A 66,182-nucleotide genomic window follows, 5' to 3' on the forward strand; every position below is an offset into this window, starting at 1 on the left:
TTGGGGAATATAATTCAGTCCACAACAGGACTATAAAAATATATGACCACAACACCACCATCATGCCTATAATAATAATAATGGCTTAATATTCTTTAGCATCCCGTCCATGTTCAAATTTTTCTGGTTGTTCCCCAAACATTTTGTTAATAGTTGGTTCATTTACATTATAGCTCAAAAGATGGAGGTTTTCTGTTTTTGTTTTTGTTTAAAGAAATACAGATTCCTAAGCCCCACTCTGTGGGTGGTGATCTAGCTTTCACCTTGCCGCCTGTTCGTCAGGCAGCTCCTGTGGGGTCATGATATTTTTCACTGTTATTGTTACCTCAGTGGAAATCTGACTATAAATATTTTCATCAGAATTATGCCAACATTGACAGACTTCCATCAAGAAAGTGAGTCTCTAGAACAAATGTCATTAGTAATGAAATTCACTGATCAATTTTTCATACAGTACAGTTTCCAGTTTTTACCATTTTATATATATTTTATTGATGTTATCCTAATTGGTATCAAATTTTTTTTTTTTTTTTTTTTTTGAGATGGAGTGTTGCTCTGTTGCCCAGGCTGGAGTGCAGTGGCATGATCTTGGCTCACTGCAACTTCTGCCCCCTGGGTTTAAGCAATTCTCCCGCCTTAGCCTCCCGAGTAGCTTGGATTACAGGCACCGCCACCACGCCTGGCTAATTTTTGTATTTTTTTTAGTAGAGATGGGGTTTCACCATATTGGCCAGGGTGGTCTTGAACTCCTGACCTCAAGTGATCCATCCGCCTCAGCTTCCCAAAGTGCTGGGATTATAGGTGTAAGTCACTGCGCCGGGCCTCTTTTTTTTTTTTTTTTTTTTTTTTCAATAGAGATGGAGTCTCACTATGTTGCCAAGGCTGGTTTTGAACTCCTGGCCTCAAGGAATCCTCCTTCCTCTGTTTAAATTTTCTGACAAAATTGGATTCATTATCAAGTTTTTGTCCATGTCAAATTTTACCAATCACAACATCTGTCTTCATGGATTTTACTTTCTGGCCATTATTTCTACCAAATCCAATTTTTCTGGATCATATTTGGATGTCTACATTTTGTCAAGAAGATTTGATTCTTCAGGCAATTTTCCATCAATAACCATTTTTTCCTATGTGTAGTTTTAGCTGTTAATTTGTGTTGGTCATTTCTACCAGTAATATTCACTATTAGTTTGATAAATGGCTGAGAGCTTGGATTTATTTCTTTATGTATTCATGAAAAAAATGTTATGTATCCAAGAGATAGCAAGGGAGATAAAGTGTAGGAGTTAGAAAGTGACGAAAAGACACACGCGCAGAAGGAGATGGAGACGGATTGAGAAAGAAGCTGCAGCTGTCTTAAGATAATGTTTGCTAAGCTCCCTCAGGGGCCCCCCAAGTACCTTGGAGGTCAAATGGCAAGATTAAAACAATATGGTGGCTCCAATATGGTTGGTGAGAATGGACTGGACAGATAGTTCAGGACTTTAAGTCCTGGGAAGTTAAACACACAGCTATCATCCTGCCACCCCTAACCCTTTTCCCTTTTATGGACTTTTGTTTCATTCCTATTCCTATTCCCCTCTCTTCCTGTCTCCTTCCGTTGCCCACAAAATACCTTTAGCAGATGTGACTTTCCATTTGGGCTTTATCAGTGCCTAGCACAGTGCCCTGCATGCAATGAATGTTCAATAACTATTCGTTGACTAGTTTATTCTAAAGCATCACCCTTATGAGTTAAATTCCCATAAGCTAGGCCACTGTTAACAAATCAAAACACATCGAACTCGACCTACCACTTCCTGGGGGGGTAAGTGGGTGGATGGAGCCAGATTCAGCAATTCTGAACTGTTGGGAGGCCTCTCAATCTGTCTGCAGAATTGAAGCTTGAAAAGTTTTATTTTTTGCCGACGTTCCCTAGCAAATGCCTGCTGCACACCCACACACTTAGCCAGCAAGAAAAAAAGCAGAGCTGCTGGAAGAATTACTCCTCTGGGACCAATAATCATAGGAGCAGCTTCCCCAAAGCTTTCCATCCAGTCTGAGCTCCCAGTTCCTCTAGTCCAGCCTCACAGTCATCTGGGGATGAAGCCAAGGAGGACGGAGGTCTTTGAGAGACGGGCTACAAATGGTAGCCCCTCCTGGGAGAGTGAGGCCTCAGTGGGGGCTGAGAGGAAGCAGTGGTAAAGGAAGCAAAGACCCAGCCAAGCTGAGTGAGAGAGGAGTAGATGAGAAGGGGACCACAAAGCTAAATTTTTGGCTAATGTCTTAAATAGCTTGGAATGGCAGCAGCCTGAACTTAACCATGTGATTGCAGTGCTAAAACCTGAGGATTAGGCCAGGCGCAGTGGCTCATGCCTGTAATCCCAGCACTTTGGGAGGCCAAGGCGGGCAGATCACAAGGTCAGGAGTTCGAGACCAGCCTAATATGGTGAAACCCCGTCTCTACTAAAAATACGAAAATTGGCTGGGTATGGTGGCATACACCTGTAGTCCCAGCTACTCGCGAGGCTGAGACAGAAGAATCACTTGAACCTGGTAGGCGGAGGTTGCGGTGAGCTGAGATTTTGCCATTGCACTCCAGCCTGGGCATCAAGAGTGAAACTCCCTCTCCAAAACAAAGCGAAACAAAACAAAAATAACCTGAGGATTAGCAAAAAGGTAACAGAGGGAGCAAGGGAAGGATGCTGGCCTTCAAGAGAGTAGGAGAAACGAGAGGAATGGGCTAGACCCAGTGTTTCTCAGATTTAGCTAGAGGTTGGAACCACCTAGGGGGCTTTAAAACACTGAGGCCTGGGCCCCACCACCAGACTGATTTAATTGACCTAGGGTGGGTTTTGAGCATCAGAATTTTTTAAAAACTCCCCAGGGGGTCTATTATGTAGTCAGAGCGGAAAGCAATTGGGCTTGATCATTGAAGATGGAAAAGGAAAGGAAATATGATCTCCCGTGTCTTCTGAGACCCAGAGTGCAGGAGAGAGGGACCTTGGGCCTGCCTACTCTCTGGTGTCCCTGTGACAAGTTGTGGTGGCTCCATGGAAAGACCTGGGTGTATGAATCTCAAGGCCTGAGTTCTAGTTTCAGATTGGCCACTAGCCACTATGTGACCTTGAGGGCATGGGACACAGAAGACCTGAGCTCGCTAATTCACTGAGTTGTGGGCTGGTCATTTCCTCTCCCTGCCTTCAGTTCTCTCATGAAAACTGAGGGTGTCGATCTCCAGCTCTAAAACATTCCAAATCTCTACTTTCATTAAAATAGCCCAGTCACTTCTAGTTCAACAGATTTTTTTTTCATGAATTATTCAAACTTAGGAGTTGAATGTTGAAAATAACATGTTCGCAGTGTCCTCATTAGGAAGCTTTTAGCTGTGAATCTCCCTCCTCTTCCAGTATATTTACAAAGCCTGACTTCTGCAAAGTTTTGGGGGTGAACACAGTCAGTCACTTACAAAGTCTCTAGATAATGACACGTGGAAATCAAGTAAGTAACAAACACTTGATAAACAGAGATGGTGTAATAAAGTGAGCAGGAGAGAGTAGCTGTGGATGCTCAGAAGAGCTCCCCGGCCTTCCACGAGCCACTCAGCCTTGCTGGTTTCGGTGTCAGTCCTGTCCATGAACATCTGCTGCATGCCTATTTTGTAGAAGGGGAATGAGACAGATGACTCTTGCCCCTGATTAGCCCCAATCTGGGAGACTGAGGCAGACGCATAAACAACCAATGATGACAGAGAATATGAATAAGAGACAGAATGTGGTACAAGCTTTTAACTTCTGGCCTTCTCCTTGACTTTTAACCATCAAACAGGAAATTCAAAATAAGCAGAAGTTGGGCCTGAGTGATGACATCCTTCGAAGGGGCCCAGAGAGTCTGTTATCACACCTCCAGACAACACAGGGCTTTGGTGTAACCGCTTCTAGAGACAGGATTGTGAAGGTGTAGAAATAAAAACATAGTGATTTGTATATAATTTGTTATAAGGTTATAAATATATTGTAACTCTAGAGGAAAGGTAATTTTGGGGTTTTTTTGTTAGAGATGGGGTCTCACTACATTGCCCAGGCTGGTCTCAAACTTCTGGTTTCAAGTTATCCTCTTGCCTCAGCCTCCTAGAGTGCTAGGATTACAGGCATGAGCCACTGGATCCAGCCTAGGAAAGGTATTTCTAAAGAACAGAAGTGACAGCAGATTCATTTGCTTAATTTTCAGAATCCTTCTTTTACATTGCTGCTTCATAATTAAACAACAGCCACCCAAAGCAACTGAGGAAGTTCTACCTGGTGACTGTGCTCATGCATATCTCTCCAAGAATCAGAAGACAAAAATATCTGGGAATTTTCACGGTATATGTCAAGGAGGTAAGGAATTTAAAATGCTAAGACATTTATGATTCCACTTTGCTTTGCATTGGAAAAGATGGTTGTAAGCTGTTAAAATGTAAACCAGTTATTCCCAAACTCTAGCGTTCATCTGAATCACATGCAAAGCTTGCTTAAAACACTGATTGCTGGCCTCACTCCCAGGGTTTCTGATTCAGCAGATCTGGGGTGAGGCCAGATAATTTGCATTTCTAATAAGTTCCCAGGTGATGCTGATGCTGCTGATCAGGGACCACGTTTTGTGAACCACTGATATTAATGCATAATTTTGCTATTCAAAGTGCTGCTCAAAGCAGCAAATAAAGTGCATTCAAGGACTCAGTATTGTGCTCCTTCTGCTCTACGTATTATCTCTCTGTCTATTCATGTTCTGCCTTCCTAGTTCTATAATTCATAGCACTGATCTGTGGCTAATCAGCTGTAGAGAAATGGGTCCCTTCCTGGACACCATCATCTTAAATTATTATTAGTGCACAGGCACTACTGTAAATTCTGAAACTTAACTCATCAGTGTAGGTTCATTTTTTTCCCTCTAGTTTCTTCTACAGCAAAAGTCATGATTTTAAAGAATATTCCCAGCCTAAGAGCCTATGATTTTATGAAGCATTGATTTTAGAAGCACCGTCCATTTGTTTGAAAGGAGGAGGAAAATCACTTTTTTAGAGCATCCACTTATCTGCACATGTGCTCAGTCTCATTTAATTTTCCCATAGTCATTTGAGTTGATGACCATTTTAGAGAAAGAGACACAGAAGTCCAGGGAGTTTAGGTAACCAGGCAGAATTTGAACACTGAGCGTCCTCGTTCTTCCCAGGATACTGCAGGATTTCCTGTTGGGGGCGCAAAGTGAGAATAATGTAGGGGAATGCTTCCTCCCACGGACTGCTCTTCTGCTTCCAAACACCACTGACACTTGGGTATTTGCACCCAAGAAGGAGGCTTTGGCACTGAGTCCCCTTGTTTACAGATCTGGAATCCCACATATACAAAAAGTGAATGCAGAGCCAAGAAGGAGGGCCGAGGGCTAGGTCAAGCCTGGATGGCACAACTGTCAACACAGCAAAAATACAGGGAAAGGCAAAGACATTTCGAAAAATACAATCAGCCATTTTCTTCTTGCTAGAACCAGCAGCTTTTGATGCTGTGTTTGAATAGGCTTTTATTTTCCTTAAAAAAAATTCTTCTATTTATAGCTCTCCTAATGACAAGGTCACAATGTTCACTGGGATGATAGGAGGAAACCTCTCCATGACACACACAGGTCTTGCCAATCTTAACATCCAGTAATTCAGAATCACAGGCTCGAGTGACACTCATGGAGGAAAAAGGATCTCTTACCCAAATCTGACGATTAGTGAGAGGAAAATGATAACTATCAGCTATCACTTACGGAGGGTTCCTTAGGGACCGTGATAAGCAGTGTTTAAATTATTTGCAGAGTCAGAAAGCCCAGCCCAGTAGGCCTCACAGACTGCTGGAAACTAAAACAAGTGACTTCTTGGAGAATCAAAGCCAAAATCATGAGCAGAGGATGCTCAAGAGGTATGTAAATGACGGCCTACACTGGGAAGGAACCTGCATAACAGCCAATGTGTGCACTACAAGGTTTTGAGGGGAAGGAAGTGGCAGCAATCTGGACTCTAATGTGCTAGTGAATCGCCCCGGGATTTTGCAGATTTAGCTTCAGGAGGTCTAGGCTGGGGCTGAGATTCTGCATTTCCAACAGCTCCCAGGTATACCAATGTTGCTGGCCCACAGACCACGCTAAAAGTAGCAACAATTTGGAAAACTTTACATGTGGAATCTTGAGTAGTTTTAAGGAAATCAATTTCAAGATCCTCAAAGCTTATTTGTACTCTTTCCTAAAATCTAAGAGACAGTGAGGTCAAGCTGTAAGCTGCCCTTTTACAATGGATTTCTTCCCACTTTACAGAAGAAAGGCTTTTCTCTCTTCCATCCCACATCTTACAGTGGTGCGTTGTTGCCTCAGGGTGAAGACACCTCCAGGTTCCCAAGCAAACGAACAATTTGAAATATTGGAATGACAAAAAACAAAAAACAAACAAACCGACCACAGATAAGATACCTTTATCTGAGGCATGTGGGCGCCTTTAAATTATCAGGCCCAGAAAGGCATTGAAGATGTAAGAGTAGTCACGTCTCACTCCTCCTTGAGCTAGATAATTAATTACCTTTTGAAGCCATTTGCTATGCAGGCTCTAGACTAATGCCAAGTAGCCATAAAGTGCTATACATTCTACAGTTCGACAAGGTATAGCCAATCACTAACAAATGTTATTTCTGTAAACCAATGAGAATTCCTGAAGAATTACCCACTCTCTTGATTTGTTCCTTTTATCTTTAAAAACTTGAGCCTCTCCTATGTTCCCCAGAGCACTCTCCAAGGCAACCTGGAAGTGTGTCCTGGGGTGCAGTCTTCAACCTTGGCCCAAATAAACTCTCTATAGTAATTTTGTCTTAGCTTCTTCCTTTTAGATCTACTGGTGTTACAGTTGAGAAAGTTACTAACTCTAATAACTGGTTACAAATACTTTCACAAGTCAACTGGTATTGAGTCATTGCTGTCAACAAAGTTGCAAGAGATATGAATTATAATAACAGCTGTTTAAAAAATAATTTTAAGAGAAAAATCACTAAATAATTTTTGCTTTTTAACTCAAAAAGAATTCAATAATTAAATGATATTTCTTTTTTTTTTTTTTTTTTGGCGGGGGGACAGAGTCTTGCTCTTTCACCCAGGCTGGAGTGCAGCAACACCATCTCGGCTCACTGCAACCTCCGCCCCTGAGTTTGAGAGATTCGCCTGTCTCAGCCTCCCAAGTAGCTGGGATTACAGGCGCTTGCCACCATGCGTGGCTAATTTTTGTATTTTTAGTAGAGATGGTGTTTTGCCAAGTTGGCTAGGCTGGTCTCAAACTCCTGACCTCAGGTGATCCATCTGCCTTGGCCTTCCAAAGTCCTAGGATTACAGGCGTGAGCCATAGTGCCCAGCCTTAATGATATTTCTAAACAACACTTCCAATTCCACTGCTTAAATACGAACAAAATTTCTCAGCATTTATATCTAATTAAAAAAAGAAAAAAATAAGGTGAATATTGATGCTGAATACTATTTCATTCTAGCAGTAATAGTCAACAATAAATATAATTGCCAAAAAAGAGAAAAGAAAAAACTCTACCTAATTAAGAGATCAACTTCCAATAAAAATTTTATTTCATAATCATCAAAACATATATTTATGTTGTTTTGACCAATTGTATACCAATAATCATCATAATGACTCAATGCAGAAGAGATGTTTTAACACTTAGAGCTTTGTAGACTGTATACCCTTGTTCATTGTTACAGAGAAATATGACAAAAGGTATGTTTCATAGGATAAAGTTCTGCAAGGTAAAGACATGGAAATACAAATCCAAGGAGAAGAAAGAATGATGTAAAATTTAAGAAGAGCTTGTTCTGCTACGTCTAAAAAGATGATGATATCACCTGGTATATAGATTCCATTAGAAACATTTCTTAAATAATATATAAAATGTGAATACATTAAGAAGAGCTTGTTCTTGTATTTTTTTTAAAAGGGTGACTATATATCAAATTAGCATGTAGATTCCACTGGAAACATTTTTAAAATATCAGGGGCTTGTTTTGAAATGTCAATACTTGTTATAACAGAGAATTTCTTTACAATTACTTAAACTTACGATACAAAATTTTAGATGTCAGCATAAAAACTATGCAGTGCATAGCTTTTTCAGATTTCCTTTAGAAGTCCATGAGCAAAACATAAACGTTTGAAGACCTCAGGTCTGAAAGCTTTTCCTCTGTCTTTCAAGACACATCAGGGCACAGAGTCATCTGGCCAGTGATGAAGCCCTCTGTTACCTCTTGGCAGGCAGAGCTAACCACCTGTGACCTCATGCCCCCAGCTCTGCTGGAGACCTGACTCCAATCTCACACCATCATCCTGCATGGTGATTAGCTCCACTTTTTCTTTTTGTCATCTCTAGCACCTCCTTATCCCTGGCATAAAGGGCAAACTCAATGAGTGCTGGAGGAAAGATAAAGGATGGATAAGTGGATGAATGCATAGGTATCTGCATGCTGCACAGGGAGACTCCAGACTTTGTAGCCAGCTATTCCAAGTTATTCAGAGCAAAAACACTTACTCTGAGGGTTAAACAACAAGCTCTTCAAGACTCTGACTCCAAGGTTTCTCTCTATATAACTACATTTCACCAGATTATCACCACCTGATGTTCATATCCTACAGCACAGGGTATACCTGTGATATAGTTTGGATATTTGTCCCCACCCAAATCTCATGTTGGATTGTAATCCCAGTGCTGAAGGTGGCACCTGGTGGGAGGTGTCTGGGTCATGGGGGCAGATCTCTCATGGCTTGGTGCTGTCCCAGGATAACGAGTGAGTTCTCATGAGATCTGGTGGTTGCAAAGTGTGGCATCTCCCCTCCCTACCACTCTCTCTCTTGCTCACTGCAACCTCTGCCTCCCAGGTTCAAGCGATTCTCCTGCCTCAGCATCCCAAGTAGCTGGGATTACAGGCATGTGCCACCATGCCTGGCTAATTTTTGTATTTTTAATAGAGACGGGGGTTTCACCATGTTGGCCAGGCTGGTCTCGAACTCCTGGCCTCAAGTGATCTGCCCGCCTCAGCCTCCCAAAGTGCTGGGATTACAGGCATGAGCCACTGCACCCAGCCATAAACCTTGTTTCTTTATAAATTACCTAGCCCCAAGTATTTTTTTACAGCAATACAAGAATGACCTAATACAACCTGGCTATGAAGAGTCAATGTCATCGTAGAACATTTCCCTCAGCCTTCAGAAGGGCATCTTCTATTTGGTTATTTTTATTTTACAGATCAGTATTTTATTTGCTTTTTAAATGATTGATTGTACCTTTATTATAGGTTATTTATTTGATTTCCTTTTTTGTTTTTGTTTTTGGTAGAGGAAAGCAGAAGGAATGAGAAAGGGTTATAGAGAAGATAAAAGTGAATATTGGGCTGGTATCTTCAAAGGATATTGCTTCTTTGGGTTATTACATATACAGCCATTCATTCTAGTCATCTTCTCATCTCTTATCTCCATTTTTCTTCCTCATTTCATACTTACAACAATGTATAAAATGTATAAAGTATTAACAATAACAATGTGAACCCCCCAGATATATGCAAGAAAGATAATGATATCCGTTCTTTTGAAATCTCCTCTATGCCCCTCCTCTGTGCCATTCTCCTGCCTTCTCTTCTCCCAAAAGTAATTTTGTGTTATCATCCCATTACTTTTGCCACACACCTTAAACAACAAATGGTTACATTTACCTGTTTTTACACTTTATATAAATGTTACATTGTGTATATTTTCTGTAAGGATTTTTTCACCTGGCATTTTGTTTGAAAAACTCATTCATATTGATACACATAGCTGAAGTTCATTCACTTTCAGTGAAGCAAGGTATTCATTGAATAAGTATAGCAAAAATTATCCATTCTCCTATCAATAGCCATTTAAATTGTTTCTTATTGGTTTTGTTACTACAAAAAAAAGTTATTATGAACATTTTTGCACATGGCTCATGTTGCACATGTACAAGAGTTGGTCTAAGGGGTCTTGTGTGTGTGCATGCATGCATTTGTGCATATACACACACATCCCTAGGAATTGCTGGCTCATGGAACGTTTTATGCCTATACTCAATTTGATTACACAATGCCAAATTACTTTCAAAAGTGGTTGAAATAATTTATACTCCTACCAACAGTGTATAAGAGTTTCTGTTATTCCATAGCTTTACCAACAATTTTTTTTTTTTTTAATATCTTATTGGCTTGGGGTGGTGGCTCATGATTGTAATCCCAACACTTTGGGAGGTCAAGGCCAATGAATCACCTGAAGTCAGCGATTCGAGACCAGCCTGGCCAACACGGTGAAACCCCGTCTCTACTAAAAATACAAAAATTAGCCGGGTGTGGTGGCACACACCTGTAATCTCAGCTACTTGGGAGGCTGAAACAGGTGCATTGCTTGAACCTAGGAGATGGAGGTTGCAGTGAGCTGAGATTGCACCACTGCACTCCAGCCTGGGTGACAGAGTGAGACTCCATCTCAAGAAAGGAAAAAAAAAATTATAAATTTGGGGGATATAAAGTAGTCTCTCATTCTGGTTTAATATGCATTGTCCTAATTATAAATGAGCTTCAGCATGTTTGCCTATTATTTATTGGACATCTTTGGTTCTGTTCTGTGCAATGCCCTTTGTGTGTTTTTTCTACTGACTTTTTCTTATTGATTTTTAATATATTTGTTTGCATGATACATGCATTTGTTATAAAATGCATCCATGTGTCATGTATAAAAATATATATTATAAGCTGGGCGCAGTGGCTCACACCTGTAATTCCAGCACTTTGGGAGGCTGAGGTGGGTGGAGCACCTGAGGTCAGGAGTTCGAGACCAGCCTGGGCAACATAGTGAAACCCCATCTCTACTAAAAATACAAAAAACAATTAGCCGCTCAAGGTGGTGTGTGCCTGTAATCCCAGCTACTCAGGAGGCTAAGACAGGAGAATTGCTTGAACCCAGGAGGTGAAGGATGCAGTGAGCCGAGATCATGCCTCTGCACTCCAGCCTGGGTGACGGAGTGAGACTTTATATAAAAAATATATATATATATATATAAAATAAAATATACGTTTTTTCTGGGTAAAATTTCTTTGTTATATGTTTTGCATATTTCTTCTCCCAGGTCATAGCCTGACTTTCACATTCTTTCTGCCAGCTTTCAATAAACACAAGTTCTTGATTTTAACAGAGCTAAGTTTGACAATACTTTCCTTCATGGTTTGCACTTTTCATCCTTTGTTTAGGAAATTATTTCCTACACTGACGTCAGACAAATATTCTCTTATATTTTCTTCTAAAAGTTTTGAAGTTTTGCTTTTCACACTCAGATTATTTGATTTACCTAGAATCGATTATTGGTAAGGTGTGAGGTAGGACCAATTTTTTTCATATGGACATCTGATTTTCTTTACATCAATTATTTAATGGGCCCTCTTTTTCCACCGATCTACAATGCCAGATCTATTGCATATAAAGTTCCCATCCATGCATGGGGCTGCTTCTGGGAATCCATTCTGCTCCACTGGTTTATTTTTTTTTTCATCCCTCTTTCCTACAGTTTCTTTCCACTTATGCTTCAATCAATGTATGGAAATCATACCTTTATTCCTATGTTGGCTTAGAGTTTTTAGGGATATCTGGTAACTGTTTATATACCTCATGCAATTGAAGTAAAGTGATCAAACAGGATATATAAAGTGCTTAGTAAAGTGCCTGGCACAGAGTAGCCTCAATAAACTGTAATTATCATTATCATGACACCTTACAGTATTCATAATTTACTTGCTTTAACATTACAGAGACCAGATTCCTCAAAATAAATTATTTGAGCATCTTCAGGAAGGAGCCAGCCATGTAGCATAAATTGCTTGCTTTATTCAGCAAAACCAATTCAAAGAAAAGAGGAGTTAGGTCATAAAATATGTGTGTGCATTATCAGGAAGAATATGAAATGGCCAGGAAGGGTAGAGGTTTCTATGTTCAAATGGTATTTGCTTGAAAGGAGAAGTATTCTCTCACTTGTTTATCTTGCTTATTTTTATGAGACAGGAGGAGCAATGACTTAGAATTGACAGGAGACTGATTTTTATAAAATCCTCCTAGACTCCATGGCAAATAGGAAAAGGGAAAATGAGCTAATTGTACTCACAAGTGCTACAAGTGTACTGAAAGGGAGACCTGCCTGAATTTCAATTAAGGTGAAGAACGTTTTATGTGTACCAGGCACATTTTAAAGCATTTTAGGTGCATCATGTCATTTCATCTTTGTCAACAAATATCTTTAATTTACAGATGAAGAAAATAAAACACAGAGTTACACAACCAGTAAGTGGGAGTCTGCCAAACTCCAAGCCCACACTCTTAAGTTTATATTACACTGGAAGCTTATATGATAGCACAGATAATTGGTCTTATCACAGAATAACTAATTTCTACTATCTAATTTCAAGAACACTTACTGAATGGCCACAATGTAAGCACCTCACTACTCATTGTGACCCCAAATTAAATCTGAGTCAGTTCCTGCCCTTGAGTCGTGCACAATCTTAAAATGTACCTGAGAGTTATCCACTTCTCCACTTCTGCGGGTCACTCTAGTCCGAGGCACCATCATTCCTCACTCACAACTCTACAAATAGCCACTCCTGACAGGTTGCCTTGCTGTATTCCTGCCCTGCTCCCATCCATTTTCTATACAACAAACAACGTGATCTTGTTAAAATACCATTTTGATCATGCCACGCACCTGTTAAAATTCACCAGTGAATTTTCATGGTGCTCAGAGTAAAATCCTATCCTCTCACCATGGCCTGCAAAGCCCCACAAGATCTTGTCCCTGTCTGTCTCCAACTTTCCTTTCTGCTCCATTACCCTCCTCCTCCTGCCACACAGACCACTTCTCCAGTCCTCAGGCCTCCAGGCTCCCTTCTTCCTGGGAAGCTTATCCCACACTTCCCATCCTTTGGATACCAGCTTAAATGTTACCTCTTCAGGGGAGGCTTTTCCAACCACTTATTTCAGTTGGGTCCACTTACCCAACCCACTTTCCCATCTCAGCACATCCTGGGTTTCCTTACAGCACTGTCAAAATTTTATATATTAATACATTTTTTTATTTTCTGTCTTCCTCACTGGAATGTAAACTCCTTGAGGACAAAAACATGTTTACCTAATCACACTAATTTATGTCGCACTTACCTCTGTGCCTGCATACAGTGGGTGGTGAATAAATATTTGTTGAATGAATGAATGAATCAACCAAGTGAGGGGAAAAGTCAACAAACAATTACAACACAGGTGTCAACTATAATGGTTACCATTTCTCAAATGCCCTCAATGAGCCATGCAATGTATCACACATTTAAATTTTCATTTATTTATTTATTTAAGACAGTCTCACTCCATCACTCAGGCTGGAGGGCAGTGGCATGACCTTGGCTCACTGCAACCTCTGCCTCTCGGGTTCAAGCAATTATTGTGCCTCAGCCTCCCCAGTAGGTGGAATTACAGGCACATACCACCATACCCGGCTAATTTTTGTATTTTTAGTAGAGATGGGATTTTGCCATGTTGGCCAGGCTGGTCTTGAACTCCTGACCTCAAGTGATCCACCCACCCCAGCCTCCCAAAGTGTTGGGATTACAGGTGTGAGCCACTGTGCCTGGCCGAAATTTTCATTTATTGAGTTCCTATAATGTTCCAAAAACTTCACTAGGCCTTAGAAGTATCACCTCTTGTTTCCACAAGAACTCTGCGAAGCAAATACCATAATCTTCATTATTACAGATGAGGGCTCTGAGGCCCAGAGAAGTAACACGATTTATAAAGGCTACTTCACCAGAAAGTGGCAAAGCCAAGATGCAAATGGAGCAGTCTTACTACGAAGACCACATTTTTGCCCTATATTACATTGTGTCTCTAAAATTTGGTAACTTACAAAATACATTGGCTAAAATCAAATCCTTGCATCTCCATCATGCTATTCTAACCAACAAATAAAGAACCAGCTGTAACCAAGGGATATTCGAAGTGTTCTAGAACACTCTACATGCACTTAATGAAATATAATCACATATGTTAGTATGTTAATATAAATGAAGTATTTAGCATTGTGCGGAATACAAGACAAGTGGTTACTACACTCAACAGGTGGTTACTATAACTGAGAGATATATGCTCAAGGTGGTCAATGGCAAGGACTTTGGAGTCAGGCTAAATCTGAATTTGAATCCTATTCTCTCTAACTTACTAGTTATATGACCTTGGGTAAATTGCCCACATCTTCGAGCCTCAATTTCTTTATAAGTTTGCTGTAAAAATTAAATGCATTTTTTTTTTTTTGAGACGGAGTCTCGCTCTGTCACCCAGGCTGGAGTGCAGTGGCGCGATCTCCACTCACTGCAAGCTCTGCCGCCTCCCGGGTTCATGCCATTCTCCTGCCTCAGCCTCCCTAAAAGCTGGGACTACAGGCGCCTGCCACCACGCTCGGCTAATTTTTTTGTATTTTTAGTAGAGATGGGGTTTCACCGTGTTCACCAGGATAGTCTCGATCTCCAGACCTTGTGATCCGCCTGCCTCGGCCTCCCAAAGTGCTGGGATTACAAGCGTGAACCACCGCGCCCGGCCAAAATTAAATGCATTTTAAATGCATTCAATTAATTAAACTTATACATGATAAACACCAATAATCAATAATTTTCATTGCTGTTAGCTATTGAAGTATCATAGAAGGCAAGCATAACTCCCCTTGGTGCAGCTGTCTACTGTGCTACCTGATGTTAGTACCTCTGTATTTCAGGGTTCACACAAAGCATTGTGGCCAATGACATCAATGGCATGATGTCATTGAACTCAAACAGCCATACCCTCCACTAGAGAAAGCTCCAAGGGACAGTTATTCAAGTCAGCACTGGAGAACACCACCAAGTTTTTATTCTCTTGAAGCCTTGTCTCTTACTTGTCTAAGATCCATGCAGATGTAGTTCAGTACAAGTCCTCTTGTCTAACAAAACTGAGAAATGTAGTTTGTCAGAACTTTTTTTTTTTGAGACGGACTCTCACTCTGTTGCCCAGGCTGGAGTGCAGTGGTGTGATCTCGGCTCACTGCAACCTCCGCCTCCTGGGTTCAAGCAATTCTCCTGCCTCAGCCTTCTGAGTAGGTGGGCTTACAGGTGCATGCCACCACACCCGGCTAATTTTTGTATTTTTAGTAAAGATGGAGTTTCACCATGTTGGTCAGGCTGGTCTGGAACACCTGACCTCGTGATCTGCTCCCTTGGCCTCCCAAAGTGCTGGGATTACAGGCGTGAGCCACCGCGTCCAGCCGTCAACAGAATTTTTAAAACTAAATTCAAAAAAAGTTAATTGGAAAAAATGAGGGAATAAAAAAGAATATGTTTAACATTTTAGTCTGCAGCATTTAACTGTACCTTAATTGCCAATTTTTTTTTTTTTTTTTTTTTTGAGACAGAGTTTTGCTCTTGTTGCCCAGGCTGGAGTGCAATGTTGCAATCTCAGCACACCACAGCCTCCATCTCTGGGGTTCAAGCGATTATCCTGCCTCAGCCTCCCAAGTAGCTGGGATTACAGGCATGCACCACCACACCTGGCTAATTTTGTATTTTTAGTAGAGACGGGGTTTCTCCATGTTGGTCAGGCTGGTCTCTACCTCCCAACCTCAGGTGATCTGCCTGCCTCAGCCTCCCAAAGTGCTGGGATTATAGGCGTAAGCCACGGTGCCCGGCCTTAGTTGACAATTTTTAAATATAGGGATAAGGCCTTTTCTTTAAAATTGACTTTATTTCTCTTACATAAAGCCCACCAATAAGGTATCATCTATAATTTCCAGTTATTGAAATTCTTTAAAGTGGATCAAGAATATAAAGACCCTTGTGAAACAACCTGAGAGCAGAATTCTTACAGATTTTTACAATTCTTGCCATAATCACCATTGTCTCACTTACATATTATTCAATAGCAACTTCATTTTATATATATATTTATTTTTTGAGGCAGGGTCTCACTCTGTCACCAAGGCTGGAGTGCAGTACCACAATCTCGGCTCACTGCAACCTCCACCTCCTGGGCTCAAGCAATCCTCCCACCTCAGCCTCCCAAGTAGCTGGGACCACAGGCGCAAGCCACCATGCCCAGCTAATTTTCGTTTTTTTATAGAGACAGAGTTTCGCCATGTTGCCCAGGCTGGTCTCAAACTCCTGAGCTCAAGTGATCTGCCCGCCTCAACCTCTCAAAGTGCTAGGATGACAGGCATGAGCCACTGCACCCAGCGTGCAACTTCATTTTAATCAAAACACTTTTGTCAAGTTTTTTTCCTAGCATCCAACTTAATTTTCATAAAGGCAATAACTCATTTTTTGCACTTATTATTTAATTGGTTGGCCTAGGATTTTATTTAGCTGTATAATTATAAAATAGTACAACTGGCACAAGCAGGTTTTTGGGAACGAACTCAACTGACTCTAGGAAGAAAGCACATAACATAATTGGTCAGAGCAGAAGTGCTGAGCATAGGAGAGACTGGACTATCAGAAGATTATAGAGATGTGGATATTCATCAGTATATTTTACAGAGAAAACAGCACAACTGCTAAACTGGCTAGTCTTCTTTCAGGATGTCTTCTCCTTCATTATCAATTCTAGAGCATGGGTTGCAAATTGGTGGTTTCGTTTGGACAATGTGGAGTATTAAAACTTTTTGAGTCTGTTGTCAACACTCGAAAATTGGCAGATAGTAACTAACACTGTTAGATGCCTTCCACCCTGTTTGATGTATGTTTTCACTAGAAGCATTGGAAGACGCAGTAAATATTGTCTCCTATAAATTAAACACTATTGTAATAATTCCCTGAGTGGGGGTCAGTTAAAAGGACACATTTCATAAACATTCTTTTTTTCTGCCTTCAAATCATGTCTTGTACAACTGATTGGATTAAACTCTCTTAGATATAGTCACAATCCCCTCTTGCCTTCCTGAGACTACACTAACCTCTTTAGCCACCCAATGAACAATCGTAAGTCAGGAAGAGTTCCTTTTAGATTATTACAAAGTCACTCTACAGATCCAAGTTTGGGACTCACCTTGCTGCAGCCACCATGTGCTGCTCCCAGGAACTGCTCTAAGGATCAAATGAAACTGTATGTGAAAACACTGTGTAAACTCCAGAAGCCCTGATCTAAGGGTGAAGTCAATTATTTTGTGTGTATTTATCACACCATCCCACAAGATTTTGGGTTCCTGGAGGATATGAATAAAATCACAACTATATATGTATGCTGGTACAAAGCCAGCCTCAGTATTGACCACATAGTGAGGATCCAGGTTACATGGGGATTGATCTTGTATGGATATTTGTTGTCCTTATCTGCGAGGTACAAGCATGCGCACGGCAGAGGATCCCATCAATTCTGACTGTCCCATAAGTCTGGGAGCATTGTGAGTGCCCAAGAAAATAATGAATTTTATAAGATTCTCCACTCCAGAAAGAAACATTCTGGTGGCAGCTTCTGGGAATTATCAGGGATGACAATGGAGATTGACAAGGAGAATCAGCATGTGGTTTTGTCTGGGAGAAGTAACAGTTACACATAAAACCAAAGGGCTTTTTTTTTTTTTTTTTTTTTTTTTTTTTTTTTTACATTTTTATTTGCTCTCTTCCTATTCTATAAAAAGCCTATTTTTAAAATCATTGAATACATTTTTTACAGGCAAAGGGTCTGTTTTTTTCAGGAAGGAAAGCAACTTGCCATTACTTACTTATTTTCCCTGGTCACTGGCAATACCTTTATGGTATTTTTTTTCCTTTTTCCTTCTATCATTTTTCTTTTGTCAAGGACAGGAGATAAAAGAAGAAAATAAGGATGTGTCTGTTAAAAGATAAAAAGAAGCTTAGTTCTTGAAGTCCCAAAGGGGGCCAGAGCAAGTCTTAGTCTAGGCTCAAATATCCTAAAACAAAGATTCTCAAACTTTAACCTGCATCAGAATCTCCTGGAGGGCTTGTTAAAACACAGGTTGCTGGACTCTGTCTCCATAATTTCTAATTCAGTAGGTCTGGGATGAGACCCCATGAATTTGCATTTCCACCAAGTTCCCAGCTCATGCTATAGGTCCAAGGATCATACTTTCAGAATCACTGCCTTAAGCTCTAGAATGCTATTTCAGCTACCAAATATGAACACTTACAATATTCCAGGCTCTATGCTGAGTGTACTGAGATGGGTGAGACTCAGTTCATGCCCTCGAGGAGCTCATAGTCTAGAGGGTGAAACAAACAGACATACACGTGAATGTATTTATTTGTTGAGAACAGGTAAGTAAACACAGCATCAGTGTTCCTTCTCTGGACCTCAGTTTCCCTCCTCATATCCCAGGCCTCTACTAGTGCCATTCATTCTACTGACTGTTTCAATAGGAGAGCTATTTCTAGATTATAATAGATAAGGAACCTTGAGGGATATGTGGATGGAGAAGCCTAGAGCCATTTTTATTAAAATGTCAATGCAGCTAGCTGCCTTTGGGGCCAGGAAAACACTAAGGAAAGATCCAAGAGGGCATGGGTAAAAGTCAGCAGTACCTTGATGGGGAAGGCAGAGTGGGTTGGCCAGGGATTACTTCCTTACTCAGTCTCAAAACCCCCATCTTTATCTCTTCATGTGTAAATGTCACTCTTTATTTAAGGCTTGGCTTAGATGCCCACCATTTCTGTGAAGCTTTTCACAACCCTCTACCCTCCACTGTCCCCAGTGACACCCCAACTCTGAACAGTTGTAGCATTTGATTCTTGCCTTGTCTGTGGCACTGCTTCTTCCAGTTTTACCTCTGGCTATGAGTTCCACGTTTTCGCAGAATTCTTCACTGCACATAGCACTGCATCTGACGTAGCATTCAATACACGTCAAAGAGTTAAAGAATAAGTAAACAGAGAGTTGATGCTACAAAAACTATCTCAACTCTCAAATTCACAATGTGAAAGTGGGAAAAAACAAGCAAAAGGGAAGTTGCGATAGAAAGAGATCAGAAATGGCCAGTTCCAGAATTTGTTTGGAGGCTAGGTAGAAGTGATTCCAGGTTTGCCAGGGGTTATGATTAGCCAGTGGAAGGTTATAGGAATTCTAGGATGCATTTATCCATCCATTCATTACTTAGCTTTTCCTTTGTTTGCTAGTATGCTAAATGTGGCTCCCTTGGGCAGTATCTGTTCTCATCCCAAACCTTCCTGAAAACAGAACTCAGCATTTGATGGATCCCTCAAAACAGATCCACAATGTGTTAACAAAACAAGTAATTTACTGAAGATTTTCGTGAAGAGAAGGGAAAGGAGATTGACTTCATACACCACACAGCAAAGACTTCTCAAATTCCTTGTTAGTCATCTTGGTTCCCTTCAGAATCCTCTTCTGTCAGCCCTCTCAGCTCTTATCATGTCTTCCCCAATAGTGTCTGAAATCCTGTCTGCTGTCCCAGGTACTTCAGCTGTTTTCAAATTGCAACAATCCACTCTGCAAAATGGAAGGCTAAGAGTTGGCCCAACTGTTATAGGTAGTTAGGCATGAGCCGGGCAGGAGTGGGCTCTCCCCTGACCCACTAGAAATGTCAGGTGATGGTTCGGCCATTAATCACGTTGACTCTCTAAAAGTGATAAATTGGCAGCCAGTGCCAGGGAGGGGGCCAGTTCTTGATGGTCCACACCTGTTAACATTAAAGGGTTAATTAAAGGCAGACCCCAGGGAGAAGACATTTCCTGTGTATGCACATTAAGAGGCAAAAATGGCAAAGTATGATTGTCCGGGGACAGTCCACAGGAAAAAGGAAGAAAGCCTCAGATGGGCGCGTGTACAACGTCCTAAACTCACTGCACGTGCTCACTTCCCAAGGGTAAGGGGGGCTTTGCACATGTGAGCAGCCCACCCTGAGGGAAGAATCACGGGAAAGAGGCAAGCCTATAAAAGTCCTAGGACCATGGTTAAACGGGGCACTTGACCTTCTCTCTCTCTTTAAGCTTCACATGCCCTCTTGGATCTCTTCCAAGTGAACTTTCTTTCCTGTTCTAAGGCCTTTTAAATAAACTTCCACTTTTGCTCTGCAACTTGTCTCAGTCTCTTTTTCCGTCTTATGTCTCTCAGTTGAATTCTTTCTTCTGAGGAGGTAGGAATTGAAGTTGCTGCAGACCCATACGGATTCACCGCTGGGGTAAATCAGATCTCTCCTACAGGTAATACAGCCGCCATCATCTACGTTTCTCTGAGCACGTCCCTTTGGGAGCCTCACATTCAGTGTATGCAAATGTAGAAACTCTTGTTGGCCAGCCGCCAAGCTGCTCGCTGCTCAATGATCATGCCCTGAGGTGGTCCCTTTCCATAAAGAATTAGAGCTGGCCCCACGTGACAAATAGAATCAGGTAGAAGTAGACTGTGTAACTCTAGAGCTAGATCCAAATGTCCTTGAAACATCCACTGTGTTCTGTGGGAGCACCTGCTTTTGCAGCTCTGAATTGTGACATGAGACATCCAACTCGCCTGAGGCCACCGCACTGGAAAGACTACACAAGAAACCTCACAGAGTGGCCTTGGGACTACACAAAGAGAGAGTGAGAGGCCCAACTGGACCTCAGCTGTTTCCATCATCCCAGCTGCAGCCCCAGATGTGGCATGAGGCAGGGACAAATCATCCCTTCAGGTCCAAATTGCAGATTCCTGAGAAATGTCTATGGCATTAAGCCACTAAATTTTGGGATGGTCTGTTTCACAACAACAAAGTACAAGAATATCCTTGTATTTAAGCAGCTGCCGGGGCACTGGGCAAGCCAGGAAGACCCCATCTCTTGAGGCTGCTGACACAGGGTGACCTTGGAAGATCCCACTGCTGTCTCATGAGTCCTCGAGGGAGCTCCAGGGCCTTAATGGCCCTCTTCCCCTGCTCCTTCAAGCTCTCTCTTCCAGGCCAACCTTCCTCAAACTTCCTTTCTACTCCTGTGGCAAATCAAGCTCCTTTCTTAGAATCCCCAATGGATTCCATAGGTCCTAGGATAAAATCCAGGCTCCTCACTGTGGCCTAAAAGGTGATGCATGATTTAACCCCTACCTAGGTCTCTCACCTCATCTCAGATATTTTACTTCATGTTTCCTCAGGTCATCAACCTCAGCTGTACTGGCTTTCTTCAGTTCCTCTGACAAGCCAAACTCCCAATCAGTTTGTCCAGTTTCCTCACTTGAATGTTCTTTCTACACTGTGCCCAGGACTGGCTCTTCTATCTCATCTTGGTGTCTCTCTACTTAAATGACACGCCTGTGGAAAGGTTTTTTTCTCAGCCCCCATCTAAATGAGCCTATCTCAGTCCTTATCAGTGGTATAACACTTATGATAACTCAAAAATATTTTTAAAATCTATCAGCTTTCTTGCTTTTAGTCAATCAGCTCTGCTAGACTTTAGGCCCTGAGAGGTCAAGGACGGTGTCCCTCTTGTTGGTAGCACCCAGGAATATACCTCACTGCAGTAGAGGCTTAATAAACATTTATTGAATGCTAATGTCAAGTACTCTTCTTGCACGTGCTTTCATGGAAGCTTTTATATATTGAGCAAACCTTCCTAGCAAGACCTCCCTTGCTTGTAAAATCCTTTTATTGTCAATAAATCATAAATAAGTGGTATTTCTAGATATTTCTGAGTTTGAGAGGAAATAATTTTTCTAGTTCTTATAAAAACATTTTTAAACTTTTTATTATGGATAATTTAAACATGTACCAAAGTAGAGAAAATAGTATAATGAACCCACATGAACCCATTACCTGCTTCAACAACTATCAACTCACAGCCTATCTTGTTTCATTTATTCTATCAACTGCTACGTGATGTTTTTAAATATTTTATTATTTTTAACTGACACACAATAATTGTATGTATTTATGAAGTACAGTGTGATATTTCAATACATGGGTGGAATCTGTAATGGGCAAATCAGGGTAATTAGCAAATCTATCACCTCAAACATTTATTTCTTTGTGTTGGGAACATTCAAAATGCTCTCTTCTAGCTATTTGAAAATACACAAAAAATTGTTAACTATAATCACCCTACAATGCTATAAAACACTAGAACTTACTTCTATCTAGTTGTGTGAATCTTTTAGACAACCTCTCCCTATCTCTTCTCTTCCCTACCCTTCCCCACCTCTAGTAACCACTATTCTACTCTCTATTCTACAAGATCAACTTTTTAAACTTCCACATCCCTCTATATTTTAAAAGCCAGTTCCAGACATCATATTATCTGTAAAACTTTCAGTGTGTACCTGAATAAACTTGATTATGCTTAAAAGAAATTAAAAATTCCTTCTTAATATTATAACATATCCAGTGTTCAAATTTCCAATTGTCTCACACATGTCATAGTGTCTTTCTCTCTTTTTCTTCCTTCCAGTTTGTTTGCATCAGTAGCCAAATAAGGCCCACACATTGCTACTGGTGGCTGTATCTTTTAAGTGTCTTTAATCTGTAAGGTCCGCCTTAATCTAGTGCGTGTGCTCTCTCTCTCTCTCTCTCTCTCTCTCTCACACACACACACACACACACACACACACACACCCACCCCCACACGCACGCATGCACTTTCTTGTTGCAACTTACTTTTTTCTTTTTTCTTTTTTATTTTTGAGAGGGAGCCTCGCCCTGTTGCCCAGACTGGAGTGCAGTGGCGCGATCTCGGCTCACTGCAAGCTCCACCTCCCGGGTTCACGCCATTCTCCTGCCTCAGCCTCCCCAGTAGCTGGGACTACAGGTGACCGCCACCACTCCTGGCTAATTTTTTTGTATTTGTAGTAGAGACGGGGTTTCACTGTGGTAGCCAGGATGGTCTCGATTTCCTGACCTCGTGATCTGCCGGCCACAGCCTCCCAAAGCTTTGGGATTACAGGCGTGAGCCATCGCATCCAGCACAACTTAATTGTTAAATAAGCTAGTCCTGTAAAGTTTCCTACTGTATTAGTTTGCTTGGGCAGCTATAACAAAACACAATAATCTCTTATTATTCACAAGGGATTGGTTCCAGGACCTCTCTTGAATACAAAAATCTGCAGATGCTTAAGTCCGTTATGTAAAATAATGTAGTATTTTCCTGTAAGCTACACACATCCACCTGCATGCTTTAAATCATCTCTAGATTACTTGGAGTAATCTAGTCTAGTAATCTCTGTAGTACACAATACAATTTACATGTTATAAATAATTGTTATACTATATTGTTTACCATACAACAAGAAAAAAATTCTGTGCATGCCCAGTACAGATGCAATTTTTTTTTTTCTTTTTAGAGTCAGGTCTCGCTTTGTCACCCAGGCTGGAGTGCTGTGGCACAATCATAGCTCACTGTAGCCTTCATCCCCTGGGCTCAAGCAATCCTCCCTCCTCAGCCTCCTAACTGGAATTACAGGTGTGTGACACCACCCCCAGCTAGTTAAAAAAAAAATTTTTTTTTTTTGAGATGGAGTTTTGCTGTGTCACCCAGGCTGGAGTACGGTGGCATGATTTTGGCTCAATGCAACCTCCGCCTCTCAGGTTCAAGTGATTCTCCTGCCTCAGCCTCCCCAGTAGCTGGGATTCTAGACATGCACTACTGCACCTGGCTAATTTTTGTGTTTTTAGTAGAGACGGGGTTTTACCATGTTGGCCAGGCTGGTTTCGAACTCCTGATCTCAGGTGATCCACCTGCCTTGGCCTCCCAAAGTGCTGGGATTACAGGCATAAGCCCCCACACCCAGCCTAAAAATTTTTTTTTACAGAGACTGGGGTCTCACTGTCACCCAGGCTGGTCTTGAACTCTTGGCCTCAAGCAATCCTCCCACCTTGGCCTCCCAACGTGCTGGGATTATAGGCATCAGCCACCACGCTTGATCTTCAGATGTAATTTTCTTTTTCAAATATTTTTCAATCTTTTATTGGTTGAATTCACAGAAGCAGAACCCATGGATATGGAGGGCCCACTGTACCAAGGAATGGGTAGTCTAAACTACAGAAATGTATTTTCCCACAGTTCTGGAGGCTGAAAGTCCAAGATCAAGGTGCCAGCAGGATTGCTTTCCGGTGAGGCCTCTCCTCCTGACTCATAGACAGCCCCTGCTTACTGTGTTCTCACATGGCCTTCTCTTTGTGGGTGCATGGTATAAGAGGGATTGGTGAGGCAAGGGGGAGGTGGCCGGTGCAAGCTCTGATATCTCTTTCTCTTCTTATAAAGACAATAGTCCTATTGGATTTAGGGCTCCATCCTTACAATGCCATTTAACCTTAATTACCTTCTTAAAAGCAGATATGGTTTGGCTCTGTGTCTCCATCCAGATCTCATCTCAAATTGTAATGTCCACATGTTGGGGCAGGGGCCCAGTGGGAAGTAATTGAATCATGGGGACGGACTTCCCCCTTGCTGTTCTCCTGATAGTGAGTGAGTTCTCATGAAATCTGGTTGTCTGAAGGTGTGTGGCACATCCCCCTTCACGCTCTCACTCTCGCTCTCTCTCTCCTGTTCCACCATGGTAAGATGTGCCTGCTTCCCCTTTGTCTTCTACCATGATTGTAAGTTTCTTGGGGCTTCCCAGTCATGCTTCTTGTTAAGCCTACAGAACTGTGAGTCAATCAAACCTCTTTCTTCATAAATTACCCAGTCTTGGTAGTTCTTTATATAATACCCATATGAAAACAGACTAATACAAAAGCCCTATCATCAAACACAGTCACATTTGAGGTTAGGGCTTTAATATATGAATTTTGAGGGACATAATTCAGTTAATAAAATCTACAGTCTGGATTTGTTGATTGCATCTCCATGGTGTTGTTTAACATGTTCTTATCTCCTCTATACTTTCTTTATCTTGGTAGTTGGAGCTAGTGACCTGATAAAATTAAGACAATGTTTTGATAAAATGATTTCATAGTAATACTGTATACCTCCATCTGTAATACTAATTTATATACATAAACCCCAGGTCAGGTGAGGTGGCTCATGCCTGTAATCCCAGCACTTTGGGAAACTGTGGCAGGCGGATCACCTGAATCAGGAGTTCCAGACCAGCCTGGGCAACATAGCAAAACCCCATCTGTACTAAAAATACAAAAATTAGCTGCACGTGTGGTGCATGCCTGTAATCCAAGCTACTCAAGAGGACGAGGCACTAGAATCACTTGAACCCAGGAGGTGGAGGTTGCAGTGAGCCAAGATCGTGCCACTGCACTCCAGCCTGGGGGACAGAGCAAGATTCTGTTTCAAAACTAAATAAATAAATAAACCTCATATGTATTAACAGACTTATGGTTTAATTATCCAAAACTAGAACCCAATTTCTCCAAGCAGCCAAAATACTAAATATATTTTTATATAACCCTGTCAAATTTTTCAAAGGTAAAATCATAGGTAGCAATAATGATAGCTGACATTTATTGAGCACCATGTGCCAGACACTTTGGATTTGTTTTTCAGAATAATCTTGTCATTCAGGAATATTATTTCCTAATTTTTGCGGTGGAGAAAATAATATTTTAGGAAATTTTCTTAAATTGGTTTTTTAAAAAATATCAATATTTAGTTACTAATATTTAGTCAAACAGCAAGTGAATTGAATTCTCTTCCGGAAAAGCTTTAGATGTGAATTTCGTGGGGCATTAAATCATTAGAGATTCTCCCTGAGAGAGCTAGATCAGGTGGTCAATAAATCTTCACCAATTTAAAGATATCAAGTTTGACCACAGCTGACTGATTCTTGGTGAAACTGAAATGCAAGGTGCAGATAGATATACCAGATAGATTTACCAATCTTCCTGTTATTTGAGTTTCCACCACATGCCTATATTTTCTTCCATTTTAATACATTTTTTACCAATTTTTGGTAAAAATCCTCATCTGGTTGGACATTATCCATGCAAGGTTTTTAAATTTTGTTTTTATGTGGTGACTACTTATACCAGATTGGGCTCTAAAATCCAGTTTGTGAATTAACTCACTTTGTTCTCACAACAAGGTACTTATGAGGTAGGTACTATTATTATTCCCATATTACAGATGAGGAAAATAAGGCTTGGCAAAGTTAAATAATTTGCCCAAGGTCACCCAGCCAGTGAGTGCCTAGATTTGAATCCAAACAATTTGGCTCCAGAGTCTATTCTCATAATGCCAAAGGCTTCACATGCTTAGAACTCCTTTGACATTCAGATGCCCAACATGTGGGCCTCACAGACTAATGTTCTTCGGGGGGCCATGATGCCACTGGCATCACAGGCATGCTGGTACAATATCTGCTTCACCACTGCCTCTCTTTGTAACTTCTGGTCCTCCATCACTCAGGCATGGCACACACTCAGCTTCCTACTGGAGCAATGCAAATCTTGAAAACTGGCTTACACATCCAGAAAGTTGACATGCAAGCAAACCAGGACCCTCCTGTTGACCAGTCTTCCATTTTCCTTATACAAGGAAGTCTCATTAGAAAAAGAACTTTAGGTCAGAAAACCCAGAGCCAAGGGAATGAATCAGGCAAGTTACATTGGATCAGGAATTGTGTCCCCGCACAGGAAATTTACAGTGGGCTGGATAGAAGTGTCTGCCTAGTACCGCTGGAATGGAAGGAAAGAACCAACAAGATCCTGTGCTGTACTCTCTGCGTGCCCCGTGCCCTCTTCTATGCCCTCTCTACATGTCTCTACACGTCTCTGCCCTTTTCTGTGTTCAGGGGGCTGACCTCAGTAGACTGCATTACCCAGGCTTGCTAATCAGTTTGGCTTCTGATTGAACTTAGCAATGAGAGGTCCTGGCAGGCAAATGGAAGGTAGGAAGAGAGAGAATTCGGGGCATTTCTTCCCCTCTCTCTCCCTCTTAGGACCACATCTCTGGCGTTGTCTGTGTCCTTCCTGGGGTTACTTGAGCCCAGGAAGTCAAGCTACAGCTCCTCCATGGCTCTAGCTCACAAAAGCTCTAGTGACACTCTCCCTTCCCCTTGCACTTTCCAAGCTGCTGGTCTCTGGATGCCTCAACATCCCACTTGTTCCTTTAACCTGGATTATATCTCTATATAAGCAGTTCCTTCATTAAAGACTTTTCATTTGTACCATATGGGGTGAACCTGGTTTCATGCTGCGATTGTAGGCACCCAAATGATGCACATGTACTTGGAGAGGCTGGGCAAGGGTGTGTCAGAAGACCTAGTACAAGGAAGACTGGGGTGGGATTATTTGGGAGCTGGCTCTGCACCAAAATGTAAGTGTCAGATATTTTCCAATTGTGGTGCTGGTTGAGCCCAACAGATGATTTTAGGAGGTCTTATTTATCATCCACCTATTTTAGTAGCCTCTTCCTCCCATATAAGAATAACAAACCCTCCTTTTATTTGAGAATGTAAAGTCCAACCCTCTTAATGTCCTTACTGTGGCCGGTGAGGGCACCATTATTCTGGAACAGGACTGGAAAAATTCTCACAAGTGTTTTTGCTTTTGCTATGGCCCCAAAAATTGCTGCATGCCCTTTCTAGTGTAGTAGTTAGAAGTATCAGTGCTAGAACTAGAGTGCCTTGGTTCAGACCATGGCTCCATGCCTGGCTAGCCCTGTGACTTTGAATAAGTAGGTAATTCCTCTAGGCCTCAGTGTTCTCATCTATAAAACGGGGATAATAATGGAATTGGGGCAAGAACTAAATGTCCTGTTACATATAAAGCTCTTAGCACAGTGTATGACGCCAGCAAATAGTTTTAAGATGTTATCTCCACTACGTACATAGCCACATGACCCTGGGCAATTTACTCAACTTTCTATGCCTCCATTTCCTTCTCTATAAACTGGAATAATAACACTGACCTCCTGGGTTGTATGAAAATCAAAAGGAAGAAAATGTCAATGACAGTATTCTAGAAACAACAAAGCATCTTATGAATGCAATGTCTTTTTTAAAAATATACAATCATAATTATCTTAATTTAAAAACAGCTAGGGCCTCAAAGCAGTGTCTCAATAAGCCTTAGCACAATATCCATAAGTAGATAGAGGAGAAAGTTTAATAAGAAGGTCACGAGAAGGTCTTAAAGAACACACCATTTAGAAAAAAAAAAAGCTCAAGAGAACTACTAGGAAATGGTTTTGGTTTCATTCTGAGGCTAAGTAGTTGCTGGAATGTTATTTCCACCACAATATATTATCCAAATTAACTGATCATTAAGCTAAGTATGAACGATGACTATAAAAAACACTGGATCAGATGCATTGAAATAGGTATAGTCACCCCAGAAGAACTCTTTCCAGAGGTCCCCACTCCTGCTTTCCAAGCATCCAGAGGGGGCCACTCCACCCTTCAGAGCAGCACACCTCCCTGCCCACAACTGCCCACACCTGCCTTCATTCAAGAGTGCAGACAGTCACGGTCCAGGGCCTATTGCCATGACTTTGTTTGGAAGACTAGTCTCAAACTAGACTACTTTTGTCTTCTTGCCCTTCATTCTCTCCCTTTTCCTTCCTAATGAAAGCATTGAGGTCATGATCAGGGTTTTAACCCCTTACTACTCCAAGTACAATTTGTGGACCAGCAGTATCAGTATCACCTGGGAGCCTGTCAGAAATGTACAGTCTTGGGCCCCACCCTAGACCTGTTGCATCAGAATCTGCATTTTAACATGATCCACGGCTGATTCATATGCTCATTAAAGTTTGAGAAGCACTGTTTTATGTTTCAGTCTTTCTGAAACTCATACTTATCTTGCAAGGTTATTGTGAGGATTAAATGTATTCAAAGTGCCTGGCAAATAGTATGTGCCAAATACGTCATCATCTTCCTTCAGCCAGCACCTGGCACTGCCCATGCCTCTGCCTGAGCCCTTCTTCCTGGCCTAGGCTCTGAATGCTGACCTTAACTTGCTTTCTCAGACTTGGCCAGTGCCCCAGATTCTGACCTCAGCTTTTCCCTTAGTCCCTGGCAGGCTGGTTGTGCCCTGTTACTATACTTTCCAGTACTCTCCACTGACCTGCAGCTTCCCCAAGCCCCACCTTTTTTGGCCTGTCCCTTCTTGTGGATACCTAAGACCCCACAGCAGCACTTATTTTAGTTATGTTGCCATTGCTCAAAATGGCCTTGGAACTGCTCCTTGGAGTTTGCCTTCACAGCCTCACACAGCGCCTAATAGGCACTCAACTAAACGTTCCTTAGTGGAATGAATGAAGAACAAGGATTTGCTTCATAGGGGGTCATGCTGTTAGGGCTTAGTATCTCCCTTTGGGGATTCTCTTTGCTTTTCCTTATTTTCACTTTCCTTTGGCATCCAAAAAGTGTGATACAGAAGGCTGAGATTTAATGTTTACCTACGAAAAAAGAGCCAAGAAGAATGCCTGACCTGTGTAGATTCTAGGCCCGAAGCCTCTATGCCAAGGAGCCTTGTGGTCTCACAGGGTCCAGCCCTGCTCACTATGATTCCACACTCAGGCTTGAGAACATATTGCCAGGAAGTAATAAAATGTTCTGGTCCTGGCCCGGTCCTCTATGTTTAGGTCACTGTAGGCTGTTGATGTCCTGCCAAAATCTCCTCACTAGCCAATACACTCTGTGCTACAAATAAAAGCTTCTACCTGTGACCTTCTTTGGACAACTGCTCTTGGATGAGCTGTCTTACCTAGAAAAGCTTGGTATGCAGCCAACAACCGATGGATATAGGGGGCACAAAAGCCTTGTCCCCTTGCCTCAAGGTGGGTCAACTCCTTAGTACAATTTGCATTTGTATCTAGAGTCCCCATGGATCAGGTCAAGGCTAGAATTTACCTAAGAACACATCCCTGCTAGGCTCCTTCCCCTGTCTCGCCTGCTTCTCACTCCCTTAGAGCTTCTTTCCAGAGCATCCCTCAATAAATTTGGTGTGCCTGAAATTTGTCTCAGGCTCTATTTCTCATCGGAGACAGTGCTCTTGGGATATACGAATGAGCGGCAGGACAAAATTCCTATTTTCAGGATCCCAAGCACCATGTCAACACCAGCTCAACATGACTTACACTGGGGTATCCTCTCCACTTTTATCAGCCTACAGGGCACCAGAGCCAAGTCCAAAGGTGAGGGATGAGGATTACAGCTACACTGTCTAAAATGGTACCCACCAGCCTAAGCAACATAGTGAGACCCTGTCTCTACAAAAAAATGTTTAAAAATTAGCCAGGTGCCAGGTGCGGTGGCTCACGCCTGTAATCCCAGCATGTTGGGAGGCCAAGGCAGGTGGATCACTTGAGGTCAGGAGTTCATGACCAGCCTGGCTAACATGGCAAAACCCCATCTCTACTAAAAATACAAAAATTAGCTGGACATGGTGGTGTACACCTGTATCCCTGACTACTTGGGAGGCTGAGGCAGGAAAATGGTTTTAACCTGGGAGGTGGAGGTTGCAGTGTGCCAACATCATGCCACTGCACTCCACCCTGGGCAACAGAGCGAGACACCGTCTCCAAAAAAAAAAAAATTAGTCTTGCATGGTGACAAGCACCTGTGCACCATCTACTTAGGAGGTTAAGGCTGGAGGATCACCTGAGTCCAGGAAATCAAGGTTACAATGATCTATGATCGCAACACTGTACTCCAGCCTGAGCGACAGAGCAAGACCCCGCCTCTCTTACATAAATAAATAAATAAAATTGTATCCACTAATTACAGGTGGCTGCTGAGCACCTGAAACATGGCTAGTGCAAATGATTTCATTTAATTATAATTTTTTTAAACTGATACTCAAGTTATTGGAAAACTTTTTTTTTTTGAGATGGAGTCTTGCTCTGTTGCCCCAGTTGTAGTGCAGTGGCACAATCTTGGCTCACTGCAACCTCAGCCTCCTGGATTCGAGTGATTCTCCTGCCTCAGCCTCCCGAGTAGCTGGGATTACAGGCGTGTGTCACCGTGTCTGGCTAATTTTTGTAGTTTTTAGTGGAGACGGGGTTTCACCATGTTGGCCGGGCTGGTCTCAAACTCCTGACCTCAGGTGATCGCCTGCCTCAGCCTTCCGAAGTGCTGGGATTACAGGCATGAGCCACCATGCCTGGCTTGGAAAACGTTTTTTGTTTTTTTTTTTTTGGTCTTTTTTTTTTTTTTTTTTCTGAGACAGCGTCTCGCTCTGTCGCCCAGGCTGGAGTGCAGTGGCCGGATCTCAGCTCACTGCAAGCTCCGCCTCCCAGATTTACGCCATTCTCCTGCCTCAGCCTCCCGAGTAGCTGGGACTACAGGCGCCCACCACCTTGCCCGGCTAGTTTTTTGTATTTTTTAGTAGAGAGGGGGTTTTACCGTGTTAGCCAGAATGGTCTCGATCTCCTGACCTCGTGATCCGCCCGTCTCGGCCTCCCAAAGTGCTGGGATTACAGGCTTGAGCCACCGCGCCCGGCCGGAAAACTTTTAAACATGTTTGGAACTATGTGGGTGTGTAATCTACTTTTTCAATTGTAAATTTTATAAGACCTAATACAGATCAAATATTTCTGGTGAAAATTTAGTGTCTACATTGATACATGCTGTGAGTATATAAAACATACACTGAAATCCAAAGATATGCTATTTAAAAACAATGTAGGCTGGGCACCGTGGCTCATGCCTATAATCCTAGCACTTTGGGAGGCCAAGGCAGGCAGATCACTTGAGCCCAGGAGTTCCAGACTAGCCTGGGCAACACAGTGAAACCCTGTCTCCACACACAAAAAATTATTAATATAAAAATTAGCTGGGTGTGGTGGCGTGTGCCTTCAGTCCCAGCTACTAGGGAGACTAAGGTGAAAGGATCACCTCAGCCTGGGGGACTGCAGTGAGCCAAGATCATGCCACAGCCCTCCTGGGCAACAGAGCAAGACCCTGCCTCAAAAATAAATAAATAAATAAATAAATAAATACTGACCAGGCACTGTGGTTCACACCTATAATCCTAGCACTTTGGGAGGCCAAGACAGGTGAATCACTTGAGGCTAGGAATTCAATACCAACCTGGCCAACATAGCAAAAACCCATCTCCACTAAAAATACAAAAATTAGCCAGGCGTGGTGGCACGTGCCTGTAGTCCCAGCTACTTGGGAGGCTGAGGCAGGAGAATTTCTTTAACTTGGGAGGCAGAGGTTTCAGTGAGCCCAGATTGTGCCACCGTACTCCAGCCTGGGCAATAGAGCGAGACTCTGTCTCATAAATAAATACATAAATGATGTAAAAGATATCATTGACATTTTCAATATTGGTTTCTTATGAAATTATTTTGTTAAATAAAATGTATTAAAATTAACTTGGCTGGGCACAGTGGCTCACACCTGTAATTTCAGCACTTTGGGAGGCCAAGGTGGGAGGATCATACAAGCCCAGGAGTTTAAGACCAGCCTGGGCAACACAGTGAGACTGTGTCTCTACAAAAAATTAACAAATTAGCTGAGTGTGGTGGCATGCACCTGTGCTCCCAGCTACTTCAGAGGGTGAGTTGGGAGGATCGCTTGAGCCCAGGAGGTTAAGGCTGCAGTGACCTGTGATCGTGCCACTGCACTCCAGCTTGAGCAACAGAGCAAGATCCTATCTCAGAAAAAGCTAAAATTAAAATAAAAAATTAATTTAATAACTTTTAAAAATTATTTTTAAAAATATGGCTACCAGAAAATTTTAAATTATATATGTGGCTCACATTTCTTTTTTTTTGTTTGTTTTTTTGAGACAAAGTCTCCCTCTGTCACCCAGTCTGGAGTGCAATGGCATGCTCTTGGCTAACTGCAACCTCTGCCTCCCAGGCTCAAGTGATTCTCCTGCTGCAGCCTCCTGAGTAGCTGGGACTATAGGCACGCACCACCACGCCTGGCTAACTTTTTGTATTTTTAGGAGAGATGAGATTTCACCATGTTGGCCAGGCTGGTCTTGATCTCCTGACCTTAGGTGATCCACCCGCCTCAGTCTCCCAAAGTGTTGGGATTACAGGAGTGAGCCACTGCACCCAGTCAATATTTCTATTAACAACACTTGTCAAAAACTTCAGCCTAGGATGGGCGCAGTGGCTCATGCCTATCATCCCAGCACTTTGGGAGGCCAAGGGAGGTGGATCACTTGAGCCCAGGAGTTTGAGAACAGCCTGGGCAACGTGGTGAAACCCCATCTCTACAAAAAACACACAAAAAATGTTGAGGGCCTTAAGATTCCCCAGCCACTAAGTCATTAAGGCCTAATACTTTATCTAAATTTAGATGAGTCTTTATCTGCATTTAACTTTTTAGCTATTTCTCTTCAGTTAGTGGTTAGACTGAATAAACAAAATCAATGTCTTTGCAGTATTGTCAAATGTGATAGACTATTATGTTGGTAGCCCCCAACTCATGCCTCCCTACACATTCACACCCTTGTAATCTGTTCACCATGAAGCTGAGCTGGTCATGTGACCTACTTCAACCAATTGAAGTGATGCTGAGTCAGATGATTAAGAAGGCCTGGCAGCTTCTGCTTTTGTGTTAAGCCAATCACCATGTAAGAATCTGGAATTAATGTTCCTGGCCGTCAGCCCCCACTGAGTTCTCACGCAATAGCCAGCACCAAACTGCCAGGCATATGATTGAGGCTGTCTTAGAAGTGGATCCTCCAGCCTCAGTCAAGCTACCGCATCTGACACTGCATGGAGCAAAGATGAACCTCCCCCACTGAGTCCTGCCTAAGTTACAGAACCACAAATGGGAAAGAGAATAGCTGTTACCTTGGGCCACTAAGTTTTGGTGTAGTTGGCTACATGGCAATAGATTAACTGAAACATTAGGGTTCTGAGGGCAAATTTCTATATACATTTCTGAAGACTTTTGCCCATCCTTTTAAAACCCAACGGACTGCCGGGCACGGTAGCTCATGCCTATAATCCCGGCAGTTTGGGAGGCTGAAGTGGGCAGATCACTTGAGGCCAGAGTTCGAGACCCACTTGGCCAACATGACGAAACCTCGTCTCCACTAAAAATACAAAAATTAGCCAGGTGTGGTGGTGCACACCTGTAATTCCAGCTACTTGGGAGGCTGAGGCAGAAGAATTGCTTGAACATGGGAGGCAAGGTTGCAGTGAACTGAGATTGCACCACTGCACTCCAACCTGGGTGGCAGAACAAGACTTTTTCTCAAAAAAAAAAAAGAAAAAAAAAACACCTAAAAACCTAATGGACTAATTGACGCATGCTCTTGAATTTATATCATCTTTGATAAGCTTCTTTTCAGCATGTTAGCTAGCCCATTTATTTTGTACAATATTTGAAATTATTTCTGTGTCCTCAGAACAGATCCAGTTTTATACCAACCACTTCTATTTACCACATCCTCAGTCTTGCAGGAACAAGGTTGAGGCTTGTTGCACTGCGTCCTTGCCTTGTTCACTCTTTCTCTGCTTCCACAAGCCACCCTGAATGATAACTGACTGTCACACCTCTTTGGATTTATAAAAGCTGTGTGCCCTGAAGAGGACTCTCCAGGGAGTCGATAAAAAAATACCTGCCTCACCCACCACTCTCTTCTGAGGAAAATGTCCCCAAGGTGTTCTTTTGGCAAAACATTCCTGTGGCTCCTGCCATGTGATTTGAATGACCCCACATGGATATCCTGACTCCACTTTGATAGGAATGGGGGTCAGTGGCTGAGCTAAAGACAAGTAGAAATGGGTCAACTGCCTTTGAGGTGGCCTGCAGTAAAGCTCTACCCATTAGAGGATTTTCGTGGTGCATGGTGGCATCAGGCCGATCAGATTATCCTTTGGAAAGGATAAATGTCAGAACCACAAGGGCAGGTAGGGCACAGGAGCCGAAGCTGAATGTGACCAATGAGAGACTTGGAAACACTGGGCACCAGAAATGCTGAGATGTCTCAGGTGTCCATGTATCTTCCCAGGAAATCTCTATGCTTCAGGTTGGGTTCTTTGAAACAGGCACTGAAATGAGGAATAACATTCAAAGCAATTAAAGAAGTGTTCCCAGAAGCTGGGTTGGAAGTGGGGGAAGGAGGACAGGGAAGGGAGAATACCAAGTATGGTGTGATTTCAGGCAGTCCTACAGAGAGAGGCTGGGGTAGCTTCCACCTGATATGGTTAGAAGGGAGTATAAGTTACACACCAGAGGTAGTCCCAGCTCAAGGTGAGGGAGGTCGTAGAACAGTTACTGTAACTATAGTAGTTACCTATAGTAGGTAAAACAGTTCCAGTAATCCAAGGAGAGTTCTCAGAAGAAGAGTTACAGGTACAGACCTGTACCTTGGGCTACTAAGTTTTGGTGTAGTTGGCTACATGGCAATAGCTACATGGTACAGACCTGTAACTCTTGAAGGCAAAAAAGCACACTGCAACTGGGGAGGAGTAACCAGAAACTGTAAAGAGATTTGAGAATTCTCAAAATGCATCAACTTTATCCACTGGGCTCCATTATGGAAGGACACCTGAGTGTGTCTCTCCCCTGCAGCCTGAAGTGTGTGTCTGGGTCAGCATGTTCTAGTCCTTCTTCAATTTATTTAATAGTTTTCAGACTGTTCACAGAGTTTCCTCTTGGGGCCCTATAAGTCCAGGAGAACCCAGGTGGGAAGGGATCCATTCCTTCTACCTAGCTGTAAATAGAGACATTCTACCTTTCTTTGTTTTACATATTGGGCTTCCATGTGTGCTTTTGCTTAAAAACAGGTCTCCATAACTAAAGAAAGGCTTGAAAACTACTGCCATTGACCATAGTAAATGGACATATTAGTTTTTTATTGCTGCATAACAAATTACCAAAAACTTAGAAGCTCAAAACAATACTCATTATCTCACAGTTTCTGTAGGTCAAAAGTCCAGATTCAGCTTAGCTGTGCCCTCTGCTCTGGGTCTCAAAAGGCTGCAATCCAGATGTTGGTCAAGGCTGAGGGCTCATCAGAGGCTAGACTGGGGAAAGAACTTCCAAGCTTCTTCATGTCATTGGCAGAATTCATCTCCTTGTGTTTGTAGGACTGAGGTCCTGTTTTGTTGCTGGATGTCAGCTGGGGGCTTCTCTCAGCAGATACAGGCTACCTGCAGTTCCTTGCCATTGGCCCCTTCCATAGGCCCACTCATGACGTGGCAACTTACTTCTTCAAGGCAGCAATGGAAAGAGTCTTTCTAATGCATGCTAGCAACACAGAGCTATATATCAATATAATAATGTAATGACAAAAGTGACTTTCCATCACTTTCCCACCACATTTTATATTGGTTAGAGGCAAGTTCTTGGTCCCACCCACACTCAAAAGAAGGGATTATAGAGTCATGAAAATGAAACCACACTAGGGTCTAGTCTGTCTACCACTATGATTATGGAGGGAGGACTTTTAACAGGAGACACTGTGGCCTCCTAATTCTTTCATTCATACCATGCTGGTCTTAAGCAAGCAAGGTCTTTCCTGTGCCTACACTGAACACGTTTGATCTATTGCCTTGCTTTCTGACTTGTCATATCGTGTGAATTTTGACACCTTCTCAGTTGTCTCCTAACCACTGGTTCAGGCTGGGCTCTCTCTGGCTAATTATGTAATCTTGCCCTACCTCAGTATTCTTATAGCTGTTGCCTCTGGTCCCAAACTGATAACCTTTGTTTCAGTTAATTTCCTGCCTTAGTTTTTCTATATCTGTGTTTGATCATAATTTTCATTTATTTGAAATTAATTTAAATAGCCATATGTTGCAAGTAACTACCACAGCAGACAGTATAAATCAAGGCCTTTCCAGTTTAAAAATAAGAAAACAGAGCTCCTAAACTGCATAGCTAGTCAATAACACAACCGCAACTAAAAGCTTTGTCTCCTCTCTCTTTTTCATTTTCCATTCTACTAATTCAAATTGAAGAAATCTGCATAAGTGATTTTCCCAGATATTTCAAATTTGCCACTTTATTTATTTATTTTTATGTTTATGTTTTGAGACAGAGTCTAGCTCTGTCGCCCAGGCTGGAGTGCAGTGGCATGATCTCAGCTTACTGCAACCTCCGCCTTCTGGGTTCAAGCAATTCTCTTGCCTCAGCCTCCTGAGCAGTTGGGATTACAGGCACCTGCCATCACACCCAGCTAATTTTTTTTATTTTTTATTTTCAGTAGAGATGGGGTTTCATTGTGTTGGCCAGGCTGGTCTCAAACTCCTGACCTCGTGATCTGCCCACCTCGGCCTCTCAAAGTGCTGAGATTACAAGCGTAAGCCATCGTGCCTGGCCAAATTTGCCACTTTAAATGTCCATACCTGGCTAGATACAGTGGCTCATGGCTGTAATCCCAACACTTTAGGAGACAAAGGCAGGAAGACCACTTGAGGTCAGCAGTTTGAGACCAACCTGGGCAACATAGTGAGACCCCATCTATAAACAACTTTTTAAAATAGCCAGGCTCGGTGGTGCACACCTGTAATCCCAACTACTTAGGAGGCTGAGGTGGGAGGATTGTTTAAGCCCTGGAAGTAGAGGCTGCAGTGAGCTATGATCATGCCACTGCACTCCAGCCTGGGTGACAGAGCACGACCATATCTCTAAAATAAAAATAAAATAAGTAAATAAATAAATAATAAATGTCCATACTTAATCATTAAAGAATGTAAAGTTTTCTAGAAGATATCATACACTTCTCCTCCTTAGAAAAAAGCCACGTGGGCATCATTGTAGACTTCTCTTAATGGCACAAGGTTGCATTTGTGAACCTTATTTGTCATTCTGGGTTACAATAATGATGCCCTTAAAACAGGACCTGGTGGGGCTCATGGGGCGATCTTACCCATACTGGCATCTCTACAGCTGGCGTGTGATTTGGCTACTGCTTCTCTCTCACATCTTGATGTGGTAGCTTCTGACAGCATTCCTGCTCTCTTCACTACCTCAGCAATGAAACAAGTACAGGAATTTGACCCATTATTGACCTTCGCTTCACCCACTATTTCAAACCATTAGGCCTAGGGGATTGGGTGTTCACAATGAGTCAGGTACAGAGTTCTGTGCAAATTTTTCCATAATGCACAGGCTTTTTTCTTACAGGTTTATAATGATGCAAGTGTCATAAAAGCTGATTGCTGGATACGTGGTATGGTACCTTATGTTATTTTGTGCCACTCTGGTTATGTTAATATTGTGATGTCCAGGGTACCAGGGCAGGGTAGGATTGTGCGCAAAATATTTTCAGAAATGAGACTGAAATTAGGTATGAATTATCTTAAATTACTTTTCTGAGCTGTTTCTCCTTAGTATAGTCACAGGTCATGAAATATGAACAGCCTCATGAGTCTTTTAAAAATATTCAAAAACCAAAGTGAATTTTAAGAGCACTAAAAAATAAGATAAAATAAAATACATTCACTTCAGTAACTCTCCTAAACAGAGGTCAGACTTACAGTGACTATATCTATCCAAAACATATCTGAGTGCAGGGGAGCCAGAAAAGGGCTCAAAACACGGGGAAATAGTTGTCACAAAGCCCATGCATTAGAGCCCATCACTTGTAACCAAGCAAAACGAGACACTGATGGCTTTAAGCCTATGTCTCACACTCCATGCCTGGAGCTGAAACTGAGGGTGTGGGAAAAGGGTGGTGAAGAAGGAAATCTAAGTTCTGCTACCAAATCCTGAACCACCAAAAGCCAGTAAATGAAATGTACTCTGTTCCCCACCTCTGGAGAAAATATAACCCATTTTAGAAAAATTTCCCTTACACAACTAAAATGTTCAGGGTTTTGGCATTTACAAGGTAGCTTTCGGTTATCTGGAAAAATTATTTATATAAAGTCACCACTGCCAGACAGGTGTTCCTGTATTTTTATTCACCCTTCTGGAACAGCTTGAGGATTCGCTCCAGGAAAACACTCATTTTGCCTGTACGCTGCTTTAGAAAATAACTTCACTAAACACGTTCGTTGTTCCATTAGTTATTTATAGTCGAGTTTTGATTATCCACTAGGCAGGTTCCTGGCTCAGTTTTCAGCCCTCTGTTTGCCTTTCTCACCTCCCACTGACACACACTTGCTGCAGCTTGTAGCAACTTAGAATTTCCCCTGAGTCACAGCTCCCCTTCCCCCAGTTCCAGAACAGCTGCTCCCCCATCCCACCAAAAGATGTCTACAAACCAAAACAACTTTTACCTACTGCTTCCCCAACCTTTCCTAAGAATGGTACAAGGTTGCCAGAGAAAACTCGGTGGTGGAATAAATAAGGCCACCACTGGGTATCAGGCAGAGAGCCCCAGAGCTCAGGTGTCCCTGCAGCCTGAATGCTGGGGAGGGGTCACTAGCCAGGGCAGGACAGGGATATTCAATAGCTTCCCAACTCTTTTCACAGCGTGGCATCATTTTGTTGTTTGAAGTGTTATGTATTCCTAGACATGTGACACACCTTCCAGATGAGCACAAAAAACACATTCCTGGCCAAGTGTGGTGGCTCACGCCTGTAATCCCAGCACTTTGGGAGGCCAGGGCTGGCAGATTACCCGAGGTCAGGAGTTCGAGACCAGCCTGGCCAACATGGTGAAACCCCATCTCTACTAAAAATACAAAAATTAGCCAGGTGTGGTGGTGCATGCCTCTAATCCCAGCTACTCAGGAGGCTGAGTCAGAAGAATTGCTTGAACCCAGGGAGCAGAGGCTGCAGAGGGCCAAGATTGCTCCACTATACTCCAGCCTGGGTGACAAGGCAAGACTCCATCTCAAAAAAATGAAATAAAATACAACAAATAAATAAAACACATTTTTAACTCCCATCAGAATTTTTTCCCCCAACTTATCTGCACTTTGAACATCAGTGAAAGTGGCACTAGCACTTTTCTGTGCTGCGGGATTTCTTCTAGGTCTCCTAATTCCACAGATAGGGCAGTTTCCATGCTAGCTTAGACTAGTGGTACTCAGCCTTGTAATTCTGATGCCTGGGACTCTGCTCAGAGATAGTTTTTCTAGTCTGAGATAAAGCCTGAGCACTGGAATTTTGAAATGTCCCCCAAGTCATTTTAACATATAGCCAATGTTGAGAACCACTGGCTTGGAGTCTCATTTGGTTAATAGTGACTGTAAGTGTGACTCTTAACTTAGACAGCTGTGGCTCCACTGATTTAGAATAAATGTTTAAATAGGAAGGGGGGGAAATGTGCATACACATAGACCAATTCAGAAGTTATTGTGCATTGCCAAGGTCATTTCATTCACTCCTTCACTTAACAAATATTTATTTGAAGGTTGCAGCTAGGATGAGAGAATGCAAAAATGCATGATGAAGTTACTGCCCTCAAGGACACACATTCCCTGGAAGAGCATTCAGACATGTTCTCTAGACTCCTACAGTCCCCCACAGGCATGGTCAACTCTAGCCCTTCCTTCTTCCTCATTCATCCCTAGTTAGTATCTCATAATTCCCCTACACTTGCATATAATTTGACTGAACATATGTAATCCTGATGCCTGTAGTCTCTGGTTGCTCTGTAGAGTGCAACTGCTTGAATTATGACAGTTATGTCTGCTAATAAAGTTCACATTTTTCCTGCAGTTATAAATATATATGCAGCTTGCATATTCAAGAAAGCATGTGGGAGGAAATGCTGAGCTGTGGGGCCCTTCTAGAACAGAAGCCACTCCCTGGCACCTGCACATACATAACTATCCTGATACCCTCCAAAAAGGCTTGTCCTTGTGGCTTTCTTGTATAAAGTATTTAGTCTATTCAGTCCTGGTGAGAAAATCAGAAATTAGCACCTTTGACATTTGCATTCTTTTTCTGGGCCCCCAAATGGACTCACAGTCGTCAGCTTTCCTTTTCCCGGGGAAAAACTGGTTCTGCAGTCTCTGAGGAAACTGCAATGGAATTAACTGGGATGTAAAGTGGCAGCCAAATGAGATCAGGAAGATCAGCAGCAGAGAGAAGGGATGGCTGATCTTGTAAACTCGAGTCATGCAAATAAACTCATTAAATCTAGGATCTGCTGGGGTGCTGGCAAGGCATACATAAAAGCAACAGACCAATAAATCTGTCCTGTTATCCGAAGAAGAGCTAATGGAGCAATTTTCTAAAAGAGGCCTTTTTACAGCATACAATAATACTATAAATTATCAATCAGCTGACTTTAGTTTTACAGTTTAGCCTGAAACCTGAACAACCTGTAGGAGTTTGTACCTTGTGGGTAATAACAGGCACGCATGGTCAATGTTATACAGCATATTTCCTTTTTTTTGGTGGGAGGGATGGAGTCTTGTTCTGTTGCCAGGCGGAGTACAATAGCATGATCTTGGTTCACTGCAACCTCTACCTCCCGAGTTCAAGCAATTCTCCTGCCTCAGCCTCCCCTAGTAGCTGAGATTACAGGCACATGCCACCACACCCAGCTAATTTTTGTAATTTTAGTAGAGACGGGCATTGGCCAGGATGGTCTCGATCTATTGACCTTGTGATCCACCCGCCTTGGCCTCCCAAAGTGCTGGGATTACAGGCATGAGCCACCACGCCCAGCCATATACAGCATATTTCTTTAAACTATATAGCTAGCTACTTTGGTAATATATGTATTTATTTGCAAATAAAATCATGATTATATTGTTATCTAGTATGTAGTAGGCACTGCTGCTTGTTTAACCAACAGCTTTTTCTTTGTTTTCCTTACTAGTCAAACCCTGAATTGGGTGGGTTTCAACCCTTCCCTGTTTGACACAGGTGAGAGTGCCACACTCTGCCTTCAGGATCAAAGGTAAATCGTGACAGGCCTAAGGTAATCCCAGTGGCCTGTTCCCCTTGCTGGGGCTGGTTTAGAGGTGAGTATACTGAATTTTTCTGCTGCCAGCAAAGTACTACCACCATGTGTCCTCGAATCACCATCTCTGTCTCGTTCCAGGTTATTACTCATGAGAACAGAGGCAAGATTTGGAAAGAGAAGGACATTATTCCTCTGGATATGATTATAGCTGTATAGCAGGGCAAATGAGAAATTCCTAGTAGCTTCCTGGTACAAACTTCAGGAAATATTAATATGCACCTAGGTGTTCCAGGCTAAGATCTTTGAGGGTCAGCTCCTCTGACTTTTTTTTTTTTTTTTTTTTTTTTGAGACGGAGTCTTGCTCTGTAGCCCGGGCTGGAGTGCAGTGGCCAGATCTCAGCTCACTGCAAGCTCCGCCTCCCGGGTTTACGCCATTCTCCTGCCTCAGCCTCCGGAGTAGCTGGGACTACAGGCGCCCGCCACCTCGCCCGGCTAGTTTTTTGTATTTTTAGTAGAGACGGGGTTTCACCGTGTTAGCCAGGATGGTCTCGATCTCCTGACCTCGTGATCCGCCCGTCTCGGCCTCCCAAAGTGCTGGGATTACAGGCTTGAGCCACCGCGCCCGGCTCCTCTGACTTTTAAGAATAGAGCTTTTGAACCTTATCCCCATATTCCCATTCTCTGAGCAGTAGTATATGCCATTAATTCTATATAGAGAATTAGGGGGCCTTTTACATCCAGAATGCACAGGGTGGTTTTAGTTTTTTATCCTGCACTCTGACTGCTACAGGGGCCATGTGTGGAATGGTAATTGGCTAGAGGGCTTTGTCTTAGTCCATTTTGCATTGATACAAAGGAATACCCAAGCCCAACTAAGAAAAAAAGGTTTATTTGGCTCATGATTCTGACAGCAGCTGGGCATCTGCATCTGTTGAGGACTTCAAGCTGCTTCCACTCACAGCAGAAGGCAAAGGGGAATCAGTGTGTGCAGAGATCACAAGGCAAGACAGTAAGCAAAACTGGTGTGTGTTGAGGGGGGTGCCAGGCTCTTTGTTTTAGAGATGGGATCTCACTGTGTTGACCAGGATGCAGTGCTATTCACAGGTGCGAACATAGTGCACTATAGCCTCCAACTCCTCAGCTCAAGTGATCTTCTTGCCTCAGCCTTCTGAGTAGTTCGGACTACAGGTACACCACAACACCCAGCTAACAACCAGCTCTCATGGGAACTAAGAGAGAACTCACTCACCCCTAAAGGAGAGCATGAATCTATTCATGAGAGATCTGCTCCCATGACTCAGGCACCTCCCATCAGGCCCCACCTCCAACACTGGGGGTCAATTTTCAACATGAGGTTTGAAGTGGACAAATATCAAAACCATAGCAGGCTTCTCCTTACTCCTGAAGAGACTCTGGAAAAAAGACAGTCCCTAACAGCATTGGGATGTAATACCTGGTACAGCTGTCATAATGAGCTGCCAGCCAGAAATTGAGCCAATATGCAAGTAGATGGTAGGGCCAAGAGAAATGAACAGCAAGAGGAGCTGGAGTCCTAAGGTACCTGCACCCAATGGCCTTCTAATTGGTATAGACACATGACTCAAGGGAGCAAATGTTTAAGAGAGGTTGACATTAGCTTCCATGTTTTCCAAGGATGAGACATAATATGGTCATTCACACCTGTCCTCTCTCTCCAGACAAATGAATACCCAGATAATCTCTGTCTCAAATGTGTCAATACCACTGAATAGCTATGTGGGTTACTGGTATGCATTGGCAGGTGTATCTACAATATTATTGTACCTTTTATAATTTTTCCAAACTCCCGTTACACTTTAAATACACTTACATCGCTAAACCATAAGTTCCATCATTTTGAATTTCTTGTTTTACCCATAAGCAGGCAGTCCTCACTTTGCATGATACTGCAGAGTCATACAGATGACCATGCAAACAGACACTGTGCAAAGTGATTTTAATAATCATAGGAAAAATTATACCTAGTCCAAAAAATTCTTGGCCCAAACATTAAAAATTCTCTTACTTTCAGCTGTAATTGTATAGGGATATTTCTAAAATAGCAAAACATTTATTTAATAGATTATGATGTAAAACATTAGAAACATTGATAAAGTGCTTTGTTTATAAAAATCTTGTCAAGAGTAGTTTGAATAGTGCCTACCTTCAGAGCATCTTTTCTATGCCTTGGCAAATTGTCATATCCTTTCTAAATTTGTACTAGCTTCCAACCTTTTATCCTTTGCACTTTCAATAACATGAAGTATCCTTGAGAGTTCCTTTAATGTGATGCTTTTGCCAGTGTTACTTCCTCTTGGACATCATCTTTTTTGTCACAACCACTCATTTATGTTGATAAATTTGCCTTCTAACTGCACACTTTAAAGTTTCTTGAACGGCAGCAGTGTCAATAGCATGTCCACTATAGAAACACATACACCACACATACACACACACACACACACACACACACACACACACAGCAGAGAGAGTGTAAGAAAGTGAAACAGCAAGAGAGAGAATGAGAGAGAGAGCAAGAGAGAGAGAGAAAGAAGAGAGCATGTGTATGTACACAGGTTTGGAGTCACATCTGGGATAAAATATTGGCATTTAGAATTTCATATCCAATCAACATTCATTGTGTCCCTACTATAAAATGGTTACTGGTCTTAAAAAATAAAACAGTAACACATTGTTCTCCAACAGTAAATAATCTAGTGAGCTCACTATTTAATTCCCTCTAAATGTCTTTTTTAGAGACATTTTCTTTACAATGGTGGGACAGGCACAGTCATTAGTAAAATAAAGAAAACATCTATCCATCTAGGGTGATGAAGAATAAATAATAGAATGTGTATGCAAAATGCTTAGCAAAGTACTGGGGTCATATTAAATGTTCCCTAAGCAATAACTGGTGGAAGTTTCTAGTTGTCCACTGACCATGAATTATTCCCTTCCTTCTCACTAACTTACTGTCATATTGGAGTTGTCAATATGCCGAGGTAAATATTATACTTTCTAGGGTCTTTTGCAGCCATTTGTGGTCATTTGACTTAATTCTAGCCAATGAGATAAATTCTAGTCAATTCTCAATGGGAATTATTGAGAGGGACTTCTGGAAAGAATCCTGTATTCGTTTCTTATTGCTGCTGTAATGAATTGCCAAATTTATTGGCTTACTAAAACACAAATTTATTATTTTACGGTTCTGGACATCAGAAGTTGTCTTAGCCCATTTGGGCTACTATAACAAAATACTTTAGGCTGGGAAATTTATAAACAACAGAAATTCATTGCTGATAGTTCTGGAGGCTAAGAAGTCCAAGATCAACGCCCCAGGTGATTCAGTATTTGGTGAGGTTCCATTCTTCATTGATAGTACCTTTTCACTGTGTTCTCATATGGTAGAGGGGGTGAGCAAGCCCCCTTGACTTCTAAGGGCACTAATCCCATTCATGAGGGCTAAGCTCTCATGACCTAATCACCTGCAAAAGTCCCCACCTCTTATTACTATCACATTGGGGATTAAGTTTCAACATATGCATTTTAGGGAAACACAAACATTCAGACTATAGCATTCCACCCCTGCCTCCCCACCTGATTCATGTTCTCTCAAACACAAAATACATTTTTTCATTCTAATAGCCCCAAAAGTTGTAAGTCATTCCAGCATCAACTCAAAAGTCTAGTCCAGAGTCTCATCTAAATATGTAAATCAGAAATGAGTGAGATGCAAGGTACAATTTATCCTGAGGCAAATTTCCCTCCAGCTGTGAGTCTGTGAAACCAAACAAGTTATGTGCTTCCAAAATACAATGGTGGGACAGGCACAGGATAGACATTCCCATTCTAATAGGGAGGAGGAAAGGGATAACTAGTCCCAAGTTAGTCCAAAATCCAACATGGCAAATAATAAATCTTAAGGCTTGAAAAATAGTCTTCTTTGACTTGATGTCTTGCCTTTTAGAGACATGGGAGTGGGAGATGGGTCCCCAAGGCTCCAAGTGGCCCTGTTCTCATGTCTTTGCTGTTCAAGTGACAGACAGCTCTCATGGGTTGGAGTCTGATGTATGCGGGTCTTCCAGGCTGGAGATGCACATTGGTGGCTCTACAATTCTAGGGTCTTGGGGGCAGTCCTGCTCTCACAGCTCTGCTAGGCAGTCCCCAGAGAAGGCTCTTTTCAGTGTCACCACCCCTGTGGAAATTTTCTAGCTGGGCTCTGAGGCTCTCTGGAACCCTGTGACATATAGGTGGAAGCAGCCAAGGCCCCACAGCTCTTGCACTGTATGCCTGCAGAGTTAGCACCACCTGGACACATGTCAAGGTTTACCACATGTGCCTTCAGGAGAGGCAGCCCAAGCCACATCTAGGACCACTTGAGACACAGCTGGGTTGGCCAAGGAGCACTGCACTAGAACGTAAGAAGCATAGCCTCGAAATTGTGCTGCCCTCAAGGACCTGGTATTCTGGGCTTATGATGGGTAGGGCAGCCCCAAAGATCTCTGAAGTGTTTTCAGGATTAGTCATCATTGTCTTGATGAATATTATCTGTCTTCCTTCTATCCATACCAATCTCCTTATCAAATGTTTGTTTGGCTACACCCTTGGTGTTTTCTCCTGAATACATTTTCTCATTTTTTTACAGAATGAGAATTTTCCAAGTCTTTAATTTTTGCTTCCTTTTTTGATAGCAAATTCCATCTTAATATTGTTTCTGTCTTCTTGCATTTACTATAAGCAGTCAAGAGAACCCATGCTGCACCCTCAGTACTTTGCTTAGATATTTCCTCTACTAAATACCTTATTTCATCATTCAGAAGTTCTACTTTCTACAAAACATTAGGACACAAACAATTCAGCCAAGTTATTTATCACTTCATAATAAGGATTGCCTTTCCTGAAGTTTCCAATTATATATTCCTCATTTCTGTCTGAGCCCTCACCAGAATGGCCTTTATCAGCCATATTTCTACCAACAGTCTGATCATGAGCACTCAGGTAGCCTCTGAGAAAACTGAGGCTTTCTCTACAGCTCTCCTCATCTTCTGAGCCCCCACAAGAATCACCTTTTCAGCTTATTTATGGCTATATAGGCTTTCTCTAGCATGCTCTTCAAAACTCTTCCAGCCTCTACCTATTGCCCATTTCCAAAGCCACTCCACATTTGTAGGTATTTGCTATAGCAACACCTCACTCCTGGCACCAAAATCAGTATTAGTCAGGGTTCTGCAGAGAAACAAAGCCAATAGGATAATGGATGGATGGATGGATGGATGGATGGATGGATGGATGGATGGATGGATGGATGGATAGATAGATAGATGAGGAGATTTATTATGGGAACTGGCTCCTATTATTATGGAGATTGAGATAGATAGATAGATAGATAGATAGATAGATAGATAGATAGATAGATAGATAGATAGATGAGACTTATTATGGGAATTGGCTCATGTGATTATGGAGGTTGAGATGTCCCATAATATGTCATCTGCAAGCTGGATACCCAGGGAAACTGGTGGCGTAGTTCAATCCAAGTCAGAAGGCCTAGAACCGGGGAAGCCAATGGTATAACTCTCAGTTTGAGGCAGAACACCTGAGAAACTGAGGAACCACTGGTACAATTCCTGGAGTCTGAAGGCCAGGGAATCTGGAGTTCTGATATCCAAGGGCAGGAGAAGATGAGTGTACCAGCTCCAGAAAAGAGAGTGAATTCACCCTTCTTCTGCCTTTTTGTTCTATTGGAGTTCTCAACAGATTGGATAGTGTCCACTCAAATTGGGTAAGGGCAGATCTTCCTTAATTAGTCTATTGATTCCAATGCAAATCTTTTCCAGAACTACCCTCGCAGACATACGTAGAAATAATGCTTTGCCGACTAACTGGGTATCCCTTAACCCAGTCAAGTTGACAAAGTTGACACCTACAGTTAACCATCAGAGAAGTCTAACATATTAGGGCTATATTCCTTCTGTACGCTTTAGGGAGAATTTGTTTTCTTGTCTTTTCAGCTTCTAAAGGCTGCCTGCATTTCTCAGCCGTGGCCCCACATCACTCCAACTTCTGCTTCTGTCTTTACATCTTCTCTGACTCTTTCATGCCCCTCTCTGATAAGGACCTTTATGATTATATCGGACCCACCCAAATAATGCAGGATAATCTCCCCATCTCAGGATCTCTAACTTAATCAAACCTGCAAAGCCCCTTTTGTCACTGATATGGTTTGGCTCTGTGTCTCCACCCAAATATCATCTTAAATTATACTCCCATAATTCTCCACGATGGGAGATAATTGAATCATGGGGTTGGTTCCTCCCATACTGTTCTTGTGGTAGTAAGTCTTATGAGAACGGATGGTTTTATAAGTGGTTTCCCTTTGCATCTTTCTCATTCTCTCTTGCCGCCACCATGTAAGAAGTGCCTTTCACCTTCTACAATGATTGTGAGGCCTCCCCAGCCACACAGAACTGTGAGTCCATTAAACCTCTTTTTCTTCCCAGCCTTGGGTATGTCTTTATCGGCAGTGTGAAAAAGGACTAATAAGTCACATAAGGTAACATAGTTAAAGGTTCTGGGAATTAGAGTGGACATATTTGGGGTAGCCATTATTCTGCCTACCACAGCTTCTTAAACAGAGGACAGAACTGGATAAATCCTCTTGTCCTTCCTCCTTCTTCCTTCTCAGAGCAAATGTACTTCAGCAGCCACATTTGCTCATGAAGTGACGTACGAATGGAAGGCTGGCCATTCTACATACTTCGAAATGACAAAATGATAGAAGGGATCTGTGTTCTCAATGGCCTAAGAGTCACCATACAAGTCTGGGTTTACCTTCCTCTGGAGTTACTTACACGTAAGAAAAATAAACTATCTTGTTTAAGCTACTGTTTGGGGGGCAATTTCTATTATTTGCAGCCAAAATAATCCTAACTGATACAGGATTATTACTGTTATTGTGGTAAATTCCATACTTCTGGTGAGTTCTAAATCACAGATCATATAGAATTTAAAGAGACCTATGTAGAAACCTTTTTGGAGCTTGCTTCTGGAAAATCCAAAAAACATGTTATAGGAATTTTCCCATCCTATTGAGTCTAGACTTCCTAAAATGCCATTTTTCTTCCTCAGGTTCCCAAACCTTCCTGAGGTACGCAAACCTTCTGGATTGGTCTTAGAACCTATCTATCCTTCTGGGAAGTAGCAAGAGGGGAATAAGGACAGAGGAAAGCCAGCTTGATGCTGAGAAGAGCAGTTTGTTAGGTCACTATCATCCACACCAGCAAATCAATAGGGTCTCACAGGTCAACTGGCAGTAGCTTTCTAGAGCACTGTGTTAAAAAGCATTTTAAGGCTATGTCTAGGCTCAACACAGAAGAGCAATAGAAATTGATTTTCAATGTCTACTGTAGTTAAGGGAGAAGAGAGTGCGCATGTGTGCTCTGCACAAGCTATTCCTGGACTAGAGTCCTGCTCTCAGTTGTTAGGGTCAGATATTCAAGTTTGCTAGCATATCAAAAGGCATTTGATCTCTCAGGGATAAAATCTGTCAACCAAATTAATAAGATACTGGCTTATAAATCAGAAGATCAGTTTATCTATCTGAATTACAGATAAAACTATAAATGTACACCTGTTATCAAGTGGAAATCTGCATGGTGTAGGCAAGAAATGCAGTCTTTGGAGTGAAACAGACCTAGTTTTGTATGATGACTGCATCCCTCAATAGCTACATAGCTTCTTAGAGCAGAGATGATAAGGACATTGATGCTATGTCTGAGATCAGTAGGAAAAAAGGCCTGATTATGGATACCCCATTTACCATGTGATTATTACACATTGCATGCCAGTATCAAAGCATCTCATATACTTCATAAATATATACACCTTCTATATACTCACAAAATTTAAAAAAAATAAAATATGTCCTGATTAATTAACTATGTCTGAACTAGTGAAGGTAGGAGAAATGGGAGTGGCTATTGTTGGTATGTATTAGTATATGTTCTAGTTTTTACCAATCAATTCATGCTCTCCTGATGGAAAGTTTAATTTCTAGGATTGAAAAACTGCTTTGTGAACTTGGATATAAAAGATGTTTGCTGTATAATTTTTACGGCTCACATTACTGAGTTATCTTTGCAATATAAATACAAATAACACAGGAATAAGAAATGATGGTTTGTGGTTCTGAACACCCACTGCTCAGACCTGGAGGAAAAACAGTTAGTTTTTTTATATGTGCCCTCCATTTTATATGTGCATTATGGACCAGTGTGAAAAGAAATATAATACAGATCATAAATGTGAGCTACATAGGTTATATTTTCTAGTAGCCACATTTTAAAAAGTGAAAAGAAATAGACACAAGTTTTTGCAAATATTGTATCATACAGATTTTTTTTTTTTTTTTTTTTTTGAGACGGAGTCTGGCTCTGTCTCCCAGGCTGGAGTGCAGTAGGGCGATCTCGGCTCACTGCAACCTCAGCCTCCCCAGTTCAAGGGACTCTCCTGTCTCAGCAGCCTGAGTAGCTGGGACTACAGGCACGCACCACCATGCCTGGCTAATTTCTGTATTTTGAGTAGCGACGGTTTCACCATGTTAGCCAGGCTGGTCTTAAACTCCAGACCTCAGGTTATCTGCCCACCTTGGCCTCCCAAAGTGCTAAGATTACAGGCATGAGCCACTGTGCCCGTCACCATGCCTGGCCTCATACGTCTTTATTATCCATTATCCCTAATCTAGGTATCCTCACTCTCAGAGAATAACTTTTATACTTAGCTATTGGCCTTGGGTTTCTTGGGTTAAGGATTGGTATCTCAGAGAAAGATACTGGAAACCTGGTCTCCATAAGTCTCTAGTCTGCACTTACTCCTGAGTGGCAGACAGCTGCTTTCCAGTTTAGTGTTTGTGGTTATCTATGTGGAGCACTGGTTTCTCCACAACTACTGTTCTGCAAGGCCTCCAGCCAAGTTAAACTTTTTTTTTTCTTAACCTTAGATGCTCTCAAAATGTCCCTTGTAAACAGCCCTTTTTTTTTTTTTTTTTAAACTTGGCTAAAGGACAGGCTTCTTTCTCCTTCTTTAAACTAAATTTATGGAACAATTACTAGTTTTCTCTAAACCAGTGATTTTCTAACATGAACAAGCATTAACATCACCTGGAAAGCTTATTAAAACATAGGTCACTGGTCCAGCTCCAGAGTCACAGACTCATAGGTCTGGAGTGGAGCTCAAGCAGTTGCATGAGCCAGTTTCCTGGGAATGGTGATGCTGCTGATCCAGGGATCACATTTTGAGAACCACTGATATAGGTCATTCATTTTGGTTCAGAGAAGAGGTAACAGGTATTTGAAAATGAAAGATGTTTGTAACCTAAAAAGCATCAGATTACATCTTCCCTCCAAAATAAGCTATACCCAGTCTGCTGGTATTCTTTCCCCAGAACCAGCATCTTGACAGCCTCTAACATCCCCTTTCAAGATTTGTCCTCTCATCTCCTGCTAGGGGAAGAGCAACCAGGCCTTTTCTATGTCCTTTCAAAGACCTCAATTATGGCCCTGTTATTCCATGGTATTGTAAGCATCTGGGCATGCATGTTGACAGTTGTGTGCGGTAGGGCTGTAGACTCCTGTTAGCTTGCAGCACTATTTCCCTAATACCAGCAGCTCTAAAAGTAGTCACTCAAAAAATAAGTCTTAAGGCTGGGCATGGTGTCTCACGCCTATAATTCTAGCACTTTGGAGGCCAAAACAGGAGGATGGTCTGAGCCTAGGAGTTTGAGACCAGCCTGGGTAACATAGTGAGACCTTGTCTCTACAAAAACATAATAAAATTAGCTGGACATGGTGGCACACATCCATAGTTCTAGCTACTTGGAAGGCTGAGGTGCGAGGACTGCTTGAGCCCAGAAGCTGGAAGGTCAAGGCTGCAGTGAGCTGTGACTGTACCATTGCACTCCAACCTGGGTGACAGAATGAGACCCTGTCTCAAATAAATAAATAAATAAGAATAAGAATATGTTAATTGAGTGAATGAATGATGATACATGTTTGGAAGAGGAGAAAAAGACTATTCATGTTAATTAAAACTTTCACTAAGAGACAAAAGTGATACTGGAAATTTTTTTTTAAAACCCAAAACAAAGCAAAATAACAAAAACACCTGGTCGTCTGAGAACTCATTATAACTTCAAAATCACTGACATGATGTCAATCACAGACAGTTCTAAATACTCATCATGGTTTTACAGATATAACTTCCATTTTGTATAGATGGGGTTTACTTGCAGTAATAGACCTAAGGTGTGATATTATGAAGAAAATGAATTCAGTGCCCTTAAAATGCTGGGTCTCAGAGGCTTCCTTTTTACTTTAACTTTTTATTTTGAAAAATTTCAAATACAGTCGACTTTCTGTATCCATGGGGTCTGCCCTTGTGTAGATTCAACCAACCATCAACGGAAAATATCTGATCGTAATACAAAGAAATAACAAATGTTTGAGGTGATGGATATGTTAATTATCCTGATTTGATCATTATACATTCTATACATGTATCAAAATATCACACCGTATCCCGTAAATATGTGTGATTCTTATGTGTCAATTAAAATAATAAAGACAAAAAAGAAATGGAAACTTTTTAAAATATTCAAAAAACAATAAAAATAATACAACAACAAAAATAATACAAATTAAAAAACAATGCAGTATAACAACTACTTATATAGCATTGACATTGTTTTAGGTATTATAAGTAATCTAGAGATAATTGAGTATACCAGAGGATGTGCATAGGTTAAATAATACTATTTTATACAAGGGACTTGAGCGTCCACAAATTATGGTATTAGCAGGGGGTCCTGGAACCACTCCCCCATGGATACCAGGGGACGACTCTATATACAAAAGTAAAGAAGACAATAGAATGAACTTTTATGAACCAGTCATCCAGATTCATTAATTACCAACTCATGGCCAATCCTGTTTTATCCATAACTGCCCCGCACAGCAGCTGCTTGGGGGAATCTTTGGAGGCCAGAAAGTAGTCTCGGTTCTTCTTCAGGTCCTGGTGTAATATCATTTCATCCATAAAAACCTCAGTGTATATCTAATATATAAACCTTCTTTTAAAAATATAACCATACCATCATTATCATACCTAAATAATAATTCCTTAGTAGCACTGTATATCCAACCAGTGTTTAAATTTCCCCACCATCTCATAAACTTTTTCAGTTTATTTATTGAAATTGGAATACAAATTGGTTCATAAATTGCAATTGGTTGGAATGCCCCTTAAGTTCCTTTTTTTAATCACAAGGTTCCCATTCCATCCCTTTTTGTTTTCTTTAAATTTTACTTGTAGAAGAAACTAGGTTATTTGTGCTATAGTTTCCCACAGTCTAGAGTTTCTGTTTTGGTTTTTGTTTTGTTTTTGGTGGAGGTGTTGAGACCTGCTTGATTTATTCCAATTATTTAATACACAATGATGCAACTGTGATCCCAAAGTGTGCAAAGTTAAAGCCTTCAACTGAAGCTGAGGAGAAGGCAGAAATGGTATACCTGGGGACGGTGGTGAGTCAGGAATGACAGGCAGGCGGCCATGACCAGGGCAGCCTCCTCCCCAGGGCCAGGGACAGGGGAACTACCTAAGGAGCAGGATGCAAGGGTAGCCCAGGGCCGGGGAAGGGGGCAGAGACCTCCCCTTGGCCTAGGTCAAGAGCTCAGAAGTGCCACATGGCTGAGGGAGCAGCGGCCCAGGAAGGGCCAGAGGTGGGGCCAGGAGAGCACCATTTCCTGGGGGGATGGGGGCCGGGAGGTGCTCTACGGAAAAAGCCAGGAGGGGCTGCCTGCCCCTAGGGTGGGGGCTGGGCTGGAGCAGGCTGAAAGACCTGAGGCAGGCACAGGGCCTGAGACCCCGGCTGGCTGGGCTCAGGGGGCTCCCAGGGCAGCCCGGCCCAGGGAAAAGTCCTGACTCTGTAGGGGATACTGAGCAAGGGGCCGCAGACCCCTCAGGACTTCCCCTCCTCTCTCCCTGGAAAGCAGCTGGGGAACCTGTAGGGCAAACCTGTGGACCACTCAGTTATGGAGGGAGGTTGTGCCTGAAGGTGGACACTGGGGTGCGCCCCCTCCATCATCTCGGCCTCCACTGCTGTCCTCAGTACAGCTCCTTCTCGTAAGACTGCAGGCCGTGGATGCCACCCTCGATCTGGGCCCACATGGTCCACTTCTCAAACTTGAGCTCTCCTGAGTACATCATGGACCAAAGGGCAGACAGGCTGTGGGCTCCGCTATCCTGGCAGCCATGCTGGATGCCCGCTATGAGGTAGGGCACAAACTGCTGAATGGACCCTTTGTCCTGGATGGAGTCTGAGACACCCTGCGCGATCTTCATCTTATCCCCCTCACTGAAGTATCATTTCTGGCTGCTGCTGCTCTTCCCCGTGGCATCCAGTGAGCCCATGCCACGGTACTTCTTGAGCCGCAGCCCATCTGAGAAGAAGCACATGCCAGGGGCCTCTGTGGTGGCGGCCAGCAGGGAGCCCATCACCACTCTGGAGGCTCCAAGGGCCAGGGCCTTGACTGCAGGCCCCATGGTCTGGATGCCATCATTGGCTCTGATGGGCACACCAAAGTGCTGGGCATACTCGGCCACCTTGTACACAGCAGGTGTGGAAGTGGGGCCAACCACAGGCCATCACTTCCTGGGTGATGTAGATGGAGCCGCAGCCCATGCCCACATGCAGCCCATCCACACCAGAGTCAGTTCTTGGCCTGGGCTGCTGTCACCACGTTCCCCCCAATCACCTGGAGGTGGGGATACCTGGGTGAGCAGGTCCAGGTGGTGTTTGTCATCATCACGGGTGCCCACAGCTGCCCCGCCCAGCAGCTGCTTGGGGGAATCTTTGGAGGCCAGAAAGTAGTCTCGGTTCTTCTTCAGGTCAGTGCAGGCGATGATGAACACCAGCTCATCTCAATCATTGACAATACGCAGCTTCCCTTTCTTGCTACATTTCAGTATCTCTTTTGCCTCTTTCAATGTCACGCCTGCTGGAGCCACCAGCAGCTCAATCCTTGGCGTCATCACCTCACTGAGGAGGGTGGTGTGGTCCTTCTCAGCAAGAAAGTCAATGTCTCGAGAAGTGACGATGCCCACCAACTTGCTGCCCATGGTGCCCATCTCGGTGATGATGCCAGAGAAGCCATGCGACATCTTGGCCTCCAGCACATCACCCACAGTGTGCGAGGGGCTCAGCACCATGGCCTGCCTGTTCAAACTTCTTGATCTTCTGCACCTCCTTGGCCTGAAACTCTGGGGTGCACTTGTGGTGAATGAAACCAATACCTCCCATCAGAGCCATCGCGATGGCCATGTCAGCCTCTGTCACAATGTCCATGGGGGAGGAGATCAGCTGCGTCTTCAGCGTGACCTTCCGGGTCAGGGCTGAGGTCAGGTCCACCTCATCAGCTATAAAGTCTGTGAATCCTGGGAGAATCAGGAAGCCCTTGTAGGTGAGGCTGTTGGTGCTGGCAAAGAGCTGCTGCACAGTGAGCCCATCCTTGGGCACACAGCTGATGCTGCCGCTGATCAGGTAGTCCGAATGCTGCTGCCAGACCCCGAGACCCGACATAAACACCTGCGCGGCCGCCCGCTGCTGCTGCTGCTGCTGCTGCTGCTGCTGCTGCTGCTGCTGCTGCTGCTGCAGGCTGGGCGGGCCGGGGGCGTGGGCAGTCTAGTTTTACGATTACATTTCTGTGTTATCATTTACGCAATCCCCTCTCTCTTCTTAAGGTAATAACTTCTTTTAAAGGTTTTTTTTTTTTTTTTTTTTTGAGACAGAGTCTCTCACTGTCACCCAGTCTGGAGTGCAATGGCACAATCTCGGCTCACTGCAACTTCTGCCTCCCGGGTTCAAGCGATTCTCCTACCTCAGCCTCCCAAGTAGCTAGGATTACAGGCATCTGCCACCACGCCTGGCTAATTTTTGTATTTTTAGTGGAGATGGGGTTTCACCATGTTGGCCAGGCTGTTCTCAAACTCCTGACCTCAGGTGATCCACCCGCCTCAGCCTCCCAAAGTGCTGGGATTACAGGTGTGAGCCACCACGCCCAGCCTAAAGTTTTTATATTCTATCTTTTTTTTTAAAAATAAGCTAAATGGCTGGGCACAGTAGCTCACGTCTGTAATCACAGCACTTTGGGAGGCCAAGGTGGGTGGATCACGAGATCAGGACATCAAGACCATCCTGGCCGACATGGTGAAACCCTGTTTCTACTAAAAATACAAAAAATTAGCTAGGAGTGGTGGTGTGTGCCTGTAGTCCCAGCTACTTGGGAGGCTGAGACAGGGGAGTCGCTTGAACCCACAAGGTGGAGATTGCAGTGAGTGGAGATCGCACCACTGCACTCCAGCCTGGTGACAGAGTGAGACTCAGTCTAAAAAAAAAAAAAAAAAAAAAGAAAGTTAAACAATGGCATATCATACCATACATAATTTTCTGTGCCATGCTTTTTTCATTCAACTTTATACCTTGGTGATTACTCTATGGCAGTTTACAGAGGTGCTCCTCATTCCTTTTTTATAGCTGCATATTACTTCATCATGTAGACATTACATAACATATTCAACGAGTCCCCTGCTGATAGACATTTGAATTGTTTAAAGTTTGTTGCTATTTTAGGTAGTATTGCAATGAATAGCCAGTATGTCTCTTTGTATTTTTGCCAGAGTATCTTTGGGATAGAATCCTAGAAGGAAGACTGCTGGGACAAAAGATAATTGCATCATAATTTTGCTACAAATTGCAGAAGTGCTTCTTTTAAATGCAATGTATTTCTGGAAATTTTGTCATAAAAGAAATCCTGAAACAGATCCTATTTCAGTTATCTACTGCTATATAACAAATCATCCCCAAAAGTATAGCTTAAAACAACAACTACCATTTATTATTTGTCATGATTGTGCAACTAGGGTGGGACTCATCAAGAATGGCTTGTCTGTGCTTCATGGGGTGGCTGCTTCATGACTCCAGAGGAAGCTGGGATAGTTTGGCTAGACCTAGAGAATACAAGATGGCTTTATTCACCTGTTTTGTACCTCACTTGCAGTGGCTGGAATAGTTGGGTGCTAGGTACACTTCTCTCTCTCCATGTGGTCTTACATCATCCAGAAGGCCAAGCTTCTTAAACATGGTGTCCAGATCTCAAGACAGCAAAACTGGAAGTTGAAAGGCCTCTTAAGGCCCAAGCCCCAAAGTTAGGTAACATCCCTTCTACTGAATTCTATTAGCCAAAGCTATTCACATGGCCATCTATATTTAAGGGGAGAGGAAACAGACTCCATCTCTTGTTGGGAAGAGCAATGTACACATACAAAGATGAAAGAAATTGTTAATGGTCATCTTTGCAGATAATCTACCACAGATCCCAACTACATATATGCATTATATAGGCCATAAATATATGTCCTATTCTTATCTACTTGAGTATCAGCAGAAAACTGTGGAAAGAGTCCATAAAGGTGATATGAAGTGAAACACTTCTGCATAGGGTGGTGTTAAAAAAGGGACCAAAAGTGGAGGTTATGTCTACCAAGGAAAAGGGTGAAGGTCTTGCTTTTAGGCAGGGCACTTAATCATCTATCTAGACAACTATCAGCAGCTTTTATATTCCTTTATTCTATTTGTGTTTATTCAAGAATACTGTTTCAGACTCAAAGAGTACAGTGATGAACATAACAGACAAATCCTAGCTCTTGTGGTATTTACATTCCAAATGGGGAAATACAGACCATGGTAAGGGATAGAAAGATATATAAGAATATCCTGCCCTTGAGGAAATTATAATGTTGTTGAAAGTGGGGGTAAAAGGCAATCATTGCCTAGTTAGAGATAACAAGAAGACAAATACAAACTTTGTATAAAGAGAGGTAAACACACACATATTAGAGCATCTGTTCTGCATAAGTAGCTACACCACCAGGAGGAATGTCTGTAAAGGTCCAGAAAGTAACGAGGAAGAAGAGTTAGGAGAAGGAGGGATCACTGTGGCCTGGGGGAGTCAGGGAAGACTTATGATGAGAGAGAGAGGCATAGGGGAACCAGAGCCTTTCGTTGTGTATCTGATGACATACTGGCAAGTCCCAGGGGCTGGTGTGATTAGAGCTTCTCACCAGGATAGCTTCCTTCTAAGATGGCCTCCCACTACTTGCTGAGAGAGGAAGACAAAGTGGGTTTTTAAAACTGGCTGATTTACCTGGTAAATAATGTACTTCTAGTCTATAAAATATTGCATTTTTCAAAGGCAAAAATGTTCAAGGGTTAGTCCTTGCTGCTCATATCGACATGCTCTCCCTTGATGAGCTCACTCAGTCTTGTGGCTTTACATAGCATCTAAATGCCAGTGACTCACAGAAGGGTAATATCTTCAGTTCTGACATCTTGCCATACTCATATCAACCATTTTATCTACACTTCCATTTGGAGATCTAACAGGCACTGTAAGCTTCACGTGGATAAAACCAACTGCTTGATTCTCCGTAGAAAAACTCTGCTCCTCTCCCAGTTTCCTTGTTAGTGGCACTACTACCACCAAATTACTCAGACCAAAGCAATGGAGTCTTGCTTGTTTTTTCTCTCACTCCATATCCAATCAGCTGTTGAACAACAGTTGAAGAACAGCAGCTGAACAATCCTGTTGTTCTATCCTTTGAATATATCTCTCAAACTGTCAAACTCCTAGCCTCAAGCTATCCTTCCACCTGGGCCTCCCAAAGCACCACCACACCCAGCCTACTAGAATATATCTCAAACTCAATTACTGCTCAATACTTCTTCCCCTGCACCAGCCCACCATCAACACTCATCTCCTAACTGATCTCTTGCTTCCTCTCATGCTATTCTCACTCTATTCCCTACAAAACTGTCTGGGGAAACTTTTAAATATACGGTCACTTAAAATCCCTGACTAAAACTCTTTAGAAAAAAAAGGAAATAAAATTAGAGGAAGAAAACATGGCCAGAAAAGAAAAGAAAAAAAAAAAATCTATAATGACTTATCATAGTAATTAAATTAAAATTCAAACTTCTACCCTTACAATTTTCCAGCCACACGGACCTTTCTTATGTTTCTTAAACATGCTGAACTTGTTGCTTCCTTGGGAATTTTACATTGCTCTTCCCCAGAATGCTGCTTCTCCAGATCTTTGGCTGAAAACTCCTTATTTTCTAGTTCTCAGCATTCAGGGCACCTTACAGATACCTTTCCTGACTATCCTATCTAAAGAAGCCCACAACCAAAACTCACTAACCAAGGCACAGTGGGTACGTTGATAAATATAACAGACAAGGTCCTAACGCTCGTGGCACTTATTTTCCAAATGGGGGAAATGCAAAACATGGTAAGAGACATCTTGTTACTCTGTTTTATATTCTTCAAACGTTGATCATGTTCTGAAAAAATATCTTATGTATTCATTTTCTTGTTCATGTCTATCTTCGCCATTCAGTATATATTAACAAAAGGAGATAGGACAGATACCTTAGCTATCCTGCGCTCCACAATGCCACTAGGCCTTACAGTAAGTACCTAGCATATAGTTGGATCTCAGAGTATCACTGAATATGCTTTTACATGTTCAAAAATACGGGAGTAACATCACAGCTATAAAGGAAAAACTCATTATAGTGGAAAAACTGTTAATGAACCCCTTTACCCAAATAATATCCTTCCCAACCTTGACATCTAATCCAACCCCAAAATTTTCCGATGTCAAGGGTTCGTGGACCCATTCCTTATATTGGCTACCAGGGAAATGTATGTCAGCCTAATTACATCAGAGCAACACACATTTCCTGGAGGGCAACACACTTCTTTGCTTCCTGTAAAAATGTATTCAAAGTTGTGTTAAACAATATTGTTATAGTTACGGATTCTTGTGGTATTTTCTTTGTTCCTTTGACATAAGCAATTGTGACCTAGCTAGAACCAAGTAGAGATAATGGAAAGACAAACAAAAATTTAGGAAAGTGGACAAAAGCAAACACAGATTAGGCCATCTGCTCTGCATTATATGATCTAACATAAACAACAATGAACCTGACTTTATATTCTGATGCTGGACAAATTATGTAGTCCTTCATGGTTCACGTTCTTCTGTCTGTAAAATCTGGACACTTGTGCTTATTTATTCTCCCCAATTTCCGTGTGAAATAGCTATTATTTTATTTCACAGAATTATGAAATGTTAGGCTCTGCGGAAGCTTGAGAATCATCTCATCTGTATCCAAATGTGGAGACTGAGGCCTGATGAGGTTAATTGATTTACCCAGGCTCATAGCTAATTATTGACAAACCTGGAACTTATAATAGAAATCGGATTTTCTGACCCTTAGGCAAGTGGGCTTTCTGCCTCACTATACTGCAATGTTTGCCTTAGTGTTTCGCTTTTGATGGAGGAGTGTATTATCTTCCAATTAGTATGTAATCCTTGAGGATGTGATAAGCTGTTCTTCCCACAGTAATTAGTTGGCCACATGTAAATAAATATTTATTAAATAAAGGAATGGTTTGCCATCAGTCCATGGCACCTGCCACCCTCTCTATGTTGCAATCATCTGCTGACCTTTCAGTCATTTCCTCTCATTCATTCAAAATTTTAGCATACAGGTCCCTGTCTTTCCACTGTGACTTGTTATTCTTGGTGACTTCAACAAGCACTAAACGATACATCTGACACTCTGGTCACTCAGTTTCTTGACTCCTCACCTCTCATGATCTTTTTCTCCACTCCACCTTAGCTACCCACTTCCATGCTCACGTACTATTACTCTAAAACCTTGATTTTAGGCATTCCATTATTTGACTACCTCCTTCTGTCTTCCTAGTTCACTTATTCTAATACACCCACTCTAACTCTTCTTTAATCCCATCAGGAACTCTGATCCTTTGGCCTCATCAATTTTTCATGGGCCTTCCTTTCCTCACTCTCCTCTTTATCCAGCCTAGATTCCATGGTCCATTACTGTAATCATCCTAGTTAAGGGTTTGTCAGTGTATACCCCTAAGGCCCTTACCACATTCTTTCTCCATCATACTGTCCTAAAAAAAAAAAAAATTCCAATCTTGGTTAAAGCCAACTCTCTGCTTGATCTTTCACTGCACTAAAGCATGATATGAACCCTGATAAAACAGCTGCAATTGTGCTGACTGGTTAAATTTATGATCACAAACTATAGGAGTGTCTTCGGCAGTGCCCAATAATTCTACATTTCCTTGGCCAACCCTCTCCTTTTCTAGACAGCTTTCTCTCTCTTTAAACCATATACTCTTGATGCCCACTCCTCAATTTTACCTGATACCTTCATCTATTGATTTGCTAGGGAAAAAAAATAAAAGTAAGCAGAAAAGAGGTACTAGAATATTTTCCAATAATCTATCTTCCCCATCCCTCAACCTCCACCATTTAAAATGGTGCTAAATTTAGTATTTAGCTCTTACTAAAGGCTAAACTCCGTTGAGAGACAATTCTCTAAGAGTCTCTCACATTTCCTTGTTCCAGACTATGTAATCAAGGATTGAATGTTTCATAGCCCTGGAAGATAGAGATAGTGTCTGCCTCTGGAACAAACAGCAAGAATGTTTACTGTTCAATATAATAAAAACAATGTGTCTGGAGCAAAGGGTACACACCTTTATTGCCCAATATAAAAGATTCAGGTTCCCTAAGTTCAGACTTCCTCACTTGTAGTGCAACTCATTGCATATGCAGGTGTCACCTGGCCCTCTTCACATTGATCTGAGGAATTGGGGTGCAGGGAACTGGTGGTGTGAGAAATCAAAGCCTCTGTCTTTGACCCAGGAGTTTCCCGTTTGCTGAGCATCCATGAAATAGTGGCAGGCTAACTTGTTGGCTTACAAATACAATAAAATCTCAGACCCTTCAGAGTTCCTGACATGTTTTACTTTTGAACTACATCTCATTTCCTCCTGCCTTCTTAAGGACTTTGTGCCTGCAGGTATCTACTTTCTCTTGCATCACCAACTTTTCACCCTTTTAACTTTCAATTACTCCTCAGTCTATACATACAATATCTCCCATCTTAAAAGACAAAAATAACTTCCCTTAGGCATCTCATCTCTCTCCCTACCACTCCAAATCTCTGCTGTCCTTAATTTAAACAAAACCTCTTGGAAGAGTTGTCTGTATTCATTTTTTCCACTTCTTCACTTCTTACAATGAGTTCTGTTCCAAGTCATTCCAATTAGATTTTTATTTATGCTATTTTCTCAAAATACTTCCTAAGGTTGTCAACAAACTTCACATGGCCTAATCCAAAGGTCAATTCTCCTTTTCTTTTAAAGGAATTAGCAACACTCAACCAGTTGACCACTCTCTCATTGAAATACATTCTCTCTTGGTTTCTGGTTTCTCTTATCCCAGTCTCCTTTGCTGGCTCTTCCTACTTTATTGAGAAGATCACGTGGAGTTTTTTGGTGCTTTACTCCTCTTTCATTCTTGATTTTGGTAATTAGTAATGTTTTCTTGGTCAGTCTAGTTAAGGGTTTGTCAATTTTGTTGATCTTTTGAAATAAAAATCTTTTAGGGATTAAAATTTTTTATCTATTGTTTTTCTGCTCTAATATTTATTATTTTATTCCTTCTGCTTGTCTTGGGCTTAGCTTGCTCTTTGTTTTCTAGTTTCTTAAGATGGAAGCTTATGTTTTTCATTTGTCTTTTCTTCTTTTCTGATATAGGTATCGAAGTTATATTTATTTCTAAGTACTACTTTAGATATATCCCATAGATTTTGATGTTGTGTGTTTGTTTTCATTCAGTAAAACTTAATTTCCCTTGTGATTTCTTTGACTCATGGGTTATTTAGAAGTGTGTTGTTTAATTTCCAAATATTTGATGTTTTCTCAGGTTTCTTTCTCTTACAGATCTCTAAATTCCATCGTGGTCAGAGCACGTGCTTTGTACAATTACAACCTTTTTACAAATTTTATTGAGACTTGTTTTGGGCTCTATTACATAGTCTATCCTAGAGAATGTTACATGTGCACTTGAAAAGAATGGGTACTCTGAAGTCATTCAGTGGAGTGTTTTATAAATATCAGTTAATTGATAGTGTTGTTAAAGTCTTTGTTTTTATCAATTATTGAAAGTGGGGCACTGAAATATTTTTAAAATAATTCTTATTGTGTATATTTAAAGTATATAATATGATTTTGCAAAATACATATAGATAATAAAATAGTTCCTATAGTGAAGCAAATTAACATATCCATCATCTCACGTAGTGTGTGGCACTCACATTTTGTGTGGCAAGAGCAGCTATGGTCTACTCATTTAGCAAACATCTCCAATGCAATACACAACTATCAGCTATAGTCCTCATTTTGTACATTAGATCTCTAGACTTATTCATCCTACAGCGTTATATCATTTGAACTATATCTTCCATTTTCTCTCTTCCCACCTTTCTCCTAATAACCACTGTTTAGTCTGTATCTCTGTATACTTGAAATTTTTAAAAGATTCTGTATATTAATGAGATCATACAATATTTTTCTTTCTGTGTCTGGTTTATTTCTCTTAGCCTAATATCTTCCAGGTTCATCCATACTGTGGCAAACAGCAGGATCCCTCTTTTTTTTTTTTTTTTTTAAGACAGTCTCGCTGTGTTGTCCAGGCTGGAGTGCAGTGGCACGATCTTGACTCACTGCAACCTCTGCCTCTCAGGTTCAAGAAATTCTCCTGCCTCAGCCTCCCAAGTAGCTGGGTCTACAGGTGCCCAGCACCATGCCCGGCTAATTTCTTTTTACATTTTTAGTAGAGACGGGGGGTTTCACTATGTTGGCCAGGCTGGTCTTGAACTCCTGATCTTGTGATCTGCCCACCTCGACCTCCCAAAGTGCTGAGATTACAGGCGTGAGCCACTGTGCCTGGCCAGGATCCCTCCTTTTATAAGACTGAATAATATTCCACTGTGTGAGTATATATAACACATTTTCTTTATTCATTCATCCACTGACAGACACTTAGGTTGTTGTCAAATCTTGGCTGTTCTGAATAATGCCACAAAGAACATGGGAGTGCAGATATCTTTGCAGGGATTTGAGTATATAATCAGAAAGGGGATTTCCGGGTCATGTGGTACTTCTATTTCTGTTTATGAACTTCTATACTGTTTTCCATAATGGCTGCAACAATCTACATTCCCACCGAAAGTGTACAAGGGTTCCCTTTTCTCCACACACTTGCCAATACTTACCTCCTGTCTTTTTGATAACAGCTATCCTAATTGATGTGAGGTGGTAACTCGTAGTAGCTTTGATTTCCCTGATAATTAGTGGTGTTCAACATCTTTTCATATACCTATTAGCCATGTTTGTGTCATCTTTGGAGAAACAGGTCCTTTGCCCTTTTATATCAGCTTATATGTTTTCTTGCTATTGAGTTGTGTAAGTTCTGAAGTTTAGATATTAGCCCCTCAGCAGAGATATGGTTTGTAAATATTTTTTTCTCCATCTGTAGGTTGCCTTTTCATTTTCTTGTTTGTTTCCTTTGCTGTACAGAAGCATTTTAGTTTGATATAGCTCCATTTATTTATTTTTGCTTTTGTAGCCCAAGCTTTTGGTGTGATGTCCAAAAAATTATTGCCAAGGCCGTATCAAGCAGCTTTTTCCTTATGTTTTCTTTTAGGACTTTTATGGTTTCAGGTCTTATGTTCAGATCATTTACCCATTTTAAGCTGATTTCTGTGCATGGTAAAAGGGTCCAATTTCATTTTTTTGCATGTGAAAATCCAGTTTCCCCAGCACCATTTACTGAAGAGATCATCCCTTCCCCATTATGTCCTCTTGGTGCCCTTGTTGAGAATTAATCATGTATGTTTGGATTTATTTCTGGAGTATTCTGTTCCACTCGTCTATGTGTCTGTCTTTATGCCAGTACCATAATATTTTCATTACTATAGCTTTGTAATGTAATTTTAAATCAGGAAGTGTGATGCCTCCAGTTTTGTTTTTCTCTTTTTCTTTACAAATTTTAGGATTGTTTTCTATTTCTATGAAGAATGCCATCAGGATTTTGATAGAGATTGCATTACATATGTATATTGCTTTGAATAGTATGAACATTTTAACAATATTCATTCTTCTGATTCACATGCACAATATATCTTTCCATTTATTTGTGTCTTCTTCAATTTCTTTCATGATGTTTTATAGTTTTCAGCATATAAGTCTTTCACCTCTTTGGTTAAATTTATTCCTAAGTATTTTTGTTTGATATTATAAATGGGGTTTTTTAAATGAAATCTCTACTATCGGTGAATTTGTTTCATCCGTTTATTTTGGAGGTCAGTTCTTATATAACATTTATTATTCTAGATGTATTGACTCCTTATCAAAATGTCTCCAGTAATATTTCTTGAGTTTAGTTTACTATTTTGATATTAATGTAGCCACTCCAGACCTCTTATGGTTACTGTTTGCATAATGTATCTTTTCCATCTTTCACTTTCAACCTACTTATGTCCTTGAATCTCAGGTGTATATCTTGTTGTATTCAGTCTGATAATATCTGCCTTTTAGTGGAGATGTCTAGTTCATTTATAACCAATGTACTTATTGATACAGTGAGAATTTCTTTCACCATTCTGATGGTTATTTTCATTGTGTGTCATGTCTTTTTTTATTCCAATGTGGCAATATAATTATTAAAATTTAAGTTTATATAAAATGTCAACATATTTGGAAACTAATGATTTCTCACTAAACGTGCAAAATAAAGATAAATGAATAAATGACTCATACTTCTGTCAAAAATAATTTCATTTAATATTACGGTATACTGTCTTCTGGTCTTTAATTTTTTCCTATTCATAGATGTTTGCTTATTTTTGTTTATTTTTTAGAGTTTATATTATACTATGTATACAATTGTTGCATATTATTCTTATGTAGTCTATTATTTATATTTTTCATTGACTTCAACCACAGAAAAGATGTCAGCAGCAGAGAGATACTTGTAGTACTTAAGCAGAGATCCTCTTGAAAAAGCTTTTGAATAAATGAAATGGTTCTGAATGGCCCTATTTTTAAAATAACTGTACCTGGATGTCAGAGGGTTGGGCTGAAATAAAAGGTATCTGAGAAGCATTTGCTGCATCAGGAATCTTGGTGTTAACATAGTTGATATTAGCTTCTATTTGTGAAACAAAACAAAGAAAAGGTCACGTTTGATAAAATTCACCTCTAAGATGGCTGGACTTAGTGTCTTGGGGGAGTGGTGTGAACTACTGATTACATATGTGTGTGTGCATATATTCTCACATAATGTCAAGCTTATTGATTTTATGGCATTCAACCCTTTCGTCTGTTTCTCTCGGCTCACTGCAACCTCCACCTCCTGGGTTCAAGTGATTCTTCTTCCTCAGCC

At 41.7% G+C, this 66,182-nt stretch overlaps 1 non-coding gene and 1 pseudogene across 1 annotated transcript; both read right to left on the bottom strand.

Annotated features, from left to right (window-relative positions):
• Positions 1-52,231: 52,231 nt before the first annotated feature.
• On the bottom strand, positions 52,232-55,437 carry LOC106997126 (inosine-5'-monophosphate dehydrogenase 1 pseudogene; annotated as a pseudogene).
• Positions 55,438-59,535: 4,098 nt separating this feature from the next.
• On the bottom strand, positions 59,536-59,614 carry MIR563 (microRNA mir-563). The gene has a single exon (NR_032614.1). It is a non-coding gene; the product is annotated as a microRNA mir-563 (primary transcript).
• Positions 59,615-66,182: the final 6,568 nt, after the last annotated feature.

The sequence above is a fragment of the Macaca mulatta genome, chromosome 2, assembly GCF_049350105.2.
Source record: "Macaca mulatta isolate MMU2019108-1 chromosome 2, T2T-MMU8v2.0, whole genome shotgun sequence".
Classification (NCBI taxonomy): domain Eukaryota; kingdom Metazoa; phylum Chordata; class Mammalia; order Primates; family Cercopithecidae; genus Macaca; species Macaca mulatta.